This window comes from Ochotona curzoniae, unplaced genomic scaffold (genome assembly GCF_017591425.1).
Source record: "Ochotona curzoniae isolate NIBS_2020 unplaced genomic scaffold, NIBS_Ocur_1.0 contig_1274, whole genome shotgun sequence".
Lineage (NCBI taxonomy): Eukaryota > Metazoa > Chordata > Mammalia > Lagomorpha > Ochotonidae > Ochotona > Ochotona curzoniae.
In genome coordinates, this window is record NW_024465023.1 from 29,829,809 (window position 1) to 29,899,568 (window position 69,760).

The 69,760-nt window shown below is 46.5% G+C and overlaps 3 protein-coding genes across 6 annotated transcripts; 1 reads left to right on the forward strand and 2 right to left on the reverse strand.

Moving 5' to 3' along the window:
• Positions 1-6,696: 6,696 nt before the first annotated feature.
• ITGB1BP2 (integrin subunit beta 1 binding protein 2) lies at positions 6,697-10,808 on the reverse strand. The gene is made up of 11 exons (XM_041000525.1): positions 10,220-10,808; positions 9,966-10,015; positions 9,829-9,885; positions 9,589-9,734; positions 8,926-9,020; positions 8,771-8,829; positions 8,567-8,637; positions 8,028-8,127; positions 7,668-7,781; positions 7,429-7,491; positions 6,697-7,113 (listed from the first exon to the last, which is right to left on the reverse strand). The coding sequence occupies exons 1-11, from the start codon at positions 10,281-10,283 to the stop codon at positions 6,877-6,879; spliced, it is 1,056 nt and encodes a 351-aa protein (XP_040856459.1). The 5' UTR covers positions 10,284-10,808; the 3' UTR covers positions 6,697-6,876.
• A 98-nt stretch (positions 10,809-10,906) lies between these two features.
• On the reverse strand, positions 10,907-25,218 carry NONO (non-POU domain containing octamer binding). The gene is made up of 12 exons (XM_041000513.1): positions 25,124-25,218; positions 24,404-24,452; positions 19,387-19,558; positions 18,313-18,506; positions 16,345-16,646; positions 15,655-15,750; positions 15,032-15,228; positions 14,618-14,702; positions 14,184-14,286; positions 13,594-13,633; positions 12,945-13,054; positions 10,907-11,916 (listed from the first exon to the last, which is right to left on the reverse strand). The coding sequence occupies exons 3-12, from the start codon at positions 19,547-19,549 to the stop codon at positions 11,782-11,784; spliced, it is 1,425 nt and encodes a 474-aa protein (XP_040856447.1). The 5' UTR covers positions 19,550-19,558; positions 24,404-24,452; positions 25,124-25,218; the 3' UTR covers positions 10,907-11,781.
• An 18,682-nt stretch (positions 25,219-43,900) lies between these two features.
• ZMYM3 (zinc finger MYM-type containing 3) lies at positions 43,901-59,628 on the forward strand. 4 transcript variants are annotated; one of them, XM_041000546.1, is made up of 25 exons: positions 43,901-44,067; positions 45,855-46,543; positions 47,516-47,559; positions 47,825-47,897; positions 48,370-48,664; positions 48,890-49,067; positions 49,422-49,640; positions 49,933-50,083; positions 50,322-50,437; positions 50,599-50,685; positions 50,825-50,975; positions 51,582-51,754; positions 51,968-52,133; positions 52,769-52,866; positions 52,944-53,103; positions 53,362-53,474; positions 53,590-53,764; positions 53,936-54,082; positions 54,552-54,655; positions 54,828-54,996; positions 55,304-55,455; positions 56,004-56,118; positions 56,964-57,218; positions 57,878-57,995; positions 58,101-59,628. In XM_041000546.1, the coding sequence occupies exons 2-25, from the start codon at positions 45,874-45,876 to the stop codon at positions 58,294-58,296; spliced, it is 4,125 nt and encodes a 1,374-aa protein (XP_040856480.1). In that variant the 5' UTR covers positions 43,901-44,067; positions 45,855-45,873; the 3' UTR covers positions 58,297-59,628. The 4 variants fall into 4 exon arrangements, with proteins under 4 accessions (XP_040856480.1, XP_040856471.1, XP_040856491.1 ...); XM_041000537.1 differs by having other exon boundaries at positions 43,985-44,067; positions 47,831-47,897; XM_041000557.1 differs by lacking the exons at positions 49,933-50,083; positions 50,322-50,437; positions 50,599-50,685; ... (13 more) ...; positions 57,878-57,995; positions 58,101-59,628 and having other exon boundaries at positions 43,985-44,067; positions 47,831-47,897; positions 49,422-49,894.
• The last annotated feature ends 10,132 nt before the right edge of the window (positions 59,629-69,760 follow it).

Here is a 69,760-nt window from a genome sequence, read left to right on the forward strand (position 1 = left end):
TATATTCATTTTATCTATTTTTTTAAATGTCACAAAAGCCACTGTCCATGTTAGCTCACTCATAGAACAGGAGTAAATGACTGCACAATTTAAAGAGGACTCCAGGGTTTACCTCAAAGGGGAAACCACTTGCACTTTGGAACCTTAGATATAGAATAAAGAGAAGAACCAGAATCTGTTAATATCCTAGAAGTCCAGGAAGCATCTTTTCCTGTAATCAAACTTCACTGTGAGGCAGAAGTCATATCCTTGGATGCATTCGATAATACTCCTGGCTCTTGCCCTAACCTCCAACCTCAGCCACGCCATGCTGCAATTCCTTACCCTTGCCGCACATGTCCATTCCCCTCGCCTAATCTCACAGCTCCCAGTGAGACCACATATTCTTTGAATTTGGACTGAGAGAATGCTATGAAAAGCATTTGACATAATCTGAGTTTAGTGAGCTTCTTTGTTCAATGTTCCTTACAGTTTGATTCTCCTAGATTCTTGGCTCCTCTACTGAGGAACTAAATCTGACTCATGGGAGGTGGAAAACCACAACAATTTGGGGACTACACTGTGGTATAGCAAGTTAAGCTGCCACCTGCATCCCATGGGGGCACAGGTTTTAATCCTGGCTGTTCCACTTCTGATACAGCTCCCTGCTAATGTTCCAGGAAAGCAACAGAAGAAGGTCCAAGTGACGAGGTCCCTGTCACCCATGTGGGAGCCCCAGAGGAATCTCCTGGCTTCAGTCAGATCCAGCCCTGCACACTGCAGTCACTTGGGAAATGAACTAGCAGATTAAAGATTCTCTCTGTTTCTCCTGCCTTTCAAACAAATCTTTAAAAAGACAGGGACAGAAGGGCCAGCGTGGTAGACTGGCAGCTAAAGTCCTCATCTTGTACATGCACCGGAATCCCATATGGGTTCCCATTTTAATCCCGGCAGCTCCACTTCCCATCCAGCTCCCTGTTTGTGGCCTGGGAAAGCAGTCGAGGATGGCCCAAAGCCTTGGGACCCTGCACCTGCATAGGAGACCCAGAAGAAGCTCCTGGCTTCGGATAGGCTTCGGATTGGCTTGGTTCCGAAGGTCATTGAGGCTGCTTGGGGCATGAATCTATGGATAGAAGATCTTCCTATTTCTCTCCTCTCTGTATATCTGCCTTTCTAATTCTTTAAAAAAAAAATTGTTAAAAAAAAAAAAAAAAAACTGTTAAAAGGCAAGGGCAGACGGCTGAGCTGAAACATCCAACAGCAAGAACCAGATTGGGTTGAAGGCCAGTCAGGAAAAGCCACTGTTCCTGCTAGGACAAGAGGTGGACTGAGTAGGGCTGGCTCATGGACCCCCTGGTATGCACAATATCTGGCATTGGGAGAGGTTCTGATGGAGGAGCCTGGGCAACTCCTCTGGCAGGACACAGTCCCTGCAGGTAAGCGCAAGAAACATGATAGGAAACAGCCCAGAACAGGCCATGGAAAGTTACCCACTGGCATACATTTGGCATGGGTCGGGGGAAGACCAGGCTGAATCTGTCCACGTCATTCACTGGCAAATCCAAGCACCAAAACAGAGTGTGGGTTGAGCCAGATTTGGTTGCGACAAAAACCAGTGCACAATACGGAATGCCAAGGTGAGGTTGCCTGTACCGGATGTGACCACAGCACCCAACCAGCACGGGTGAGAACCAGGAAGGGAGGGGGCAGGGCCAGCAGGGGAAATAAGGGGAGGGTCCTCTTGCCGGACAGCTACTCCCGCTGGAGAGCATGGGCTGGGATGGGGGCAGACCAGACTAAGCAAGGCTACAACACCTGTGCGCCTCATGTGGACTAGATCAGGGACAAGCCAGGCTGGGCTGATTGTTCCTACTAAACATAAATTAGAGTGGGCAAGGGTTGTTTGGGCTTAGCCACAGCATCAGGTGGCATAGGCTGGCACTGGAGGCTAATTCTGACAAGTCAAACCACGGAACCACCTGAAGAGTGCATAATCCAGGCGTGAGAGAGACCTGGGAGGGAAATAGTGGGATCCTCCCTCTTGGATTACCATTCCCACTGGAGGGCACGAAAACTAGGAAGGGGGCTGGGGTGGCTAGATAGATAGGCACTCAACAACATCCATGAGGGCCTGATAGTTGAGCCTGGTTGGATAGAACTAAGCTTCAACACCCAGACATGTATGAGAGCCAAATGGGATGTGGGACAGACTGAACTAGTCTGCTACACAGACTGGCAAACCAGGGTAGAGGGCTGGCCTGGAGGGGGTTTATTGTGGGTCGCTCTGACTAGGCTGCAGCTCCCACTGGTTTATGTGAGGGCCGAGTATGTGCTGGGCAGAACCAGGCTGGACTGCAAAACCCACTGGTTCCAGTCGAAGTCGGGACTGAAAACAGAACCAACCCAGCAATTGCAACCACCAGCTTATTGGGGCAATGGACTGTCCCGGGCCCTGTGCTTGCTAGAACACACAAGAATCTGGTCTGGGAATACCTCAAAGTTTCTTTGGGGATCTCTCCAAAGGAAATGCCGGACTCAGAACCCTAACCATGAAAAGACATAAGACAGAACAAGTCAATCAACCATCTCGGCTATACGTTGGCAGTGAAATACTGGGCAAATGGAGACTCCATGCTGGACTAAGTCAACCAGTGGATTCTTCAATGACCTCATCGTGCTTGGAGTGGCGAGATTGGCAGCGATTCATAAATGGTGAACTGTCAAAACCACTTGAGCAAGTATCTCGGAGCATGCCCCACATCCGGGACTTGGGGTGGGTGGGAAACTGGGTGGGGCTTCTCCCTTAAAATCCCCTTTTACCTCAGATACATGAAGGAAACAATATGGAAATAATAGTCTTACCCCTTCCCTATAGCCCTTGAACCTTTTCCCCCCTAATTCACTATGTAAAGATTGTAAAAAAATATAATAAAAAAAAAATTTTTAAAAAAGGCAAGGGGGGGTGGCACATGTGTGCCTGATCCAATGGCTCAACTGGTTAATCCTCCATCTCCAAGCACAGAGATCCCATATGGGCACCTGTTCATTTCCCGGCTGCTCCATTTCCCATCCAACTCCCTGCTTGTGGAGTGCCAAAGCAATGGAGTATGACCCAAAGCCTTGGGAGCCTGCACTCATGTGGGAGGCTTTAGCCTGGTCACAGCTCGGGCTATTGAGAGCATTTGAAGGGAGAGAACCCCGACTGCCGGCCTCCCCAGTTCTCTTTGCACTTAAAAGGTCTATACCATTATCCCTCAGTGTCTATATCCAGGCCCTCCTGCACATACCAAAATCTTCAGATTTTGTTACATAAAGCAATACATGAATAGGGGAAATGAATGGCAGGGCAGTTCAGATGCCAATTGGGATATTCACACCTCATGTCAGACACAGTGAGTTCGAGTCCTGGCTCCAAGTTTCAATCCCAGCTTCCTGTTAACATGCACTCTGGAAGGCAGGCAATGATGGCTGGAGTCTTTGGGACCCTGCCACTCAACTGGGAGACCTGGATGGACTTACAGGCTCCTTACTTCAGCTTAACTCAATCCTGGCTACTGAATCTATTTTTTGGCTATAGATAAACAAAAAACAAATTTTTTATAATATATTCTTTTTTCAACATTTATTTTTTATTGCAAAGTGAGATACACAGGAGGAGAGACAGAGAAGGAGATCTTCTGTCCGCTGGTTCACGCTCCAAGTGGCTGGAACTGACTCAACCCCAAACCAGGAGCCAGAAGCGTCATTCTGGTCTCCCACGCAGGTGGTTACAAACAGCAAAAGGACTAAGCTTCTAGATAATCTGAAAATATTTCTTCACCTTACATATTTTGACATTGACCTTTTAAAAGTAAAATTATATTACTTTTGGGGCTTAAAACTCAAAAGGTAACTACAACACTTTTACCCCTAGACCTTGGCTCTCCCTACTACTGTTCCATACCTATTTAAATTTCTTACTCTCCAAATCTCCATCCAAAATGTATTTCTTAACTCTCACATTTATGGTTGATTCATTTTTCAACTAAGGTGCCAAAATAATCCAATGTGGAAATAGTCTTTGCAACTGGCCCTCTTGGGACTGACTCCATGGCATAGCAGGCTAACCCACTACCAGTGGAACTACCATCTCATACGGGCACAGGTTTGAGTCCTGACTGCTGCACTTCTGATCTAGCTCCCTGCTAATATAATGGCCTGGGAAAGCTACAAAGGAGGGCATACGTCCTTGGTACCCTGTACCACATGGGAGAACTGGAAGAAAGATCCTGGCTCTCCTGTCTTTGCCACACCTCCAGTTCCAGCACTTACAGCCATTTGGAGAGTGTACTAGCATTTTGAAAATATTTCTCTGTCGTGCCATAATTCTTTTAAACAAATTCTTCAAAGAAAGGGTTGGCACTGGGCCTGGCATGGTAGCCTAGTGGCTAAAGTCCTTGTCTTGCATGCTCCAGGATCTCAAATGGGTGCCAGTGTGAATGCTGGCTACTCTACTTCCCTTCCAGCTCCCTGCTTGTGGCTTGGGAAAGCAGTCAAGGATGGCCCAAAGCCTTGGGACCCTGAACCCACGTGGCTCTGCTCCAGCTGTTGTGGCCACTTGGGAAGTGAACCAGCAGATAGAAGATCTTTGTCTCTCCTCTCTGAAAATCTGACTTTCCAATAAAAATAAATAAATATTTTTTTAAAATGTTGGCCCTCTCCCTGCACACTGCAGTTAAAAATTAAATCAATTTAGGGTCCTGTACCATGGCATAGATAGGCTAAGCCTCCACCTGTAGTGCTGGCATCCTATCTGGGTACTTTCTCAAGTCCCAGCTTCTGATCCAGCTCCCTGTTAAGGCCTGGGAAATCAGTGGAAGATCAGTCAGAGACACAGAAAGAAGCAAATTGTTTCCAGCTTTGAATCAGGGCAGCTCTGGCCATTGCACCATTTGGGGAGTGAACTAGCAAAAGGAAGATGTCTCCCTGTCTCAATGTAGTTGTGTGTTTAAACTCTGAGAAAGAAAAATCTTTAGGGACAGGCATGGTAGCCTTGTGGCTAAAGTCCTCGCCTTGCATGTGCTGGGATTCCATGTGGGTGCCAGCTACTCCACTTTCCACTATCCTGGCTACTCCACTTTCCACCCAGCTCCCTGCCTGTGGCCTAGGAAAACAGTCAAGGACAGCCTAAAACCTTTGGACCCTAAACTCACATGGGAGACCAGAAGAAGCTCCTGGCTCCTGGCTTTGGATTTGCTCAGCTCTGACCACTTAGTTCACTTGAGGAGTGAACCAGTGGATGGAAGATCTTTCTCTCTGTCTGTCCATAAATCTGACTTTCCAATAAAAATAAATAAATCTTTCAGAAGAAAACCATGGCAAATCTTCATGACCGTTAACAGTCTTTTGGCTATGATATCAAAAACACAAGCAACCAAAGAAAAGATACATTGGATTTTGTCAAAGCCAATTTTTTTATGGACACCATAAAAGAAGCAGAAAAATGACCTACACAAATTGAGTAGATATTTCAATCCATATCTGACAAGAGACATGTCTCCAGAACACATAAAGAACATTTGCAACTCAACAATAAAGACAAATATCTGAATTAACGCATAGGCAAAGAATATCACACAAACAGCCAATAATCACACAGTAAGATGCTCAACCACTTACCACTGGGGAAATACAAATCAAATTCACATTGAGTTACAATTGCACATCTACTAAGATGGTCAAAAGAGATTACAAGTACTAATGAGGATACAAAGAAATTGGAATCCTCTTACAGGTGCATGTGCAGCCTATTTTGAAATCATCTGACAGTTCCTGGGATTACAGATAGTTATTTCACCCAAAATTTACACTCCTAGACACAGACCCAAGAGGACCTAAAACATAATCACAAAAAAGTTGGACACAAATATTTGTATCAAAATGATGCCATAATAGGCAAAAGAAATAGTAATAACCCAAATGTCCCTCAACATAATGGAATACATTTCTCCATAAGAAGAAATGAAGTGCTGATATATGCTACAATATGTATGAACCTTAATAAGATTATGGTAAGAGAGAGAAGCCAGACATGAGAGACCACTTATTCTATGATTACATTTATGTGTAATGTCCAGAGTAGACAGAGTCATAAGCATAAGGTAAATTAGTGGTTGCTTAGGGCTGTGTATTTGGAAAGAAACTGAAGATAACTGTCAGTGGATACAAGCTTTGTGGAGCGGTAACGGTGTCCCAAAATTGATTGTAATTGCATAATTGAGTATACCAAAAATGACATACATTTAACCCTTCAAATTGGTGAAATATGTGTATGTGAACTGTATCTTAATGAAGGTGCAAAAACAATGCACTTCTTCCACAGAGTGTTGACCTTTTTTATCATGGCCTACATCAAGCTCTCCATTCTTTATCTCATTCTTTCAGCTCATATAAACCATTGTAGCAGTTAGTACTCAGGCTACCTGATAATGCTTATTATTTCATGTAGATTAGTCTTGATTTGTCAGCCAGACTGCCATTTTCCTAAGAACAAGTCAATCTTGTGTTTCTCAGATATATCTAAATCCCCTAACACAAGACTGGATACAGTACTCAGTAAATACCTGGTGGTAGTGAAGAATAGACTGGGTATGGTGCTTGCTTTCACGTATGCGTAAAGTGTATACAGTAGTTGGGAGAATGAACAGGATCTTAATGAGGTGAGAGAATGACACTATGTGAAACTGTAGAATACAAGATTTATTTAAGGGAAAAAAAAAACCCAGCATAGTTTGAACAATTTTGTTCTCCCCTCCTTTAGCCTCCTATTGCTCAGTAACACATGACCAGGCATACCCTCCTCTCTGAGATTCTAACAGTCATTTAGGTCCCATCTAGACAGTCAGTTGTGTCGTGTCACTATTCCCTCATTGCTTCCTCCTCTTCTTCCTCCTCCTCCTCCTCTGTCCAGCTCAGATCATCATCTGAATCCTCAGATTCTTCCTCATCCATCTCTAACACAGCCCCTGACCTAGCCTTCTCAGCTAGTGCATCAGGGTGCTCCAGCTGGGCCCAGGATCCTGGGTCAGCCTTGACCAGGGAGATTTCAACCCGAGTTGGCATCAAAGAGACAGAGCTCTGCTCCACGTTTATGACCTGAAGAAGAGGGAGAGATAGAATAACACAGAAGATAGAATGAAGAAATCAAAGGGAGTGGGGTCAAGATGGAGCGGTGATAAAAGAGAAAGATTTTTTAAAGGTGGAAAAAAGACAATATAAGGAGGAGAGGGCCAAGAGGAATGAGAAAACAGGAGGAGTGTGGGGGTGGGACAGAGAGAACATGAAAGCAAATAAGAGAAAATCTCTACTTTTCCCACTACAACTCTTTCCCTCAAGATACCCTCCATTTAATTCAAATCTGAACTCTTCACTCTTTGCCTCCCCCTCCTCTGACCCCTGCTCTTCACTTACCCCCCAGAGTTTCATCTGTGTTTGAAACACCCGGTTGCCATCAAAAACAATGTTGATATGAAGCTACAAGAAAAGAATTATATGGGTAGTAACTAAAAACAAGTAATTATGATAGAACCAGAGATAAGATCTACAGACTAGGCAGTTAACCCTGAGCTAATCACTCTTTTCAGCAAACGAAGGAACCTATGAGGTAAACTACACACAGCAACTCCATCCAGTTCAAGAACATTTCTCACCTCAGTTTGACTGGCTTTCACCCAGTTGAATGCAGGAAGTGGAATCTGGCCATATATAGTCACCACAATTAAGGATTCTGTCTGGTGCCAATCATGGCGGCAAGATGCTGGCAGCTAAAGAAAGGATATAAAATGTGGATAAGGAACTCGTAACTCAAGGGCAGTTCTTACGTGTGTAGAGAAGACATAAAATGTCAGAGAGATTAATCCTACTTCATATTACAGAGCCTCTGGATGTTGAAGAATAGGAAGCATAATTTCTTTGGTCCATATTAAAGAGAAACCTGGGACGTTGGCCATGAGGTACAGGAAAGAGTTTCTTTTGAGAAATAGCAATAGCTCAGCAAAATTTGGTCTTACCTGCTTCCCCCAATCATGTCTACCAACTCTGCACCCTGGCTGTGCCAGGAATGCCCCAAAATCCAGGGTCTGGATACCACAACAGCTCCAAGACTTCATCCTAAGATAGAAGATAATTCAACTAAATTCCCTTTCCCTCATTTTTAAAAGATTTCTTTTTTTTAGATTTATTTTTATTTCAAAAGCAGATATACAGAGAGGATGAGAAACAGGAAGATCTTCCCTCCAATGATTCACTTCCCAAGCAGACACAATGACCGGAGCTGAGCCAATCTGAAGAGCCAGGAGCCCAGAGCCTCTTGCAGGTTTCCCAGGTGGATGCAGGGTCCCAAGGCTTTGGGCCATCCTTGACTGCTTTCCCAGGCTACAAGCAGGGAGCTGGATGGGAGCCAGCATCCATATGGGATCAATGTGAGGATGTGGGAGCATGCAAGGTGAGGACTTTAGCTGTTAGTCTACCGTGCCAGACCCAAATTCCCACCCTTATGATCAACATTTGCAGAAATCTATCACACAGCCCACCCAACTTTCTCTCTCACCCCTCATGAAATCGAGGTGCTCCTGGGTGGTAAGTACATGGAGTAGCATCACTCTCTGGGCCTTGGTAAACCTAAGGATAAAGGAGAGTCAGGAAAAGAATCAATTCTTTGTAAGGTACATCCCATTTGGCTTCCTACTTACACACCCACTCTTCCCTAGACACAGCATCTCATTCACATGCTTCAATTAAAACATTCACTCACAGCATCACATCCTGGGTTCTGGCAGCTGGAACCAGTCCGGATCAGATTACTGTCAAGTCCTGGGCAAGTGAAACACAGTCAGGAAGCTAGCCATCCCTCTTTCCCAATTCCACTGAATTCTAGCCTGAGGTCTGTCCTACTAAGGACACACCTACCTGCCCCAGGTTCCTGGTCTAGTTCCTTTTGTTCCAATGCCATTTCCAGAGTGTGGGAAATGTTTAGTGGCAGCAGCTTCAGAGGTAACTCTGACCTAGAAATTACCAGTAAAGGATTTACTGACCCATTAACCATGGCTTCCAGTTCCAACACTCACTTGTAATGCAGTCAAGTCTAGTGATGTGGCATGGTTGGAGAAGCTGTGTAGCAACTACACTGTTACACATGCCAAGTGCCTGAACCCTAAGGAAATCCCTAGGGCAACTCTTGCCCCATCTAACATTTCTCTGCACTACTTTTATTATGTCTTCTTCATCTAATTGGCCTAATTCTGTTGCTCACATTATTCTCGTAAAACTATTCTTTGTAGTCTCCTGTCACTATTACTTCCTTTTGATACTGCAGTTCTTTTCTATCAGGAAAAATAATCCTCATTCTCAGCAACCCGTTTTGTATAATAGACTTAAGTATTGGTGAGCACCCCTCTCTTGTAATTCAAGTTATGTACCTCATCATCCTAACTCAAGAGTATAATATAGATCATTCAAGCCCTTAATGCCTGACCCATCTCCTGTCTCTTGTCCCCAGTTTCCAATTCCTAATGATCTAGTCACCCCAGGAAGCTGCATGAACGTAAGAAAACCCAGGGGCTTCCTCTTTACTTGGGCCTCTCACGGCGCAAGGTCTCTGCTGACTTTGGAATTGCATTCAGAGGTTTTTGTTCCTGAAGTGAACTGCTTGTAGCAGGGCCCTCAGGTTGAGAGGCCTCAGGAAGCTTCTCAGCACAGTGTGGTCCCATAGTACAGCCCTAGTGCAGATAAGGAGATAAGGGTTAGAAAGAGAATCCTCTTGGGGGCGGGGAAGCAGGTAGGGGGCAGAATACATGGAAGCGAACAATTTACCTTGATGTTTAAGAATTCAGAGAAATCTACAGTTCGTTTTTGGCAGCATGACCAACCCTAATAATAAGAAATCCAGTTCAGCAGAATCCTGGGTAATTTCCTTTGGAACAATGCTGTTTCCCTCACCTACTCCTCACCTTAAGTGCATCATGGAAGATTGGGACCCCAGGGTGATGGCAACAGGAATCTGTGGGTATCAGTATAAAGGTTAAGAGAACGTCACTACCAACCTAATACTCCCCAGGTTTGCTTATGGCTTTTTTCAGTACAATATAAAGGTCATACTAATTACATGATTTTTTTCCTCCTTGCTCCTTTTATAATGCCCCACAGCTGACCACCCCTTAAATCTCACCCAGAACCCCTGGCCAGGTTAGGATTATTTACTCACCAGGAAGGTTGGCACTGGGGTCAAAGTGTTGCCCACAGCCTTTGTTATGGCAGAGACGAGACATGGAGGCGTTGGTAGAACTACTGAAAGGGTATTTCAAGGAGTCTGGCAGCTGAATGGGGAACTCCTCTTAGTCTGAAGGCTTTTAGCTGCCTGGAAAGGCCAGCTGTTTCTATCTTTAACTCGGGAGGCGTATACCTCCTAACATGGGAAAGGGAACTTCAATTGGTCTTCCCAGCCAATAGAAAAGAGCTTAGGAGCATTTTAGCTCTCAAGCTCAAGAAAAAAGGATCAGGCAGAGTAGGGCTGTGGAACTTGGGTGAGGTCAGCAAACCACTGCGGAGACTGTTTTAGCTGTTGCCAATTCCAAGCCTCTGACATATAAGCAGCTGTCCAGAAACAAATACCAATTGGGACCCCTCCCATGGCTCAATGAAGGCATGCCAATCCCTCCAGTCCAATTTCTTCTTTTCAAGAGCTTTCCTGTCATTTCGATGTAGTGAAACAGTACTTTCTTGCCTAATACATAAACCATAGTGTGTATCTAATCCCAAATCTTCTCCAGGTTTGCCTAGATGGCTAATAACCACAAGGTCATAACGGATCAACTCTTACAGAGCCTACTGCTCATTTCCAAAAACAGAACACCCCTCCCCACCCTTCCCCTTCAAAAATAGCACAAAAAAATTAAAAGGCTTAAAATGTGTTTTAATAAGTTGATGCTGCATTACTGCTCCATTTCTCAGAAAAACTCCAAATTTAATGTATCAGGGACAAATCAACTGTGGACACATCAATAGAAAATGCACAGCGTACTACCTAAGATAGGCAATGCTAAGAGCTACTGTCAGACCTTCAGCATACAGCAACCCTGTTCCCAAGATTGTACTAAGCCTATCACGAAAAGCTGTGAATAGTAACATCAAAAGACACAAAAGCGCCATTCTTGAGTTGCTCTTACCCAAGAAAAAGATGGAGGCAAGTTAACACAAAACTGTTTAAAGATATACTAAAATGAAAATCTCTAAGAGAAAATGTCTTAACCTTAGGACATGATGGGGTAATATATTGGGATAGAACAGAACCATGTATAAGCTGAGACCTCTGTGGACATTTGCCTGAATTCTCACCTGGGAATGAAGCAATGGGGCTAAGGTCATTGGGGGATGTTTTGTTTTTGTGGTGTGTGTGGCAGTGTCTCTGGAGCTTGTAGGGGAGGAAGTGATGTAGGGATGAGAAAGCAAATAAAACAGAATGGACAAAAACCGGAATGATCAAGATTAATGGGGTTCTAACTGGATCCATTTTGTCACAGTTCCCCAGACCCTCAGCAGTTACATTTGAGACTTCAGGAATGCACCACACAAAACTGATGAAGCAAACCAGTTAGATACCAACCCCTCCCTTGCCCTCTGCCTCCAGTATACTCCCTCAAGTAGTACAGGTGGGAAAGTCCTAACTATTGAGAGGAATCCCCAACACTTTTCCAGGGTAGAATTCTGGCTAGTCCAAAAAGGGTCATTTTTTTAAAGGGTTTTGGGAAACTAGACACTGCAACTTTATTAGTATCGGCGACGTTTGTTTGGAGCAAATTCAGCTCCAGGAGCTGCACGGTTGAATGCAGGAGGGGTTCCACCAATTGCTCCAATTCCTTCCATTGTAGCAGCTTGGCCAAAGCGTTCAGTCGTTGGTGGGGTCTTAGGAGAAAAGGAAAGAAATGTTAAATGAATCATGATCTAACTTCCCAATCCTTTGTAGCCTGACCCTCTACTGGAGGCCATTTCTATTCAAATACTTAAGCCTCATGATGCTAAGAGGTTGGATGATCCAATCTTTTTAGAACCCTAGCAGATAGCCCAAAAAGGAGGATACCTGAATTAGTAACCCACCCACTTATCCTAACTTTTAAATTCTAAGTTCCCATCTACTAAGCAGTCACATATTAAAATCCCAGTGCTGCATAAATTCTTGCCACAACCTTTCCCCCAAGCTAGGTATTCAGACAATGGCAGACTGACAGTCTTCTGCAACATAGACCTATCCAGTTTTGGAACTACCCAGTTTTGATAACAGAACCAAAGCAATCTCAGGACTGTATTAACACACTCATTCTTTAGATACAAATCTACTTTATGCAATAATACAAAGCCCTCACTGAGTTCCTGCCAAGAAACAACCCAGTGTAGCAGCCAGTCAGTGAGTTTGGTTGAGATTTACAAAATAAAAAACATAGCTACATTTCATGAATATCAGTAGTCCTAAGGACTGCTTACTTATCTATAGCAAGATTAAGAAGGCACAATATGGGCCCAGCAGCATGGTCTAGCAGCTAAAGTCCTTGCCTTGAACGCACCCGGGATCCCATATGGGCGCCAGTTCTAATCCCGGTAACTCCACTTCCCATCCAGCTCCCTGCTTGTGGCCTGGGAAAGCAGTCGAGGACGGCCCAAAGCCTGGGGACCCTACACCCGTGTGGGATACCCAGAAGAAGTTCCTGGATCCTGGCTTCAGATCAGCATAGTATCGGCCGTTGCTCTCACTTGGGGAGTGAATCATTGGATGGAAGATCTTCCTCACTGTCTCTCCTCCTCTCTGTATAGCTGACTTTGCAATAAACAAATCAATCTTTAAAAAAAAAAAGAAAAAGAAAAAGACACAATATTTGTGAAAGCAAACCCTTCCTCTTCCCACTATTTACTGTACGAAAAACCCTGCAATTTATTACCAATCCCAAGGTTCCATCTGGCATCATAGCGGCAGGTCCTGGAGGTGCTGGGGTTCCAGCTGGCACAGGAGCAGGTGGCATGGCACCTCTGTTATTTATTCCCATAGCACCTAGCAGAGTAGTGTGATTAGTACACAGGGTAGAGATTACTAAGGCTCTTTTTAAAAAATACATTCATCTGAGAGGCAGAAAACAGAGAAAGGTGCCATCTGCTGGTTCATTTTCCAAAGGCCTGTAACAGCCAGAAATGGCCAGGCCACATCCAATAGCCAAAAACTCAATCTAGGTCTCCCACAATGGTGGACAGACCCCAACTACTTGAACCTTCACTTGCTCCCTACCATGATGTGTTAACAGAAAGCTGGAATTGGGAGCAAATGTACCCACTGGCAAGTGGAAGACCTATCCAAGATGATTTCATTCTATACGAAAGGGAACAATTCAACAAGACCTGTGAACTGTCACTGCTCCCACACCCTACACACACACACACCCACACCCACATACACACACTCTTTCTCTCTCTCCTGTCTCTCTCAAGGTCCTGGAAATGCCAGCCTCTTAAATTTGGACATGGTATAAAATCCACATAGTTCACCAGAAGCAAGACAAAAAAAGAAAACCAGAGTGAAACTTGTGCTGTCCTTACCTCCCATGGCCATCTGGCCCATCCGTATCTCCTGCTCTCTCTGAAAAATAAAAACAAACAAACAAACAAAACAAAACTCAAGACAAGAAGGCATTCATCTGACCTTAATCCATTTAGGGACTACGCACTAGGGGAAGCATACGCATCATAAAAGCACTGAAGCCAAGGTGAAGAACACTACAGTGGTTCCTTGCTAATTGTAAATTGAATTCAAAGTCATAAAGCTACTATGACTTTGTCTATTATCTATTATTAGCAATCAGAAGAGATAAGAGAAAGAGATTTAAAGCTCTAACTGATGAAACTGCAAGGACAGCAGAGGACTAGACAGGGCTGCTGCAGAACTTAACACGTCTCATCCTGCAAGTCACTGGGCAAGACAGTGGGCAGCAGTCCCAGCTTTTTATCCTGATTTGCCCATGAGGCAAAAACTCCCTTTCAAACCTTACCTCACCTTCCTATGAATTTTTGCTAAAAGGAGTTTCACAGCATAGAAAAATGGGTCATAACCTGGTGTCCTAAGCAGACAATTCATGGTGGGTTTGTCTTATCACGACTGGCTCGGGACATCATGGGTACATGAGATATACCGCATCAGGGAAGGTTCCCTTGAATCCTTCCTGCTGTCGCCGCATCATTTCTTCCTGCTGCCGTCGCATCTCTTCTTCACGGCGTCTGCGCTCCTCTTCCTGCCTATAGTTACCAGAATATTTCAGACAAAAGCATTCCAGAAGTTGTGAAGACTTAATAGGGTAATGAGTCATGATCAATCTACTAAAAAACCACTGTAGCTCCTGGGAAACTAAATAAACCCTCAAGAGCCTCAAAAGAGCAGCACTCAGCTTCTCTTTTTCTTCATTGCAGCCCCAGGTAATTCCTAGGAACACAGACAACTGTAACATCTCCCATCCAACCTGAGACCCTGAGAAGTGGCCAGGAAATGTTTGTTGGCATATTTACAAACAACATGATAGCTGGAAACAAGGAGACGTTACCTTTTCTAGCTGTAGAGAAAAGGACTTACCTGAGCTCCAGTTGCTTCCGTTTTTGTACTTCTTGGTTGTGCAACTCTTCCATTCTCCGGAGTTCTTCTTGGCGCCTCATCAAATCTAGGAAAACAGTTTTTGGAGTATTACTCATTCATGCAGAGGCGCACTAAGTTTCCATAAACAAAGATTCAGAAAGCAAAGAAGATATAATCCCTAATTGGCCATCCAAGGTATCCAGATCCCAAAAATGGAGTCAAGCCGATCATTTCCTTCTAGACAGAATATAGTATTTTCTGCCACACTTCCAAGCCCAGTGCCTACCAAGATCAACAAAATAGTTCAAAAAAATAAAAGCAGGGATTTATGTCTTTTTCTGACAGACACAAAGAAAACTCCTTAAAAAGGTCATTTTCTCTTTCTAGCTTTAAGACTTACAGAACTATACTCACCCTGCCTCATCAGCATGACCTGGTGCTCATGGCGAGCAGCTTCCATCTCCATCTCCAGCTTCTCACGCGCCTCCTTGATATTGCGGTCAACTTGGTCTTGCTGCTGCTTCTCCATCTCAATAAGCGCTTTCCAGCGCATGGCATACTCATACTCAAAGGAGCCAGGCTGTGCAAATCTGGGTGGCTGCTCTCGCTCCCTAAATATAAAACTTATATTACTAACTTTGGCCAAAATTCTCCCAATTAAACATCATATTCCTTCTGAGGTCCATGGTAATGGCTGCTAGTGGACATATGTAACAAATGCCCATCTCTTAATATCAATCCCTTTACAAGCTTCCACAGCCAGTGTAGCACAGCTGCTTAGGCTACCACTTGTGAGCACAGCAGCAATATCACTGCTGCCAGCTAGAGTTCCAGCTCCTCTGCTTCCTGCTAATCTACACAGGAAGGTAGCAGATGATGTGGGAGACCCAGATTGAACTCCTGACTTCAGCCAAGCAAACTCATGGCTGTTGTGACCATTTGGGGAGTGATAATCGGTGAATTACAGACATTGCACTACCTTTTAAGTACATTTTTTAAAGAAACACTCAATAAGAATTCTTATCAAGACTACATACTTGTGAAATTGCTGATTCTTAATAACCAGCTTCTCTGGAAGTCCCTCTTCATCATCCAACTGGTCCATGGGTTCCACAGTCACAGGCCGAGGAAATCTGGGAGAGGGGAGTTGTAGTGTTGGTGACATCAAATCCTGCCAAGCAAGCTCTCTGTATCTGCCACTAGCATAATGAATTAGGGTTCAGGATTGCACAACTAACCATATCCTTCCAACGGCATTATGAAGCAGTTGGGATCTTCCTACCTCTGAAGAGTCTCAAAAAGATATTCAAAGTTGGTAGGTACAGCAGTTAAGTACAGCCTAACTATTTACAGAACTCTGGGAAATGATGGGATAAACAGTAAGAGATATTACATGCATAAAACAACTCTTCTGAGTTCTAAAGTACCAAACACCTCAACCCTCTCCACTTTAATCAGAGGCCCACATGGGCATGCATCCCTCAACTACACAAATATTAAAAATAAAAATTTAAAAAGCCAAAGTAGAAAGACATTTTACTGAAATACAAGAAAGCTATTTTCCTTAATCCTCATATCATTTCCATTACTTTAAGATCCTGAAAACCCTAAAAAATTTTTTTAGAAAACCTAAAAGAAACCTAAATTATTATTAAATCTGTATGAATACAGGAACACAGAGGTTAATTTTCCAGACCACAGAAGGAATGAAAACCATCCCAACTTACGTGGTTAGCAGGAAGGAGCCTTCACTGCATCTGTCCAGAGCTTTCCGAGCAGCTGGCTTCCCTGAGAACTCAACAATGCCTTTTCCTGAGGGCCTTCCTCGGTCATCCACAATGACTACAGCCCTTTCCACCTGGCCAAAAACAGAAAAGGCTTCTTCCAGCAGCTCATTAGAGACATATTGAGGAAGGTTTCGGACGGTAAGGGATGCACTATGGCAGGCAAAGCGCACACGCAACTGCTTTCCACGTAACGGCATATTGTCCAGCTCCACTTTGGCAATCTCCGCTAGGGTTCTTGTTTCCTAGGAAGCAGAGAAAAATTAGAATGACTCAGTTTGACAAGTCACCTGAGCATCCATCAACAGTGTAAAGTATTTAGAGCTCAGTCATAAAACGTTCCCCCCAAAACCCTTCGGCATAAGCATACATGGAAATATAGATACAACTGCAAAAACGGAGTTGTACTAATGATCTGGCCCTGCAATCAATGGGATATATTCTGTTTTATAAGTTAACAGCAATAATATGATCACCAATTTCATAGGTTACTGTCTCATGTGGCAACAAATCACCCAGAATATAACTACCCTAAAACCTATCCTTACAGAGCCAGTGTTGTGGTACAGCATCTTAAGCCACTGCCTGCAACCTAGCATGCCACATGGGTATTGGTTTGAGTCCTGGCTACTTCACTTTCAACTCAGCTAGCTCTCTGCTAATGTGCCTAGGAAGCCAGCAGATGACAATCTAAGTGCTCCCAGCCACTTGTGTGGGAGACCTGAAGGACCGCCCCCCCAAATCCCCAGCCCAGGTTTTTGCAGCCGCATTGGGGAGTGAACCAGCAAAGGGAATCTCTCTGTAAGTTTGTCTTTCAAATATAAATAGAAAAACTACCCTTGCAATTCACACCTAGAGTATTTAATTCTCGCCAGCTATACGTTTGTCCTTTGAGAGGTTTCTTATTTTCTTGAGGAGCAAAGACCACCTTCAGATTCACTCCCTAAATGCCTATAGGCACCAAGAATTCAACTGGATTCTCCCATGTGGGTTGCAAAGATCCAACTTCTTGGCCATCAATGTGCCTATCAAGATATACATTAAGAAGAAGCTGGAACTGGGAGAGGAGCCAGGACTTGAATTCAAACATTCCAAGATGCAACCCTCCAAGAGGCCTCTTCAAATGCACATACCTTAATAGAACTCCCTTCACATTCCTAAAGAGGAATCTCCTGGGGCCAGCATCCCTTATGGGTGCCAATTCAAGGCCCAGTTATGCCAACTCTGACCTATCTCCCTGCTAATGACCTGGGAAAAGCAATGGAGGATAGCCAGTGCTTGTGCCACTGCAGCCTAGTGGAAGACTCGGAAGACGCTCCTGGCTTTGGACCAGCCTGCAAAGCCGGCTGTTGCAGCCATTCAGGAAGTGAATCAGCACCTAAGATCCCTAAAGAAAATGACTTGCCTATATTTAATACAGTCCAAACAAATAAGTCAGAATGAACACTAGTTCTGACCACCTTTGTTTTACCTTTATGCAGTGATACTAAAAATGCTTTCCATTCACTTTTTCTAAATCCCAACAAATTTATGGTAAATTTTATGGCCATTAACACAATTAAGCATTTTATGGGGCAGGCCACCAGTTATGATGCCCACAAATCTGGCGTCTGCTTCCAAATCCACCTTCTTGAGTGGGGAGGAAGTAGATGGTGGCCCAAGATAGGCTGTTGGGGGAATTTGGGTGGGGTGAACATACAAACGAAAGACCTTTCTACCTCTCAAATAAATCTCTAAATTTTTTTTTAACGATACAAATAGAAGTATACCCTCAGATTTAAGACTGTGTGTAAAGGTTCTGGAAATTACATAAACCTAGTAGAATTATTTCCACTACTTATTTCTCTATGTCCATCATGCCCGTCCTCCCCACCTTTTATAGCACATGTTCCAAGGCCCACAGTTGCTCACCAAGCGGATAAAGCCAAAGCCTTTATCCTTATGAATGAAGACCTCTCCTGCCTTCCCATATTTCTCAAATAGTTTCCTCATTTCCTCCTCAGTGATGTCCGGAGGAAGATTTCCCACAAAGAGACGGCTACGCTGGGTGAAGGTCTTCTCTCCTGGTTTCCTAAAATTCTTCAGGTCAATGGTCAAGCCTTCATCTAAAAGAAGACACAGCCACTTAGGTTAAGAGCCCATCCTTAAAGAACCAGAACTGCTGCTAGATTAGGAAGCAGCTTAACTGCTACACAGAAGGCAAACACCATTTCTTTCCGATGCAACCTATCCACTAATCACTTAATCAGTAAATTGCTCCCAAGAATGTGAAAGCAATATGCAGAGAGCTGACAACTTGGCAAAAAGCCAAGTTTGGAGTTAGCCCAAGAGAGGCAACACAGGAGCTAGCAGTGGCCAAAGAAAAAAATCTAAGCAATCCAAGGAGACCTATGCCACAAGGGATCAGATTTTAAATTTAAAAACATCATTCCATTTCCCTAACCTCTCACCAATCTTCATAGTCCTAATGTGTTCCCTTTCTTTCGGTCTCAGGGCAACAAAGCAAAAATAAGTTAGGAAATAGCACTAGTAGAAAATGCTAGAAAGACAGTTGAGATTTGTCCTTTAGTTAAGAGACATATATAATTGGTACTCAAAATTAATGAATGAATGGGAACATACATTTAAAGACCTTTTTGCTCTAATTAAAAATAGGCTGACCCAGGTTGAATAAAAACTATTCAATACTATACTTCTCCAATAAGCCTTGAAGACTTTGTTCTACAACCTGTCAGTCACTACAAATCAACCTGAAGTGAAGCATGCAGACATACATAGGATATGCCAACATAGCACAGCAACCTGTGTCATAGGTTCTTTGGTTTCAGGATATCACCTTTTTTCCATCATAAGTAACTGAGGAAAGGAACAAAAGTATGCCATAAAGGCATATTACTTTATAATCACAAGAGACTAATCTAAAAGCCAAGAAAGCATTCCCAAGATGAAACCTATTTTCTACCCCATCACCTAGCATCTGCTCACTCTGGCTGCTGGCTTGTTGCCCATTAGCGGGTATTGGTGCTTGCTGTTGCTGCTGCTGCTGCTGTTGCTGCTGCTGCTGATGGTGCTGCTGGTGGTGATGCTGATGATGCTTTCTTGGAGCATGGTTTTGCTTCTCCAAGTTAAAGGTTTTATTGCTCTGCATTTTTCTACCCTAAAAGAAAAATAAGACTGTCAAATACATTCAGTGTTAAAAATGCAATTAATCAGGGCCCGGCGGCGTGGCCTAGTGGCTAAAGTCCTTGCCTTGAAAGCACCGGGATCCCATATGGGCGCCGGTTCTAATCCCGACAGCTCCACATCCCATCCAACTCCCTGCTTGTGGCCTGGGAAAGCAGTCGAGGACAACCCAAAGCCTGGGGACCCTGCACCCATGTGGGATACCAGAAGAAGTTCCTGGATCCTGGCTTCGGATCGGCATAGCATCAGCCATTGCGCTCACTTGGGGAGTGAATCATCGGATGGAAGATCTTCCTCTCTGTCTCTCCTCCTCTCTGTATAGCTGACTTTCCAATGAATTAATAAATCTTTTTTAAAAATGCAATCACTTAAAAAAAAGGTTTATTTATTTTTACTGGAAAGGCAGATATAGAGAGAAGATCTTCCATCCGTTGATTCACTCCCCAGTAGCCCCAAAGGCCAGAGCTGAGCTGTTCCAAAGCCAGGAGCCAGGAGTTTCTTCCAGGTCTCCCATGCAGGTGCGGGGTCCCAGGACTTTGGGCTGTCCTCAACTGCCTTCCCAGGTCACAAGCAGGGAGCTGGATAGGAAGCGGTGCCCATATGGCATCCCAGCATGTGCAAGGCGAGGACTTTAGCCGCTAGGCTACCATGCCAGGCCCTTGACCTTGATATAGCTGTCACTCTGGTGTAATGGGTAAAGCCACTGCCTACAGCACTGACACCCAAGCACCTGCTGCTTAACTTCAGATCCAGCTCCCTGCTAATACACCTGGTGAAAGCAGCAAAAGATGGTCCAAATACTTGAGCCCCTGAATCCAGATGGGAGACCTGGAAGAAGCTCCTGGTTTCAATGGCCATGTAGAGTGACCAATGGATCGGTTTCCCCTCCCTCTTTGTAAAAATACAGAAATCTTTAAAAATCTTTTTACAAAATTCTAAAAACCAGGTACCAGTAGTTAACATCACATACAGAAATTAAACAAGTGCTTAAGGAACCTTCCAATTCAATACTACACATGACAAGTCCTTTTCATTGGCAGGCAGCAGTGCTAGTCCACAGCAGATAGAGTGAATAGTGGGAAAGTATGGGCTATACATGGTTAGACATTTTTTTAGACATACTTTTTTTTTTAACAAATCAAGGTCCTAACACTATCTCTGCATTACTTAAATTAATCTTGTACCCCCCCCCCCCCCGTCTTTAGCTATAGAAAAGGGTTAAAAAGTATCACAGGACCTGGCATGGTAGCCTAGTGGCTCAAGTCCTTGCCTTGCAAGTGCCAGGATCCCACATGGGCGCTGGGTCATCTCCCAGCTGCTCAATTTCCCATCCAGCTCCCTGCTTGTGGCCTGGGAAAGCAATAGAGAATGGCCCAAAGCCTTGGGACCTGCAACCTCATGGGAGACTGGATGAAGCTCCTGGCTCCTGGCTCCTGGCTTTGGATTGGTTCAGCTCCAGCCATTGCAGCCTCTTGAGGAGTGAACCAGCAGATGGCAAATATTTCTTTCTCTATAAATCTGACTTTCCAATAAAAATAAATCTTAAAAAAATTTTAAAAATCATAGTAGCTATGGATTTAGAAATATGTGAAAACAGCAGTTCACTCCTGGCACACATTAAGCACTCAGTGAATGGTTATAAAGAGCAATTACAAGATAAATGACTATCAATAAAACAAACACAAAAAGATGAATATACAACCATAAAATGTTCTATTCTGTCATTTAAAAATCAACATTAAGTTTAACAAAACTTCCTGGCACATTCCAGACTAAATTCAAAAGTTGACAATTAAAAGCTGATCATTTTAAATGAAAACCATGTAATTATCTAGTTAACAAAATGAAAGCTACCTTCCCCATCCAATGAAATTTTTTCAGTACATGAATTAAATGGGCAAAAAGATTACTGAATCTTTCCCCAAAAACACTAGAGACCCTTTTGGCAGAATTTGCCTAAAATATGCAGAAAGATCTTTCTGCAAATGCTGTTATATGCACATATGTACATATGCACTTTCACACATCAATGTAAAATTATCAAATTCAGTATCCTAGAATTACTTTGTAACAGTGCCTAGGGGCTAGCTTTGTGGCACAGCAGGTTAGGCAACAACTGCTTAAGCATCCTGTATCAAAGCACAGGTACAAGTCCCAGCAGGTATGCTTTGGATTCTGTTCCCTGCTAAGACAACCGGGAAAAGCAGCAGATGATGGTCGCTGCCACTTATGTGAGACTCACATGGGTGTTCCAGAAGCCTGACTTTGGTCCACTCCAGCCACTCCCACTGCAGCCATTTGGAGTAAACAAAGTGGACGGAAGCTACTTTTGAAACTTATTTTTGATCAAATCTATCTTTATAAAAAAGATAACCTTAGGTATTATTTATTATTAAAACTCATTAAATGCCAAGATTAAAATACTGTAGCTACTGAAATATGCCCAAATGGACTTAATGATAACAAAAAAAAGCAAACATGAAAAATAAGCTTGATTCTCTTAAGAGGCAAAGGTTTGATTTTAAGTGTGAATATAGACAAGGAACACATAATAGGCAAAATACAGTCCTGACTGCAGGTTATTGACAATCTCTCACATTACCAAGTCATTCAACATTCAGTGATGTCTTTTACACATCAATCACTCTTAACACCTTCCTAATCATTTGCATTTATTGGAAATGGATCGCAAAAAATTATTTGCAATCATTTTTCTTTACATTATCATAAAGTTTCCATGCCATTAAAGGTTACAAAGTTGAGCTGCCAACAAAGTGCATATGTTGAAACACTTGGGTTGATTCTAATTTTTCACCATCATAATCCATGTTCAAAGCTAAATGTTAAGGTATCTACAATTTCAATTTTTCCTTATTTATCTTTTAAGACATACATTTCAGTAACTGAAAATAAAGCACCACTGTTATGTTCAGCCTTTCCTCATTTCTGCAGTGCCAATATGATTATATAAAATCATCTGGATGAATACTAACCTACTAAACTACTCCCCATTATAGAACATTTAGACTGTTTTTAGCCTTTTTCCTATAATGCTACAGCAAGTCTTCCTGCTTTTATTTCATTAGGACAAAATCTTAAAAATAGTATCAATCTTTATAGCTCCTGCCACATAGTACAGCAAAAAGGTCAATTTTAAATACCATAAACAGGTATAGTTATCGAATTGGATACTTCTCATTTTTATAAAAGAACTTATGACATATAAAGTTCAGAGTCCAGCTCAGAAACAGTGGCGGATGGGCTAAGGTATTAAACAACTTCCCCCTTCTCCTGGCTCCAATCGAAGAGTTAGCTTCACAGCCTTTTCTCCTATCAGCTTTTACCCCAGCTTAGAATCCAAGTCATCAATTTCCCCTTTCCAGCCTTTTATTTAAAAGTCAGTAGCTCCAGACTCAGCATCTTTAACTCAAGAATGCACCATATATATTCAATATTAATAAAGATCATTATAGAATTCCATTCAAAACCCTTTTTTAAACACAACACTCCCTAGTAAAAATAATCCATCTTCTAGAGGATTAAACACTGGGTACAAACTGGTACGTTCTAAAACACTTAGTATTATTGTAAGGGACATTATCTTTTGGTGTTCAAAAGTACAGCCTTGTAGTTAGTGATACCAGATAATCATCATTAAAAGTAACTATGCTAAGCCTGCATGTCTTAACATTTTCAAACTATTTATATTGCTGGATAAGGGAACTTATGCCTAAAAAAAGAATTTACCTATTCAAGATGACACAATTGATGAGGTAGGGGAGCAGTAATTCACGTCTACCAAACTCTTCATCACTACACTAAATACATCATGACTTCAGTTTAAACTTCACTAGCTACTCACCTAACTTCTGAGCCTCAGTTTTCTAACCTGTATAATGGAATAATAGCCAGACAGGACCGGTTGGTTATCTTAAGCCAGGTGAGATAACCCACATGGAAGGCAGCTCTCAAAGGAACAGAACTACACCACTTGTGCCTGAAGACAACCAGTTTCCATATACAGGAAGCTCCAGTTTAGGAAATTTCGTCAATTACACTCTTCAGGAGTGTATTTTTCAAATAATCAAGCTGCCTTTGTGTCTTAGTAAACACCCTCACAACACTAGCCTTTCTAATCTTTCCTTTCCATCTATCCTTTCCTAAGTAGGCATTCATGCACCTAGAAGGAGGCCTGCCAAGAATTCAAGCAATATCTATTACCTACTTATGATGATCAATATAATTTGGAAATGTGCAAAAATGTCTTCTGTGAAATTAATTCACTATCCTGTAACTATTTAGCCTCTGAAAGAGAAAACAAAACAACCCCCCCCCCCCGCCAAAATCAACAGTATGGATTTCTGTCCCAAAGACCAACCGTGACTAAAAACTTTTAAGGCAAAATTTGTATGGCAGGTTTAGAGAAAAACAGTTTGGGGGCATGATGCTATCGCAGCGATGTTTACGTAGAAGACCAAACACTACGTCATGCATTCTGAAAGGGAAGTCCAACACAAATTTACCGTATCTAGATGGCCGCCAACAAGCTGTAAATTCAACATACATTGTGAGGTTCTTTCTTTAGCGGAAAAATTTCTTAGAATCCTGGGGAAGACAGGAAAAACCTGCACAGTGTCCCCCCCCCCCAGTGTTACTCGGTTTCGCAAATACATATCCCAGCTAAATCTGAATTACCAATACAAAATATCACTGTAAAATCATGCATCGTGTATGTATTTTAAAAAGTATTGTCTGTGTGAAATTATAATTCGACTGAATGCCCTGCATTTTTACCTGACAACCGAACCTCGACACCTACCTCAACTTTGAGGACAGCCAAATGCCTCCCAGTCCTAAGCTGGACTTCTCTGTTAAAAACACAAAGAGAGATGTCAGCTTACGCGAAGAGCTTCACAAAGTGGAAAGCACACCAAAGACAAGCCATACATTTGTAGTCGCAATGTAAAAAAGTGAGGCTGTAAAACGCGCTCGCCCCTAAGACTAGATAAAGAGGGCACGTAGGATTCCGACTACGAGCACGCAGGGATGTAGATTGGCGCTGAAACTTTCTGCCTAAAGAGTTTGCACGAAGAAACACTGCTTGAGGGGCCCCCAGCGGTCCATTCAGAATTAATGGCTGCGCGAGGCGGAGAGGGGGAGCGCCCGACAAAGCGCCTCCTCCTCCTCCTCCAACCACGACTTCAGGGCTCTTTGCATAATAGACCCCACACCCTCCGGCCCGTGGCGGCCCGGAGGCAGAGCACTTAAAAGATCGCTCCATTTCGGAGCCAAATCCCACCAAGAAACCAAGGGGAGGAGGGAAACTGGCAGACGGTTCGAGACCCGGAGCAAGTTGGGCGCGCTGGGTCCCCGCGGGTGGGCGAAAACAGGCCTTGGGGCTGCGCGGCCCAGGCCTCCAACGGCCTTCGAAGCGCCATCCTGCCACCAAACGCACCCTCGCTCTACCCTTTTGCTCCACCAACGCTTCCCCCAGATCCCCTCCTCCCCCGAGCAAGAACGAACTGCTCCCCAAACTCACCCTCCACCGACTGTTCTTTCCTCGGAGTAACGGAGACGCTGCACGGCCTGTACCGTCCCGAGAAAAGAGCGCGCGACCGCCGGAAACGAGCCGACGGAGCTCGGTGCCTCCCAAGGGGGATGAAGCGGCGTTTCTCATTGGTTGTGTAAACTGCCGTTCAAGGTTTATCTCCAGAGGCGGAATCGTTTTTCCGCCATTTCTTAGATTTTATTGGCTGCCGAATGCCAAAGACTTGATTCGTGTGAACGACAGATGGGGACAAAGAGCGAGTCTTTGTATCTACTGCGCACGCCTGAACGGCCCTGCGCGTGAGTCGGAAAAGGACGGGGGCGGGGGAGGGGGAAAGGGAGGGTCGGAAGGAGAGACTCAGACGACTACCTGAGAAAGGACGGAAGACTAAGGGGTGGGAGGAAGAAAGGAGAGGAGAAAAAGAGAAAGCAAAGTGCAAAGAAAGGGGGAAAGAGGAGAAAATAGGCGCGTAGGCGTGCCGCTGACAATGCCTCGTTGCGCCTGTGCAAAAAGCGAGAGTAACAATGACACTATATTCAATTGAATCACGTCTAACCTTTTCCTTCTGAAAAAAAAAAAATACCCCCGCCATGTTTCTTTTTTTTTTTCACACTTCCTTGTTAGGATTTACACCCCGACATCTCCTACTTAATCAAGTTTCCAGTTGCTTCTCTTGCTGCTACGATTGCTCTGAAGGTAAAACTGAAATAGCCATCTCTGGAAATAGCCATTTCTGGATGACACCTGAATTTCTGTCTGATTACACACCTGTAAGCAACACACTCATTTCCATGGTAACCAGGGAACCTAGTCCAAACTCCACAATTGTTCCTATGATTTACAGAACGATTCAACAGGTGGCATCATTGCCATGGATATCTTGTAGGCCTCCAGATTGATTCCATTGGAGGCCTATCAGGTAATCTCCTTCACTGTTTAAGTAATACCTAACTCCTGTCTCTAACCAAGGATTAATTACAAGGTTCAGTTGATAGGTGCTGGAACTTAACTCCCACTGCTGAACTAATTCACACTCAGAGTTGTATGGTACTCTAAGTCGTACTACCTCCCTTGAGGACACAATTATCTAGACTTCCCCTTCCGGTAGAACTTTCTGGGGCCAGTGTAGTAACTCAGAGGTTAATCCTCTCTCCAAATGCTGGCATCCCATATTGATGCTGGTTCCTGTCCAACCTGCTCGACTTCCTGCTCCAGCACCATGCTTATGGCCTGGAAAACAGTGGAGAATGGTGCAACTCCACGGGACCGTGCACCCAGGTGGGAGACCCAGAAGAGACCTGTTCCGAGCTTCACATGCGCCATTATGACCATTTAAGGAAGTGAACCAGCAGAGGAAAGATCTCTGTAAATTTGCCTGTTGAACAAAAACAGATTTTTTAAAAAAGAATTTTTACATTAATAGACAATGTTCTGTCTTTTTTTTTTAAAGATTTATTTTTATTATTTTTTTCATTGGAAAGGCAGATATACAGCAAGGAGGAGAGACAGAGAGGAAGATCTTCCGTCCGATGATTCACTCCCCAAGTGAGCGCAACGGTTGATGCTATGCCAATCCAAAGCCAGGAGCCTCTTCAGGGTCTCCCACACGCGGGTGCAGGGTCCCAAAGCTTTGGGCCGTCCTCGACTGCTTTCCCAGGCCACAGGCAGGGAGCTGGAAGGGAAGCGGGGCTGCCGGGATTAGAACCAGCGCCCATATGGGATCCCGGGCGTGCAAGGCGAGGACCTTAACCACTGCGCCACCATGCCGGGCCCCAATGTTCTGTCTTTATTCACTATACTAACCACTAGCTATTCATTTGTGCCTAATATGACTAATGCAACAGAAAAACTGAATTTTTAATTTTTCATTTTAATTAGCTTAAATTTAAATAATCTAATATGGCTAGATAGTAAAAGTCTGATAATATCTACAACAATAGTTCTAAACTTTTTAAGCAAAAATAACAACCTTATTATGAAAAATGAAAACTAATTCTTGTGCATGACAAAGGCAGGGGGAGGACAATCCCCAACAGTATATAGAGAGAACAATTTATCCTTCTGGTCACCACATCCAGAGGTAGCAAATATCACCAATCTCTTGGAATTCTGTTTTCTTTTCTTTTTTTTTAAGATTTATTTATTTTCATTACAAAGTCAGATATACAGAGAGCAGGAGAGATAGAGAGGAAGATCTTCCATCTGATCGTTCACTCCCCAAGTGAGCACAACGGCCGGAGCTGCACCGATCCGAAGCCAAGAGCCAGGAACTTCCTTCAGGGTCTCCCACGCGGGTGCAGGGTCCCAAAGCATTGGGCTGTCCTTGACTGCTTTCCCAGGCCACAAGCAGGGAGCTGGATGGGAAGTGGAGCTGTCAGGATTAGAACTGGCGCCCACATGTGATCCTGGCACGTTCAAGGTGAGGACCTTAGCCGCTAGGCCATGCCACTGGGCCCGGAATTCTATTTTCTAAGTATATTCCTGATGAGGCAGCAATGACTTAAGACAAGTATTGTAACAAAAAGTGATTAAGCAGAGTGCCTAGGATACAGTCTATTTCAGCTATTTTGTATGGCTGAAAAGAGGTAGAGAGTCAAGAGCAAAAAAAAAAAATCAAACTACAACTACAGGTACAAACACAGGCCAAATGATTAAGGGAATGTCCTGTGCTTAAGAGTTTATATCTTAGGGCCCGGCACAGTAGCTTAGTGGCTAAAGTCCTTACCTTACATGTGCCAGGATCCCATATGGGTACTGTTTCTAATCCCGGCAGCCCAACTTCCCATCCAGCTCCCTGCCTGTGACCTGGGAAAGCAGTCAGGACAGCCCAAATCCTTGGGACCCTGTACCCACTTGGGAGACCAGGAAGAAATTCCTGGTTCCTGGGTTCGGATTGGCTCAGCTCCAGCCATTGCATCACTTTAGGGAGTGAGCCAACAGATGGAAGATTTTTCTATCTCCTTCTTTCCATAAAAATCTGACTCCAATAAAAATAAATAAATCTTTAAATAAATAAATCTTTTTTTTTTAAGTATTTAGATTTTAGGGCTGGGTGTGATGGCTCAATTGGTTCAGCTCTAAGTGCTGGGATCCCATATGGGTGACAATTCATGTCCCAGCTGCTCCATTTCAAATCCAGCTCCCTGCCTGTTGCTTGGGAAAGCCATGGAGGACGGACCATAGGCTTGGAACCTATACCTACATGGGAGACCTGGAAGAAGCTCCTGGCTTCTGGCTTCGGATGAGCTTAGCTCTGGCCATTATGGCCATTTGGGGAATGAACCTTCTCTCTGTATCTTCTTCTCTTTGTAGATCTGCCGTTCCAATAAAAATAAATAAAATAAATATGCAAACCAGTTTGCATTTTGGGGGTTAGGTTGTGGTTGTGGCATGGCATAGAAGGTACAACTTCTGCCTGCAATGCCAACATGCCATTTGGGCATTAGGTTTGTGTCCCAGCTGCCTCCCTTCCAATCCAGTTCCCTGCTTATGGCCTGGAAAAGCAGTGGAAGATGGCCTAAGTCCTTGGGACCCTGTCCCCGCATAGGAGACACAGAAGAAGCTCTTGGCTTCTGCCTGGATGAACTGTGGAGGATACAGCCAAATTGGGAGTGAACTAGTGGAAGATCTCCCTGTCTTTTCCTCTCCCTCTCTGTAACTCTGACCTTCAAATAAGTAAACCTTTTGCTGGCATGATGGCTCATTTGCCTAATCCTTCCCCTGCAAGTGCCGGATTCTCATATGGGCACCAGTTCAATAAAAATAAATAAATCTTGGTTTAAACAGATGGAGAAACATTAGCCAGTGTGAAGCAGAGCGGGCACATTGCAGGAAATAGGAGAGGACAGAACGACAGCAGAGCGGTACCTGGAGACTCACAGACACAGGAAAGCAATAGATACAATGGTGTGGCGTTGCAGTGACCAATTCCCCAGCAACATTCAATGAGCAATGCTCTGAACTGCCCCAGCAGCTGGAACTCCACCAGCAACAAGGGGGGAAGGGACGTTCACTGGGAGCTCAGGAGGTGAACCTAGACAAAGAACCACTCAGTCTGCTGGTTTGGTTGACTTGATCTGGAGAAGAGACAGAGTGGCAGGTCCCAGAAGGGTAGTTTGGGAACAGGGTGGATTTCACAGCCCAGTCAGTCCCTTATGCTGAATCAGGTGCCATTTTGTGCAGGGAGACAAAGGCTATGATGGAGCAGGACTACACATGCACTGAGCTGGGAGTGAACTCATGTCCGGCTCAGTGAACTGCAACAATATGGCATCCTACAGGTTCCACCCAAGATAGTTCCCAGTAGCCCAGAAGATCAAGAACTCTTGTAGCAGCACATCAGGTGCCATTTTGTACAGTATAGCAAAAGCTTTTAATGCTGCAGGGATTCAGTGTGGTGGCCTAGTGGCTTACATCCTCAGATTGAACGTGCCCCAGATCCCATATGGGTGCCGGCTCTAATCCCAGCAGCCCTGCTTCCCATCCAGCTCTCTGCTTGTGGCCTGGGAAAGCAGTCAGGGACCAACCAGAGCCTTGGGACCCTGCACCCATGTGGGAAACCCGGAAGAAGCTCCTGGCTTCAGATCGGCTCAGTTTTGGCCATTGCAGTCACTTGGGGAGTGAATCATCGGACAAAAGATCTTCCTCTCTGTATATCTGACTTTCCAATAAAAATAAATAAATCCTAAGGGAAAAAAAAAAAAAGCAAAGACTACAGGGCCAACAGTGAGCTGCGCATGTGCTGAGCTGAGCTAACTCACTGAGCTCAGTGCATTACACTGGTCCCATAATACCTACTTCAGCATTGTACGGGGCAAAATAGATCCATGTGGCCCCCAGACCTAACGGCCAACAGATTCTGGCAAGATCAGCACCACCAACAACCTAGTTATTTAGGATACCTGGTGTCTCCCTAATCCTGGTAACTGCTCTAACAGAAAGGGGGAGACAGGTTGTACAGACAACGGTGAAGCCCCAGCACTGGGTCACAGGAGGTGAAGAGTGGTGAGCCAGGAGCTGGGGCTACATAGACCATGGTGGAAGCCTAACATAAGAACCCATTTGTTCTGAAGTTTTTTTTGAAACATTTGTTATGAAGTTTTTTATGAACAACAAGATGCACATAATATAGGAGTTCAAGAAATTGCAGGAATATGTCACACAGGAAATGAACCAAAAGAAAGCTGATATATTAAAAATGAAGAATAGGGCACAGCACAGTGGCCTAGTGGCTGAAGTCCTCGCCTTGAACACACCAGGATCCCATACAGGCACCAGTTCTAATCCCAGCTGCGCTGCTTCCCATCCAGCTCCCTGCTTGTGACCTGGGAAAGCAGTTGAGGACGGCCCAAAGCCTTGGGACCCTGCACCCACATGGGAGACCTGGAGGAAGTTCCCGGTTCCTGGCTTCAGATCAGCACAGCACTGGCTGTTGCGCTCACTTGTGGAGTGAATCATCGGACGGAAAATCTTCCTCTCTGTCTCTGCTCCTCTATGTATATCTGACTTTGTAATAAAAAAAATAAATCTTAAAAAAAGAAAAGAAAAACTGCAGATGATCCGCGTGCTGGAGGTTCCTGTGACCCATGAGGGAGATCTGAATGGAGTTGCAGCTTCCTGGCATCGGATCAGCTCAGCTCCCACCATTCCGGCTGCTTGGGGAATGAACTAGCAGATGGAAGATTGATGGTTGTATGTATGATTTAATTATTTATTCAAAAGGTGGAGTTCCAGAGAGAAAAGGAGAGGCCAAGAGAGAATTTCCATCCACTGGTTCACTCCCCAAATGGTTGCAGCAGAGAGAGTTAGGCTGATGTCAGGTTGGGAGCCAGGAGCTTCGCCCAGGTCCCTCACGTGTGGGCAGGGACCCAAGCAACTTGGCTTATCATATGCTGCTTTTTCCAGGCACATTAGCAGGGAACTGGATCAGAAGTGGAGCAACCTGGACTCTGCAAGAGTCTGCAAGAGTCTGCATTGGAATGCTGCTTTAATTTGCTATGCTACCACACTGAACCCAATTAAATATTATTATTATTGGTAACATTTATTTATTATTTAAAAGACATATTTTACAGAGAGAAGAAGAGACAAAAAGAAAGATCTTCTGTCCACTGGTTCACTACCCAAGTGGCCACAATGGCCAGAGCTGAGCCGATCTGAAGCCAGGGGCTTCTTCCAGGCCACCCACAGTGGTACAGGGTTCCAAGGACTTGGGCCATTCTCCAGTGCTATCCCAGGCTATGAGCAGAGTTAGATGGGAAGTTGAGCAGCCAGGAAATGAACCAGAGCCAATATGGAACACTGCACCCCACCCCCAACCCCCCGCCACAAGGCTTAGCTTTCTATGCCACAGTGCTCACTCTAATTATTATTATTAAAAAAAAAAAAAAAGTTGAAAGGGCCCAGTGTGGGTAGCCTAGTGGCTAAATGTTTACCTTGCATGTGCAGAGTTCCTCGCTCTGGGCTTTGGCCCAGCTCAGCCCCTGCTGTTAAGCGTATTTGGGAATGAAGTAGCTGATGGCAGCTTTCCCTGTCTTTTAACTATAGTCAGAACCAAACCAAGTCTGACTGCCACTATTGGACCCACTGATCTACTTTTCACGAGGAGAAATTGTACAGTGTATTTTTACTTTTCTTAAAAAAAAAAAAAAGATAGAATTTGTTTATTTGAAAGGCAGAGAGAGAGAGAGAGAAAGATTCTGAGATCTTCCATCCTCAAATGACCTTAATGACCAGGGCTGAGACAGGTCAAAACTAGCAGCCCAGAACGTGGTCTGAGTCTCCCATGTGGGTACAGAGACCCAAATACTTGAACCATCTAGTGCTGCTTTGCCAGGTTCATTAGCAAGGACTGGGTGGGAAATGAAGCGGCCAGCACTCAAAAAATGGAATGCTGTCATGATAAATAGTGGCTTAACCCGCTGAACTGTAATCCTGCCCCAATGTATCATTCTTTATGAAGATAAGAATAGGATTCTTCATTTTGGCCTGGTTGCCTTTACTCCTTTCTTATTTTACTCTTATTTCTTTCCTTCTTAAGCCTTATATTATAGAAATATTGCTACCATTTGAGTTAACCAAGGCTTTCCACCCTCTTCCTTTTTATTCTTTCTTTTTCTCATCAATTCATTCAGTAAACATTGATTAATATCTACCAAGGACTATGCTAGGTACCAGAGATAGGGATGAGCTAGATCAAGATCAAGTTTCTATGTTGAAGAGCCCATTGTCTAGCATTTTTCCAATATTTGGCTTCCTTTTCTCCTTGGCAGGGGAGTTTAGAATGCTACAAAGCACTACAGAAAAATCCAACTGGTTCCAGAGTGAACCTTACCTGAGCGAAAGCAAAATAATGGCAAAGAATCTACCTACAGATTAGTGCTTCTTTCGGAGCTAACCATTCAAATGTCTGTATGCGTGGGGTTCTACAAAGTCCATGCTGATGTCTGGGGAAACCTTTTATGCAGAAAATACTGTCCCTCCATTTGCTTGAGCATGTCAGTAGAGGTATGTTCTAGGGTTCCCTGTGTGAGATGATTCCAGATTCCAATTTTGTGAAAACAGATATATTTAAAAAAATAAAAAGACGCTTCCTCTCTGTCTCTCCTCCTTTCTGTATATGTGACTTTGTAATATAAATAAATAAAATTTTAAAGGGGGGAGGGGCGGCATGATAGCGTAACTGCTAAAATCCTTGCCTTGCACACGCTGAGATCCCCTGTGGGCAATGGCTCTAATCCCGGCTGCTCCACCTCCCTTCCAGCTCCCTGCCTGTGGCCTGGGAAAGCAGTAGAGGACAGCCCAAAGCCTTAGGACCCTGCACCTGCATGGGAGACCTGGAGGAGGTTCCTGGATCCTGGCTTTGGATCGGCATAGCATTGGTCGTTGCGCTCACTTGGGGAGTGAATCATCGGATGGAAGATCTTCCTCTCTGTCTCTCCTCTCTGTATATCTGGCTTTCCAATAAATAAATAAATCTTAAAAAAAATAAAAGAAACAAAAAAATTTTTTTAAGGATTCATTTATTTTTATTGGAAAGGCAGATTTACAGAGAGAAGGATCTTCCATCCACTGGGAAACTCCCTAAATGGAAGCAATGGCCAGAGCTGAGCCAATCCAAAGCCAGGAACCAGGAGCCGCTTCTGGGTCCTCATGTAGGCTCAGGATCTCAAGGCTTTGGTCCATCCTACACTGCTTTCCTAGGCCCTAAGCAGGGAGCTGGAGCACCCAGGACACAAATTGGCACTCATATGGGATGCCGGCACTTGCAAGGAGAAGATTAGCCAATTGAACCATCATGCCAGGCCTTGTAACAGTCTTTAAAATAAATAAAAATAAATCTTTCTGGGTTTAAGTGGGAAATCTGTGCTCGCTTCAGCAGCATATATACTAAAAATGAGTGGGGGATTTACTCCCAGTTCAACCTACCTACTGGCTTAGATCCTAGGAGATGGCAGGTGATGGCGCAAGTAATTGGGTCCCTGGTACTCAGCGTGTGAGACCCGGATTGAATTCCCAGACTCAGCTTTGGCCTCTGGTAACCTCAGGCATTTGGGAACTCAACAGATGTGAGTAACTTTCTCTGTCTCTATTCTTGCTTGCTCTATCTCTGTATTTCAAAAATGTTAAAGATTGTATTTATTTATTTTGAAAGTCAGAGAGAGACAGGAGAAAGATCTTCCATCTGCTGGTTCACTCTTCAGATGGCCACAATGGCCATGTCTGGGTCAGGCTGAAGTGAGGAGCCAGAAACTCTGGGTCTCCAACGTGTGGATGGGTCCCAAAAACCTGGGCCATCTTCTCCAGCATTACCAGGAAATGACCAGAGTTGGACAGGAAATAAAGCATCTGGGACTTGAACTGACATCTGGGTGGTGGCTTTACCTACGGTACTACAAAGCTGGCCCCTCAGTTTTTTAAAAAGATTTATTTATTTTTATTGGAAAGGCAGATATACAGAGAGGAGGAGAAACAGAGAAGATCTTCTTTCCAATGATTCACTCCCCAAGTGACCACAACAGCTGGAGCTGAGCCGATCCAAAGCCGGGAGCCAGGAATTTCTTCTGAGTCTCTCACGCAGGTGCAGGGTCCCAAGGCTTTGGGCCATCCTTGACTGCTTTCCCAGGCCACAAGCAGGGAGCTGGATGGGGAGTAGGGCTGCCGGGATTAGAACCAGTAACATACGGGATCCTGACTCCTGCAAGGCAAGGACTTTAATCACTACGCTATCGTGCTGGGCCCGCTCTCAAATTTTTAAAAAGGTGGGAATGGTTATCTTTAAGTGGCAGAACATAAGTGGATTGCTGTTTTCTTCTGACTTTCTTAGTAACTATTTGTTCTCTAATCACACACACACACACACACACACACACACACACACACAATCTATTAAAAATCTTGGGCCTAGTGCTGTAGCCTAGTGGATAAAGGCCTCACCTTGCATGTGCCAGGATCCTTTATGGGTACTGGTTCATGTCCCAGCTGCTACACTTCCTATCCAGCTCCTTGCTTGTGGCCTGGGAAAGCAGTCCAGGATGGCCCAAAGCTTTGGGACCCTGCATCTGCGTGGGAGACCTGGAGGAAGCTCTTGGCTCCTGGCTTCAGATCGTTATAGCTCCAGCCATGCAGTCACTTGGGGTGTGAATCAGCAGAAGGAAGATCTTCGTCTGTTTTTCTTCCTCTCTGTATATATGACTTTGTAATAAAAATAAATGAATTTTTTAAAAATACTAAAAATAAATATTCAAAAAATATTCAAGGGGTGGCACAGTGGCACAATGGGATATGATGCTGCTTGCAGTGATGCATCCCATTGGGACACTGTTCTAGTTCTGGATGCTCTACTTCCAATCCAGCTCTTTTTGTTTTTTTGTTTAAGATTGATTTATTTATTTATTTATGGAAAGTCAAATACACAGAGAGGAAGATCTTCGGTTTTATAATTCACTCCTCAAGTGGCTACAATGGCTAAACCTGAGCTGTTCTGAAGTCAGGAGCCAGGAGCCTCTTCCACATCTCCCACGCGGGTGCAGGGTCCCAAGGCTTTGGGCCGTCCTCAACTGCTTTCCCAGGCACAAGTAGAGAGCTGGATGGGAAAGTGGGGCTGCCGGGATTAGAACCAGCGCCCGTATGGGATCCTGGCACGTTCAAGGTGAGGTCCCTAGTCACTAGGTTACTGCGCTGGGCCCCCAATCCAGCTCTTGAATGATGTGCATGGGAAAAATTGGGTCCTCTGTCTCCATGTGAGAGACTGGAAAGAAGCTCTAGGTTCCTGACTCCTGGCTTCCACCTGGCCCAGGCCTGACTGTTACTGCCATTTGAGGAATGAACCAGCAGCTGGAGATCTCTTTCTCTCTCTGTCTCGCTCGCTCTGCTCTTCATCTCTATAACTCTGCTTTTGAAATAAATAAGTAAACTTTAAAGAATAATTCTCATAGGCCCAGAGCGTTGGCTCAGTGGCTAAATCGTCACCTTGAATGCACCAGGATCCCATATGGGCACTAGTTCTAATCCCGGCAGCTCCACTTCCCATCCAGCTCCCTGCTTGTGGCATGGGAAAGCAGTCGAGGACGGCCTAATGCTTTGGGATCCTGCACCCGTGTGGGAGACCTGAAAGAAACTCCTGGCTCCTGGCTTCAGATCAGCTCAGCTCTGGCCATTGTGGCCACTTGGGGAGTGAGAGGACAGAAGTTCTTTCTCTCTGTTTTTCCTTCTCTATGTAAATCTGCCTTTCCAATGAAAATAAATATTTAAGTAAATACATAAATAAAAGAATCCTCACAAATAGAGGTTGAATTTGTTTTTTTTTTAAGATTTATTTTTATTATTTTTTCATTGGAAAGGCGGATATACAGAGAGGAGATACAGAGAGGAAGATCTTCCATCCGATGATTCACTCCCCAAGTGAGCGCAACGGGCCGATACTATGCCGATCCGAAGCCAGGAGCCTCTTCCGGGTCTCCTATGTGGGTGCAGGGTCCCAAGGCTTTGGGCCATCCTCCACTGCTTTCCCAGGCCACAGGCAGGGAGCTGGAGCTGGATGGGATGCAGTGCTGCCGGGATTAGAACTGGTGGTGCTCATATGGGATCCAAGTGTGTTGTGTTCAAGGTGAGGACTTTAACTGCTAGGCTACCGTGCTGGATCCACATTTGCTTTTTTCTTTTTTAAAAGATTTATTTATTTTTATTGGAAAGTCAGATTTACAACGAGAGGGAGAGACAGAGAGAAAAATCTTTCATCTGTTGGTTTACTCTCCAAGTGGCTGCAACAGCCGTAGCTGAGCTAATCAGAAGCCAGGAGCCAGTAGCTTCTTCTGATTCTCCCATGCAGGTGCAGGGTCCTAAGGCCTTTGGGATCCTGGCCCATGCAAGATGAGGACATTAGCCACTTAGGCAACCATGCTGGGCCTATATATATATATATATATACATATACACACACATATACATATATATAATATATAATATATATATACATATATATATTAAAGATTTACTTATTTTCATTTGAAAGTGTAAGGAGTGATTGTGACTGAAACAGTGACCCCAAGACTGACCCTATCACCCTATCATCCTGGACTCAGTTCCACCTTGAATGTCTCTATTGCCTGCTTACCCAGTACTGCCTTAAATCCTCTAGGTCTCAGTCCCCTGGAAAACCTGGTTAGGAAGCGCTACCGTAAATCTCCTAGATATCAACCCCTTAAGGTCCACTTACCTCATTAAGCTTAGAGACCTTCACGTTTAAAGTACGCGCTCCACCAATCCACTAAGGCATTTATCCCTGGTGTCCGCTTACAGCTGCATCTACCAATCCTTGACCTGGCATTCCCCATACCAACCTCGAGGGTATAAAAATGCTGCTTCCCTTTGTTTTATCTCCTTCTTGTGCTGTGTGTCTCTGCTCTTCTGGTCTGTCTCTCCCTTCCTCCTGTTCTCTCTGTCTCTTTCTCTCTCTCTCTCTCTCTCTCTCTCTCTCTCTCTCTCTGCCCTTGTGCTGGTCCTCTGCTCTGCTTTGTGTCTCTCTGTTCTCTGCTCTGCTCCCACTTTCTCCCGATCCCATCCTACCTCCCTCACCCTTGTTTCAAAAGGCCTCTCGTGTGGCTCACTTGCTGTATTTTGCGTGGAAAAAGCTAACAGAAAGGACGTTTTACCGAGACAGAAGGGGAGATAGAAAAGATCTTTTATCTGTTGGTTTTCACTTCCCAAATGGTAGCAACAGCCAAAGCTGAGCTGATCCGGGAGCTAGAGCTTCTTCCAGGTCTCCCACACAGGTGCAGGGTCCCAAGGCTTTGGGCCGTCCTCGACTGCTTTCCCGGGCCACAAACAGGGAGCTGGATGGGAAGTGGAGCCGCTGGGATATGAACTGGCGCCCATAAGGGATCCTGGCACATGCAAGGCGAGGATTTTGCCACTGAGCCATTGGGCTGGGCCCCTAAGTTTTGTATTTTAAATTGGGATGACTGGTTGTGCTGAAGCCAGGGCCTTCTTTCCTGAAGGTCTGCAACATAGGCGGCAGGGTTTCAAACACTGGAGCCACCATTGGCTGCTTTTCCCAGGTCATTAGCAGCGAGCTGGGTCAGAAATGGAACAGCCTGGACACAAACTCTTGCCCACAGGGGATGCCAGTATTGTACGCAGAACCTTTACGTGCTATGACACCGCACTGGCCCCAACTCTGCCTTTCAAATAAATAAATATTTAAAGATAATTAATTCAAAAGTGGAGAAGATACCAGCATTGTATCCCTGAAAGTTAAGTTGCAGGTTGCAACTCTAACAATGCATATTAAAGGCGGGTTCTATTTCCAACTGTTAGGCTTCTATTCCAATTCTGCTGTTGTGCCTGGGAAGCAACAGGTGATGGCCTGAATGCTTAGGTCCAAAATACTCATGGGGAGATCAAGACAGAGCTCCTGGATCCAGCGCAGTAACCTAGAGCCTAAAGACCTTGCCTTGCATGCGCTGGGATCCCGTATGGGCACTGGTTCCTATCCCAGTTGCTCCACTTCCCTTCCAGTTCCCTGCTTGTGGCCCGGTTAAAGCAGTAAAGGATGACCCGAAGTCTTGGTACCCTGCACCTATGTAGGAGACCTGGAAGACACTCCTGGCTCCTGGATTCAAATCAGCTCAGGTCTGGTCATTGTGGCCACTTGGAGAGTGGCTCCGCAGATGGAAGATCTTTCTCTCTCTCTCCTTTTCTCTGTAAATCAAAAGAAAGAAAGAAGGAAGGAAGGAAGGAAGGAAGGAAGGAAGGAAGGAAGGAAAGAAAGAAAGAAAGAAAGAAAGAAAGAAAGAAAGAAAGAAAGAAAGAAAGAAAAGGAAGAAAGAAAAGAAAAGAAAAGAAAAGAAAAGAAAAGAAAAGAAAAGAAAAGAAAAGAAAAGAAAAGAAAAGAAAAAAGAAAGAGAGGGAGGAAGAAACAGCCAGACCAGACAAGACAGAGCTCCTGGTTCCAGGTTTCAGCCTGGCAGGGTTCTAACCAGCTATTGCAGTAAGCATTCAAGACGTGGACTTTAGCCGCTAGGCCACCGCTCCGGGTCTTGACTTGATTTTTTTTTTTTAAAGATTATTCATTTATTAGAGAGAGATAGTCCATCCACTGGTTCCTGGCTCCTGGCTGCAGACCGGTGCAGTTCTGGCCATTACAGTCATTTGGGGAATGAATCATTGGAGAGAAGATTTTTCTCTCTGTCTCTCCTCCTCTCTGTATATCTGACCTTCTAATATAAATAAATAAATCATAAAAAAAGCAAGTTAGGGGCCTGGTGCAGTAACCTAGTGGTTAAATTCCTTGCCTTGCATGCACTCAGATCTCATATGTGCAACGGTTCATGTCCCAGCTGCTCCACTTGCAATCTAGCTCCCTGCTTGTGGCCTGGGAAAGCAATAGAGGATGGCCCAAAGCCTTGGGACCCTGCACCTGCGTGTGAGATCTGGCTTTGGAGTGGCTCAGCTCTGTCTATTGCAGCTACTTGGGGAGTGAACCATCGGATGGAAGTTCTTTCTCTATCTCCTTTCTGTAAATCTGACTTTCTAGTAAATATAAATAAATCTTAAAAAAAGAAAAATACATAAATCTTAAACAAAGTTAGAAGAAAGAATTTTTGAGTGTTTTCCCCACAAAGAAATAATAAATATTTGAGGAGATGAATAGACATATCCTTGTTTGAACATTATACAAGAAATACATATAGTGAAATATGGCATCCAATAAATATGTACATTTTGATGTTAACTTAAAATGTTTAAGTATATAAACATGGGGCAGATATTGTAGTATACCTGTAATTCATATTCAAGTGCCTGGTTTGAGTCTCAGCTATTTTATTTCCAATCCAGTTTCCTGCTGATGCATAACCGTAGGAGGCAACAGCTATTTTTTTTAATCATTTATTTTTATTGGAAAGTCAGATATACAGAGGAGGAGAGACAGAGAGGAAGATCTTCCGTCCAATGATTCACTCCCCAAGTGAGTGCAACAGCCGGTGCTGTGTCGATCTGAAGCCAGGAGCCACAAACCTCCTCCAGGTCTCCCACACGGGTACAGGGTCCCAAGGCTTTGGGCTGTCCTCGACTGCTTTCCCATGCCACAAGCAGGGAGCTGGATGGGAAGTGGAGTTACCTGGATCAGAACCGGTGCCCATATGGGATCCCTGCGCGCTCAAGGTGGGGACTTTAGCCGCTAGGCTATTGCTCTGGGACCTGGCAACAGGTATTAATGGATGAAATACCCGGGTCCCTACCATCTACAGGGGAGATTTGTTCCAGGTTCTGGGCTCTTGGCTTTGGCCTTGCTGAACCACTAGCGGAATAATTCTGTATATTTTTTAAAGATCTCTCTCTGTCTCCCCCCCACCCACCCTGTCTGTTACTCTTTCAAATAAATCCATAAAATATCTGAGTCCTGGCTACTCCACACTTCCTAACCAATTTCCTGCTAACGCAACGGCACTAAACAATACCCAAAAGTACTTGGTTTCTGGTTACCTGTATGGAAGACCCATACAGTTGGTGGCTCCAGGCTTTGGCTGGCCCCTCCCTGCCTGCTTTGGCCTTTGGGGGATTGAATCAGTAAATTCCTGGAACAAACAGACCACTCAGGAGAGGCTGTTTTGCAGCCCTGGGGGATGTGTCCGTGGGGGTGGGGAGTACGTGGAAATTCTTGGTATTTCTTCCTCAATTTTGTTGTGAACCCCAAACTGCTGTTTAAAAACTCATCTTTGTTTTCAAAATTTAAACCCCGTAGACAGCAAAAGCTAAAAGGGAGTCCTTTTGTGAACAATAGCCTTTGATTAAGAGTTACCAGTTAGGCTCCTGATTGTAACAAATTTATCATGCTCCTCAGAATGTTGACGGTTACCAGGCTGTGCCTGTGGGGGCAGGAGGGATATGAGGACTTTTCGTGCTTTGAGCTCGATAAATATTGCTGTGCTTTTAAAACTTCTAAAAATAATGTCTATTAAAATAAAAAATTTAAAGACAAATGAAAATGCTCCTGATGGAATGTTAGATTGTCTTAAAAGAGTAAAAATATGATCTTAATTTTGTAGAGGGATTCTTATGTACTTGAATGCATAGGAAAACACAGGCAGGAAATAACTCTAAAAGAATATCTGTATAGCGGGAATAAGCATGAGCTTAAAAATAATTTTCGTGTTCTTTATATTTTCTAAATTTTCCCACTGAGCATATATTGCTCTATACTCAGGAAAAAAAGAACATGTAAAAATAAAGTTATTGATACTTACTTGGCAGGATTATTATGAAGATTTAGAAATAACGTTCCCGAGGGGCAGCATTGTGGTGGAGCCTGGAAAGCTACCCACCACCCACGAGGCTGGCATCTCACATGGGCTGCTCCACTTCTGATTCAACTCCCTGCTGATGGCCAGAGAAAGCAGTGGGAGATAATCCAAGTATTGGGGCCCCTGACACCCACATGGGCAACCTGGATGAAGCTCCTGGCTTCTGGCTTCAGACTGATCCAGTGTAGACTTCTGCAGCCACTTGGGGAGTGAATCAGTGAATGGAAGATCTTTGTCTACCCCGCTCTCTGTAACTCTCTTTTTTAAAACAGATTTCTAATTTTTATAAGTTTTGGTGATGCTCGCATAGCTAAGGATGCATGCTCACGTGGACCGCTGATTAGGGTGGGGAGGGCGGAGCAATGGAGGAAAGTCAGTAAGACAATCTCCTTTGTTCATGTACCTGGGGAAAAAATGGGGAGAGCGATGCTGCCAGCAGCCCAACCACACCACTGCCCTTGGATTGGTGATGGGCATCGATATCCCAAGGTCCCCAATGTGGAGCACAACATTGTAAAGGCACTGCTAAAGTGGTTTTCCTAGTTCTGAAATGCTGTTGACTTTGTTGCTCCAAGGATGAGGAAATCCTGCTAAGGTGCGTTGTCTGAAACAGTCCACCTTAGGGTTAATTTGCTCAGATACTCGCTGTCAAAGCTTTGCTGGGAAAGCTGTACAGCATGTTCTGCACTCCATGGCACTAGATGTCCTCCGCCAGGCCTCAGTGAACTGGGTGTTATGTTCCCCCAAGCTCATGTGGGCATGCCGTCCACTGTACAGGCTCCAACAACTGAGGAGGCCCAGTCCTGACATATGCACTCCACAGTCAGACCACAGATCCTGTAATGTCCCTCAGAGATAGAATTTTGAGGCTGGTGTCCCAGATCCTGTCTGCTGGCATGCCCATGTCTCTATTCCACATATCGTAAACAAAATATCAACTATGTTGGCACATTAGTGTGTTATCTTTACACACATTTGCCATAAACCAGACTCAGAATGCCCACCAGCTGTTAGCTACTTTTCTCCCAGCAATTTAACACTCGTCTAGGTACAATCAACCTAGACAGTTGCCTATAGCTGGGGTGTAACTTTGACTTTAAAAGAAAATAATAATGCATGCATCTTTTTGAAAAAGAAATACTGCTCTAGGCACACTATAGATTTTCATTAGTTTGGGGCTTCTTGATTTGTTCGTTTTATATATTTTTAAAAGATTTATTTATGTTTATTGCAAAATCAGATTCAGAGAGAGAAGGAGAGAGGAAGACCTTCCATCCATTGGCTCACTCCTCAAGTGGCTGCAATGGCCAGAGCTGAGCAGATCTGAAGCCAGGAGCTGGGAGCTCTTCCAGGTCTCCCACATTGGTGCAGGGTTCCAAGACTTTGGGCCCTCTTTGACTGCTTTCCCAGGCCACAAGCAGGGAGCTGGATGGGAAGTGGTGCAGCTGGTATAAGAACTGGCTCCCATAATGGGATGCTGGTGCAGGTAAGGCGAGGACTTTAGCCACTAGGCTACTGTGCCAGGCCCAGAAATAAACTTCTATTTAGCAAAGACCACAATTGACATAAAGGCTTGCATTTTAGTGGTGTGCATTCTATAAGGTTTTTTTTAAAAATAAATTTTTACAGCCTTTTTAGGTTCATAGCAAAATTAACAGGTAAATACAGAGATTTCCCCATACTCTCCCCATCAGCCTGCTAACAGGAGTACTAAATCCTTAACAATGAATAACCTGTATTGATAACATTAGTAATAAAATTCTCTGGTTTATATTACTGCTCCTGTTTAGGCCAAGTATTCTGACATAAGCTGCCATGTAGAAAATGGTTCACCATGTTAAAATCCTGTGTGCTTTGTCATTAGTTTAAAAAATTCAATTGTTAATGACAACATTCAGTGTACGAACTGATTTCATCAATTATGTTACGGGCCATTTAGATTGCTTTCTTAGCGCTGCTTTCAAGATCGGAACGCTAACGCCTATGGCCTGACAAGTGAATGGTCCAAACTGTGGGTAAAAAAAAATGTAAGGCAGGACTGAGATTACAAACCTGGTCAGAAGAACCCACTCGCTCCTATGCCATCACATTAGCTCTTCTGTGCTTTTTTTTCTTTCTCTTTTCTTTAACCTCCAGAATTAATAATATATCGCTTAGATTGTCTGCCCTCAATCTGAAAGCTAGTGACCGGACACTCCACCACAGAACAGCGGCCAAGGGTCCAAGGGTGGATGCAGGTGGCCCAACTGAAAAGGACCAAACAGGGAATGCAAAGAGAAATAAGCAAGAAGGTGGGCAGACTGATAAACAGAATACTGGTTACAGAGAAAAAGATACAGGCACAGCTGCGTCTGGGAAAGCTAAAGGAAAAAAACAAAACCCTTCCCTTTTATCTATATATAGGAGGGAGCAAAGATAACCTCAAGGCCCTGTGGGGAGCTAGAAAGGATAAGGCTCCTGGGAAAATGAGAAAGGCAGGGTCAAACTCCTCAGGACAAGACTGGGAGAGGCTTAGGGTGGGAGGATGCAAAGGCTGTAGGGTAAAGAGGCTGGCTTGCTGAGACGCTGGGAACTCACTAAACATATACATCCTGCAGAAATTGCCTTCTAGCTGGGCCTCCAGCCGAACCTCAGATCCGGAGGGTGGGGGAGGGGACACGGTAAAGTGTTTTAGCTGTAGCAAGGACTGACCCTGAAGCACAGAGCCTGGAGCAGGTTGGGGTTTGTTGTTTTTTTTTTTTCTTCCCCTCGGCAGGCGGCCTCGGGCTAGGGCCCCCCACCTCTGCCCCACTTCGCCGCCGGCCTTCACCTCAGCCACACCCACACGCGGAGGACCATCCAGGAGGGGGAGCGTGAGCGCGTGAGAGCGCGCGCGCGCCTGCGTGCTCCGGGGTAGCCGAGGCAGAGACAGAGACAGAGAGGGAGACGGGAGACAAAAAGAGACATGGAGAGAATGAGGAGGGACAGACAGACAGAGCCGGGCAGAAAGAGGGAGGAGGGCCAAAGAGGGACGTGGAGGAGAGAGGCGCGCTCGCTCCTGAGCCTCGCGAGGAAAACTACTGAAGAGACTGCAGGGAGTTCCTGCGGGAAGACTGAGGTGGAAGATCCCAGAACTTATCCTAAGACCGTCGAGTGAGTGGGGGGGGGGGGTAGCTTCGTGGGACTCGGGGCGGAGGTCAGTAGGCATTTATGGTTACTGCAGAGGCGTTGTCACGGAGCCAGTAGCGTTTAACCCGCCTTGGGTGATTGGAGACCCAGCTCAAGACACCCCGTAACTACGACTCTCAGACTGGTTGTTGGGGCGGTGGGGGGGGGCCCGGGGCTGCAGACAAGGGGAGGAGGGGCACTAGAGGGCCAGGTCCCTGCCTCCCCCTTTCGTCCGCTGTCACTCACTACCCCAACAGTCGCCTAGGGGGCGGGCCCCGGAGAGGTAGGGATGGGGGAGGGTAATCTTGGCAGGCGCCTGCTGCATGGCGTAGGTAGGGACTGTCGAGGGGGGCGGACGCCAGGGGGTTGAACGCGAGTGGGAAGCGGAGAGAGACACGGGGAGGGGGAGGGGACCGGGAACCATTTGAATGAGAGGAGGGGATCACGGGTAGAGTGGGCTCTAGGAGGCAGGGCGAGCACGGGTGTGACGTGGGGGGGCAAGACTCTAGAGCCAGGTAAGGGGAAGCAGGTGCGTTGAGCTGTGGTTTTGTGTGTGTGTGTGTGCGTGTGTGTGCGCGCGCGGCTCAGTGTCTGAGAGCCTCCGGTGGAAAAGGAGACGCCGCCTTTCCCGGGGGCGTGCTTCAAAGCTCCAGAGGTTATCTTTTCCTCCTCAACTAACGGGGCCCCGGGCGGGGGCTCAAGATCCATTTCCAGGGACTGCGCTCCACTCCGCAATTTCCAGGTGGCCACGGGGCTGGGAGTCTCGCGCCGGGGGCCGGCGCTGTCTCGCGAGCCCCCTCCGCGGGCCAGCCAATGGGCTTGGTTTCTGGCGCCGCCCGCCCGCCTGCTGCAGAGCGCTGGGCGCTGCGAGCGGCGCTGCCATTTAAAGGGGCCGCGACCCCTGTCCCGGCTGCTAGGGAGGGAGGTGGAGAAGGAGCGCGGGGCCGTCGCTGTCTGCAGTTCTAGGCTTGTAGCCGTTACTGTAACCCTGCCGCAGGTAGGGGTCGGGCCTTACCAAGCCGAACCGAACCTGCAGGCAGGTTCTCTCAGTAGCCGGGAGGGGGGTCTGAGGAGAGCTCGTAGCTCCAAAATGTCTTCCTGTAAATGCCTGAGGTGGGGGGTGGGCAACAGGAGAAGGAAGCACTGAGAGAGCAATGGGAGAGGGAGACTGGGCTGAGGAAGTGGGCTACCCTGAAGAGGTAACTGGGGGGGGGGGCGGTTAGGAAGGGTAGTTGGTGGGGGCTGGGGAAGGGCTGAGGGAGGACCCAGCTCCGCGGGGAGGGGGGGTGGGGCCAGACTGGGTGGGTGAAGACTGAGAAGCCTGGGGGCTCTAGGAGAGTGCGAGGTGGGGGGAGGATAGAAACAAATTGCAGGGGCGGGAAAGGTTTCTGGTGGCGACGGCCTTCAGAGGCTATAAGGGGGCGTTCAGCCCGAGTTGCGGGGAGGGCGGGTGAAAGGTAATGGGGGAGGGGAGTCGGGAGTTGCAGTCGGGGTTTGGGGGGGCAGGCGAGTGGGTGGAAAGCCCTGACTATCCTGCACTAGGTGTAGGCACAGGGCCAGGGCCAGGGCAGGCCACTCCCCACAGGGGGCGCTCTAAGTGGGGGTCGGCGGGGGAGTGGTCCTTAGGACCAAAGCCCGTAGAAATGCTTGTTGCTTGTGGGGACTGGATCTTGAGAAACCCAAGTGGATGATGGGGTGTGTCCCGGGGCCTGTATAAGAAGGGCTTCTGCCTAAGACCACCTCTCTTGCCCCCTTCTACTCTTCATCTGCAGCCCATATCCAGCCATCTTCATGGACCCAAGTGATTTCCCTAGTCCATTTGACCCATTGACCCTGCCAGAGAAGCCGCTGGCTGGAGACCTTCCAGTAGACATGGAATTTGGAGAGGATCTGCTGGAATCCCAGACTGCCCCGACTCGTGGATGGGTGCCCCCTGGTCCTTCTCCATCCTCGGGAGCCCTGGACCTGCTTGATACCCCTGCTGTCCTGGAAAAAGACCCTGGCGTAGTCCTGGATGGAGCCACTGAGCTGCTGGGGCTGGGGGGGCTACTCTACAAGGCCCCCTCCCCCCCAGAGGTGGACCATGGTCCTGAAGGAACCCTTGCATGGGATGCAGGAGATCAGACCCTAGAACCTGGGCCCGGGGGCAAGACCCCCGAGATAGTGCCACCTGATCCAGGGGCTGGGGCAAATCCCTCTTCCCCCGAGGGGCTGCTCCAGCCTTTGGCTCCAGATTCTCCAATAACCCTGCAGCCCCCCCATGTTGAAGACGAGGAGACCACCTCCATAGCTCTGGGGAGAAGGGGCTCCCCTGGGCAGGAGGAGGAGCTTCCACAAGGGCAGCCACAGAGCCCAAATGGCCCCCCTAGCCCTTCAGTGGGAGAGACTCTGAGGGATGGAATCAAGACTTCTCAGACCAAACCTGGGGGCTCTAGCCCCCCTGTACATCCTTCCTTACCAGGTAGGTTGCCTGACCATCTGGAAACTCAGGCTGGGGAGGGGGCATTGGGAGTGAGGAGGGATGCTTGGGTGCTTCGGGAAGTGGCAAGAGGAGGGTAGAGAGGGAAGGGTAGGGTAGGGATGTGTGGGAAGGGAGTTGTTGGGGCTTGGGAAGGAGGAGTGGGGGGGGGTCTGGGGAAGAGCAAGGAAAGTAGTTATGAGGGGAAGCACAGGGCCTGTGTGGGAGGGATGGGGTGAGGTTTGAGGGAGCCGGTTGGGAGGAACAGATTCAGTGTGAGAGCTTCCCCTTTTCCCGTTTCCCTATCCCAGTGGGCTTTTGGTGCCAGTGTCCTTCCTTCAGATTTTCGGGGAGGACACCAGGCTTTGTGGGTCTAAGATTTTTCCAGCTGTTTTGTTCAGTGTGGGAGTAGGGTTTCTGGGACTGAGGATTGGTACCTAGATTCTGGTACTCTGAATGGCAGAATCTTTTCAAGGGGTGGTGGATCTGTGGGAGGGGAGGGGTAGGCGGCAATTGAGAGGCTCTGGGTCATCCCCCCCTTCTGGTGCTAGTGGCATGCCTGCAGGCTGGGACCAGGGGGACTGGGGGCTTACATAACCGTCCAAGGCCAGGGGAACCTTCCCATATGTTGGTGCGCCCTGTTCCTCTTGCTACCTTTGGGTGGTTGCCCTTGATTTTGTTGGCCAGATATAGAATTCTTAAGGAAAGATGTGTTTACCTGTGTTTGCCTCACTCCCAATGATTGGGACAGATAGCTGGTGAAAGGGTAGGATTCTTTCTTTACTGAGTTGCACACCTTCTCCACTCCACCCCACTTAGTGCAGGGCCTTAAGAAGCCACAGGTACATGGCTTTTTTTTTTTCCCCCTTTCAGTTTTGATTAAGTTTGTTCCCCAAGACTAGAGGTGGGGGTTGGCCAGGAAGGGGGTGCTGAGGGTAGTCGCAACATTTCGGCTGCCTTCTGCTTGCTTTGCAGGAGATGGCCTGACTGGGAAGGCGAGTGAGAAGCCGCCTGAGAGGGTGAGACGGGGAGGGGATGCAAGTAGTCTGGTTCCCCCTATGGCTCTGGGAAGGACAGACCCTTCGTTTTCCCTCCCAGGTGTTGCTCTATGGAGAGTGTATGCAAGGAGAGTTAGCAGGGAGGGGGAGAACTGTGGGTCCCTCCCAAGGGCTGGGCCAAGGGGGTCCTACTCTAAGCGCCCTTTCCCATCTTCTGCCCCCCTCGCAACCCCTAACCAGTGTTAGCCTGCCCCGTTGTCAGCTTCAACCCCTCCATGTTTCCAAGGTACAGAAGAGAAGCGAACGCGTTAGAAGAGCAGAACCTCCCAAACCTGAGGTTGTGGATTCCACTGAGAGCAGTGAGTAGGATTGGAGGGAATGTGACCTGGCCATTCTGGGTGCAGAACAGAGCCTGAGTTGGGGGAGAGAGTTCCATAGCATAGAGCCTGTAGCTCCTGTAGTCTCTCCCCGCAGCGAGTGAAATACCCATCTCCACTATGGGTTGGCATGGGAACCAGGGGCAGTGGGAGAAATTGAAAACAAGAGCAGGGAGAATGGAGAGTTTCCGGTTTCAGCTGTGCCATCCCTGTCTCCAGTCTTCTCATTTGGAGCCCCCTCCCTGGGAGATCACTGTGCCACCATGGACCAGTCACCAGTGGCTTAAGATACCAGTGTAATGGGGGTGGAGAGGTAGAGGCCAAAAACAGCGGGAATGCTGACAGCATGACTGAAGTGACTGTTGGTGGCTGCAGGCCTGTTCCTGCGGTCTTTTCTCACTGCTTTCTCCCCCCCCACCCCCGCCCACGTGTCCACCCTGGTCCTCTTCCTCAGTTCCAGTGTCAGATGAGGATTCTGATGCCATGGTAGATGATCCCAATGATGAGGACTTTGTGCCATTCCGGCCCCGGCGTTCTCCTCGCATGTCCCTACGCTCAAGCGCGACACAGAGGGCTGGACGCTCCTCAACGGCCACCAAAATGACTTGCGCACACTGCCGGACACCATTGCAGAAGGGGCAGACAGCCTATCAGCGCAAGGGGCTGCCTCAGCTCTTCTGCTCTTCCTCCTGTCTTACCACCTTCTCCAAGAAGCCCTCAGGCAAAAAGACCTGTACCTTCTGCAAGAAGTGCGTGACGGCCCTGGGTGGGAGGTGTGGGGGGAGGGGGAGGGACACACATCAGAGTCATGGGTAGGACAGAGAGTGTTTTGGCAGGAAGCCAGCAGAACAGAGCTGGGAAGGAACAGTTTAGGGAGGAGGTCAGAGAGTATCTGGCTCTGTTGGTCATCGTGGGAGCTGCTGAGATATGAGGGTGATTTGGGGTAAATAATTCGTTCTGTTCCCGTCCTCTAGGGAGATCTGGAACACCAAGGAGTCAGTTGTGGCTCAGACTGGCTCAGGAGGCTCCTTCCATGAATTCTGCACATCCGTCTGTCTCTCCTTGTATGAGGCCCAGCAGCAGCGCCCACTCCCCCAGTCTGGGGATCCGGCTGATGCCACTCGCTGCAGCATATGCCAGAAGACTGGAGAGGTGAGGACTCTGACTAGGGGCTGATATACAGAGCCTGGCCACCCCTGATCTGCTCCCTCCAGTCCTAGGGCTGCAGGGGCCAGACCCTGTGGAAAAGGGGGAGTGGGGAGGAAAGGCAGCCATCATGAGGGAGCGTATTCAAGGATAGAGCTTCTCCAGGATGTATGCAGCTGGCCTTCCCTTGCCTCCCAGGACCTCACCTTCAAGTCGGCAGTCTGATGTACAGGTTGGGGGGCCCCTGGGCCCACTGTCTGCTGTGAAGGTGTAGGGTGAGGTGGGGGTGGGAGTCCTTGCAATAGGGTGGGCGGTGGTGGCCAGGCCCTAGCTCAGGGTGTGTGTGTGTATGTGTGGCAGGTCCTGCATGAGGTCAGCAACGGCAGCGTGGTGCACCGGCTCTGCAGCGATACTTGCTTCTCCAAATTCCGCGCCAACAAGGGACTGAAAACCAACTGCTGTGACCAGTGCGGGGCTTACATCTACGCCAAGTCTGGAAGCCCTGGCCCTGAGCTCCTCTTCCACGAGGGCCAACAAAAGCGGTTCTGCAACACAACCTGCTTGGGGGCATACAAGAAGGTGGGGCCGAGGGAGTAGTGTGTTAGCGGGCTGTGGAAGGGGGTGTGGTCCTTGGGTGATAAATAAAGGTGCCTGATGGGGTCCAGGCTGGGAAAAATAAAACAAATAAAGGGGGTTTCAATTGTATCTGTTACGTTTTATTTTTGAAGCTGGCTGGTGGATACACAGGTCTTTGTTATATCATCATCTATACTTTTTTTTTGTATGCCTGAAATATTTCATGTTTAAAAAATTAAATAATAAAAGTGAAGGGATAAATCCAGCCTCAGCCTCTCCTTCCCCATCCTGACAGAAAAACACACGTGTGTACCCCTGTATTTGGTGCAAGACCCTGTGTAAGAACTTTGAGATGCTATCACATGTGGATCGGAATGGCAAGACCAGCCTGTTCTGTTCCCTGTGCTGTACCACTTCTTACAAAGTGAAGCAGGCAGGGCTCACTGGTAGGTGCAAAGCGCTCTTCTCTGAGACCCCTGCCGGCCTTCCTTCTACCTCCCGTATTCCCCTCTTTTAAAGTAATCCCTGCTGCCCAACCTCGGCCCAACCACATCTTCCCGTGGATTTTCTGTTCCATCTCTGCACTGCCTTACACCTTCTGTGTGCTCTCTCTCTCTCTTCCTCTCTTCCTCTCTTTTTTTTTCTTTCTTTTCTTTCTCTCCTTTCTTTCTCTCTGTACCCCAGGCCCTCCCCGACCCTGCAGCTTCTGCCGCCGCAGCCTCTCTGACCCCTGTTACTACAACAAGGTTGACCGCACAGTCTACCAGTTCTGCAGCCCCAGCTGCTGGACCAAGTTCCAGGTACTCCAGACCCTGGACCAGGGTTAAGGGTGTAGCAACATAGAGAGGGTAGGAAAATTGGGGTAGGTAGGCCTGGGCAGAGCAAAGAATGAGCGTGATGTCCCTGCCCACCGCCACTGCACACATCTTGCCCCTCCCTTACTTGTCTTCCTTCCCTCCAGCGCACAAGCCCTGAGGGGGGCATTCACCTGAGCTGCCACTACTGCCACAGCCTCTTCAGTGGCAAACCTGAGGTCTTGGATTGGCAGGTAAGACCCCTGACCCTTTGCCCCCACCCACATCTAGCCACATGACTCAACATCTTGTCTCAGGGGACCCTTCCGCTTGGCCCCGGCCAGGCCCTTATGTCACAGCTCTTGTCCTCCCCACCCTGTGCCCGCATCTTAGGACCAGGTGTTCCAGTTCTGCTGCCGCGATTGCTGTGAGGATTTCAAGAGGCTTCGGGGTGTGGTGTCGCAGTGTGAGCACTGCCGGCAAGAGAAACTCCTGCATGAGAAACTCAGATTCAGTGGAGTGGAGAAGAGCTTCTGTAGTGAAGGTAAGGCAGTAGGGAAGGCCCAGAAGCTTCTGGACCTCCCAGCCAGGCAAAAGGGCAGAGAAGGGAGAAAGGTTGGTGTGTGGCCCATAGGGGGATAGATCTTCTTGGGATGTTCTACCTTTGTTCTGACAATTTGGGCACCAGAGCTGTTTTTTGTTTTGTGTGGGTTTTTTTTTTTTTTTTTGCTTGTTTGTTTTTGTTTTGTTTTAAAGATTTATTTTTATTGGAAAGGCATATTTACAAAAAGGAGAGACACAGAGAAAGATCTTGCATCCACTGGCTCAGTCCCCAAATGGTTGCAACAACCATTGCTGTGGTGATCCAAAGCCAGGAGCTTCTGGATCCCGACATGGGTGCAGGATCCCAAGGCTTTGGGCTGTCTTTAACTGCTTTCCCAGGCCACAAACAGGAGGCTGGAGGGGAAGTGGAACAGCCAGGACATGAACTGGCGCCCATATGGGATTCCAGGGTTTGGAGGGGAAGGCTTAGCCAGTTGAGGCAATACACCAGCCCCACTAGGGTGTTTAAAGAGAGGTTCTAAGTATAACTGCCTTAAAAAGATTGGGTCTCAGGCTCTTTCTGGACTCTTGGCTCTTCTCTTTCTAGGCTGTGTACTGCTATACAAGCAGGACTTCACCAAGAAGCTGGGCTTGTGCTGCATCACTTGCACTTACTGCTCCCAAACCTGCCAACGTGGGGTCACTGAGCAGCTGGATGGCAGTACCTGGGACTTTTGCAGTGAGGACTGTAAGAGCAAGTACCTACTGTGGTATTGCAAGGTAAGGTGGGTAGCACATTGGGTAGGAGGGAAGTGAATGACAGCGAGCATGGGCTGTTGTGCTGGGGTTGGAATGGGCAGATCTCCAGGGAGGGGAGACAATGTCCAGTTTCCAAGCTGGCCCACTCTTCAAGGGGAGGAATATGATTTATCCCAAGGGAAGGGCCCAGCACATTTAGGAAGGCAGATCTGACCATGCTGTTGACACCTTCAGGCTGCCCGGTGCCATGCCTGTAAGCGCCAGGGAAAGCTGCTGGAGACCATCCACTGGCGTGGGCAGATCCGTCATTTCTGCAACCAACAGTGTCTGCTGCGCTTCTACAGCCAGCAGAACCAACCCAACCTGGACACCCAGAGTGGGCCCGAGAGCCTCCTGAACAGTGAGTCCCTGGCAGGGGCACGCTCTTAGAACTGGGCTTGGACTCTTACACTTGTAGGCCCAGCTCCTGTCTTCTTTCCCTCCCTGACCAGAGCTCCTGGTACCGTTCTGTCTTTTCACTTCAGAACTCTACAAGTACCAGGGATAATCATGGAGTGATATTCTACATGTTTTCTGTGAAGGAAAGACTTTGATGGATTGTTGCCTCCCCAGATAGGAGGAGACCTGCAGGGGTTTTGGATAGTTTTCAGAAAGAAGAAACTGACGCTATAAGCTCTGTCTTTAGTGCACCTGAAGATGGCATTTTTTTTTCCTAGAATGTTAGCCCAGATTTTTTGCAGCTCTAGGGATATGAAAATCCCAAGAGCCATTTCGGTAGAATTCAAATTTGTGGGGTGGTGTGGGTTGGGAGAAATGTAATGTTCCACTCCACTCGGTTGCCAGGAGAAAAGACTCTCCCTGGCTTGTGTTTCTGTGGCTTTAGTGAAGACTAGACCTGGCTTCACAAGGAGGGGAAATCCTAGACTTCCCAATTTCCATTTGGTGCACCTCTTAATGAAGTTTTCTTGGAAGTAGGGTGAGGAAAATGATCAGCTACTTCCTTAGGTGACAGCATTCATTTATTTTGATCTACAGGTCAGTCTTCTGATTCAAAGCCCCAAACACCCTCTCAGACCAAAGTGGAAAACAACACCACAGTGAGGACCACAGAGGAAAGTGGGAATTTGGGCAAGGTAGGGGTAAAAGCCATGGAGGACAATCTCAGGAAGGTGTAATAGTTGACAGCAGTAACAGTGCTTTGTCGCTGCAGATCCCTGCAAAGACCCGATCAACTCCGACTTCCACTCCTCCTCCACCCCCACCTCCTCCAGCTACACCACGCAAAAACAAAGCTGCCATGTGTAAGCCACTGATGCAGAATCGAGGCGTCTCGTGCAAGGTGGAAATGAAGTCCAAAGGAATTCAGACAGGTGAGTCAGAGTACCTAGTTTCTAGATATCACATGCTGCATTCCAGAGTCCTGGGCCTCCAACACCATTTCCAAGAGCCAGGTATAAAGGAATTCCTTGGGTGGCTGGCATATCATATAGAATTATAGAATGGTCTCTCAACCTTTGGTTCACTGAGCATGTGTGACAGCTTTTAAGGATGACAAGCAGACATCAAGTTCCAGGTCAGATGTGACCTGTCTAGCAGGGACTCTGAGAAGACCCCTTTCTTGTCAACAGAAGAGTGGAAGCCACAGGTGATTGTGCTGCCCATCCCAGTGCCCATCTTTGTGCCAGTGCCTATGCATCTGTACTGCCAGAAAGTCCCGGTGCCTTTCTCCATGCCTATTCCGGTAAGTTTTCCTGCTTGCCCTTTCCGGGTGAGATGCACTCCTTCCCCTACTCATCAGCAGCCCCTCTTGTCTGCTGGTGTGGTTCTTGGCTTTTACTTGGGATTCATGCTTCCAGGTGCCTGTGCCCATGTTCTTGCCCACTACCTTGGAGAGCACAGACAAGATTGTCGAGACCATTGAGGAGCTAAAGGTGAAGATCCCTTCCAACCCCTTGGAGGCTGACATCCTGGCTATGGCAGAAATGATTGCAGAGGCTGAGGAGTTGGACAAGGCCTCATCTGACCTTTGTGGTATGTCATGGACAGCGACGATAAAGGAGACAGTCTGTCTCTAACGGAGTGGAGGGTGGTGATTTCGGTGCCCAGTGGAGTGGTAGGGGGATAGTTGGAATTGACCCATGAAGGCTTATGAGGGTGTTAAGCAGGAGCTGCAGCTATTATACCAACTTCTCTGCCTCCCAGATCTTGTGAGTAACCAAAGCGCAGAGGGACTTCTGGAAGACTGTGACCTGTTTGGGCCTGCTCGAGATGATGTCCTGGCCATGGCTGTCAAGATGGCCAATGTCTTGGATGAACCTGGGCAAGACTTGGAGGCAGACTTCCCCAAGAGTGAGTAGGATTTCAACGCATGTCCACTGAGGGTAGTAGCATTTGTGTCATCAGGAAAGGAGTGTTATTTGTGACAACTGAACATGGCCTTAAGCAGTGCTCATTCTAACTGTAAAATAGAAAGTTCTTCTAAGGAGTAGTGCTACAAGTGCCAGGACCAATATACCATTTTGTACTTATGAGTCTTGCTTTTTGTGTTTCTAAGCTTGTATATACCTTTTAGTTGTAATAATAAACAACAAAACCCAGCAAAACATAAAAGGTTATATATACAATCAAGTAGTATTTACATTGTTGTGAATGTGGTTTTGTGCTTCGGAGGGCATTTTTGGTATATCCTGGCTGGTTCCTGCTGACTCCACTGAAGCCAAAAAGCTCATCTGGAGTCAAGTGGACAAGTAGCAGGGGTGGGATGAGAGAACCACTGCACAGAGAGAGATTGATTTCTTCTTTCTTTCCCTTCTGTTAGATCCTTTAGACATTAACCCCAGTGTAGACTTTCTGTTTGACTGTGGCCTGGTAGGACCTGAGGATGTGTCTGCTGAACAAGACTTGCCCCGAACCATGAGAAAGGTAAGGGCTGGGGCTGTTGCACACCCCATAGAAGGATAGAGACTCAAAGGGGAGTGTTTGCCCTGGGAACCAAGCTTGAGTCAGTTTCCTGGTGGTAACCATTGTCCTCACTAACTTCCATGGTGCCTCTGACCTTACCTCTGCCACCCCTGTTCTTTCTTTTCCCCTTTAGGGTCAAAAGCGGCTGGTGCTTTCAGAAAGCTGTTCCCGGGATTCCATGAGTAGCCAGCCTAGCTGTACTGGACTCAACTATTCATATGGTGTCAATGCTTGGAAGTGCTGGGTACAGTCAAAATATGCCAACGGAGAAACCAGCAAGGGCGATGAGCTGCGTTTTGGCCGTAAGCTCCCAGGGGAGGGAGGCAGGGACCATGAGGAAGAGGAGGGTCTGGGCCTGAGATTTAGCTGAAGATATCTAGGAGGGATAAGGGTATGATTGTTTCAGGGTGCCCTGTGAAGAGGAGAAGGAGTTGTAGATGAGAGGGAGGTGATGTTTAGGTTGGAGGCTGAGGGCCCTTTTTGTAATTGGTGGGTTTGTTCAGGAGTTAAGTGTGACTAAGGTAAGGGGGATTGATGGTGCTGGAGCAGAGTGAGATTCTCCAAGTAGTTTTTCTTAGTCCTTCCCCCTCTACTTGCATATCATTGCAGCCAAACCCATGCGTATCAAAGAGGATATTCTCGCCTGCTCAGCTGCTGAACTGAACTATGGCCTGGCTCAGTTTGTGAGAGAAATCACCCGACCCAATGGTGAACGATATGAACCTGATAGTATCTACTATTTGTGTCTTGGCATCCAACAGGTACTTCTCCCACCTCACTTCCTGTAACTCAACACAGTAAACAGGGTCCTACCAGAAAAGCTGCTGCCTCATTCCCTATTCTCACCTTATCTCCTACCCCAAGCTAGCAATTTGCCTTTATTCTCCTACTCCAGAGAGAACACAAGATGTCAATATTCCTGCAAAGTCTAAGTTTCATCCCAGGACTGTTGGCCAGGGAGCAGTGTGCATTCCTGTCTGGATCCCTTTCATAACCTTTAAGCCCTTTCGAAGAGCAGATGGCTGGATAGAACTGGGCTCCTTGGTGGCATAGTGCCTGACTTCCGTTGGCAGAGGTCAGCTGTGCCTCACCTGATTGGGGGAGGCGGGAGCTGAGCTCCTGAAGATTGTCTCCTCTTGAGGCAAAGCCTCAGTGCATCCAAGTGTGCTGGGTACAGCGTGGCGGAAGCACTCTGGGCCACCCAGACACCCATCTCCCATTGTCTGCTAATTATCAAGGACACCATGCCTGTTGTCTTTCTTTTAGTATCTAGTCTGGCTTTACATGGCTCTGCTCTTTCTTTCTGCAGTACTTGCTGGAAAATAATCGAATGGTGAACATTTTCACGGACCTTTACTACCTGACTTTCGTTCAAGAACTCAACAAGTCTCTGAGTACCTGGCAGCCCACGCTCCTCCCCAACAGTAAGGGAGGGGAACTTAGCAACCCCAAACACTGCTGTGCATTTTGGTCAGCCACTCTTCACTGGGGAGGGGGACCTAAGGGCGGAACCATGTGCTAGATGCCTCAAGGTTTGGAGCCCCTGTCATTGAATATGAGCAGGGGGAAAAAAACTCAAATCTGAAAGAGCTATCTCTGGGACTAAAACAAGATGGGCCTGGGTTTGGGTAGTAAGTGAAGAAAGAAACCCAAAGAAAGTTGCAGGACTTTTTTGAGGTTTATAGCTACCTGCCTACAACTTGAGGGTGGTGAGAAAAACTCCAGAAACAGGTGGAAAATACAGTCATGTGCTATATAACAACATTTAAATTGGTGATAGACCCCATATGTACCAGTGGTCCCGTAAGATTGTAAGGGAGTGGAAAAATGCCTAACATGTAGGAGTGTCATACTTGACCGTTGTGTTATAGTTACCCACGGTATTCATTATTCTAACATGCTGTGTAGGCTTATAGCTTAGGAGCAGTAGGTTCTACCGCATAGCCTAGATGTGCTGTAGGCTAGAAGATGCAGGTGTGTGTGAGTACACTAACTGATGTCCACAAAATCAGCTAGTGACACCGTGTCTCAGAATGTGTCCTCAGCAGTAAGCAATTGATGATTGTATGTGGAAAAACAACAACAACAACAAAACGAGTAGTGAGCAAGTAAGCTAGAACTACTTTGTGGTAGAGTGGCAGAACTTAGTCAGTAGTGATTTATCCAAGAATTGAGTGGTAAATACTTTAGAGGGAATAACCAGGATCAGCAGTGGCTGGGTTAGGGGGTCCATCCCTCTTCACCAGCCTCTTCCCTTTGCCTGTTGCAGATACGGTGTTCTCCCGAGTGGAGGAAGAGCATCTCTGGGAGTGTAAGCAGCTGGGGGTCTACTCGCCCTTTGTCCTTCTCAACACCCTCATGTTCTTCAACACTAAGTTTTTTGGGCTGCAAACAGCTGAGGAACACATGCAGCTCTCCTTCACCAATGTGGTACGGCAGTCCCGCAAGTGTACCACCCCCCGGGGCACCACCAAGGTGGTGAGCATTCGCTACTATGCCCCAGTCCGCCAGAGGAAAGGACGAGGTATGAGGCTACTACCTGCTTTGCTTTTGCTGCCTTCTCTGCTTTCCCTTCCCTTGCCTCCAGCATAACCCACTATACCTGTCGGGTTGGCCCTCTCCTTTGCCACTGGCTTCTCTCTTCTCCCCTTCCCGTGTTTGTATAAGGTGGAAATGGCCAGCCATTCTATCTGATGGGCAGTGGCTCTTGCACAAATAGGAGGTTGATTGGCTGCCTATTTCCCACTTTTCCTCTTTACAGGCTATTGACTTTGCTTTCCTAAGTTTTGGGGGTGGTGAGCTGGTAGGAAGTTGTTGGACGTGTTTTACTGTGGAGGAGGGAATTGGGACCATCACTGTCCCTGTTCTGGAAGGCAAGCCCAACCTTACAAATAGGGGCTGTCTTATCAGCTTGATTATATAACTTATGAGATCACCTCTTCAAGAAATCAGCTTGGGGGAGGTTATAGAGACTTTGGCCATGAGAACTGGGTGCGGCTGGAGATCAACACCCTACACGACGTTGGGTTGCTGCAGAGACTGACCAAGCTCCTCTTCTGCCTATTTTCTTCTTCATGAAACTATTTTGTGTCTTGAGACCTCCCCCACCTGTCTCCAGACTGTGCTATTAGAGGTGGCTTCTTGAGCTTATTGCTCTCAATGAGTCTCTTTCCTCTACTATAGACATAGGTCCTGGGAAACGGAAGAGAGAAGACGAATCCCCAGTCTTAGAGCAACGTGAGAACCGCATGAATCCCCTCCGCTGTCCTGTCAAGTTCTATGAATTCTATCTCTCAAAATGGTAAGCGGGCAGGTTTGCAGGATTGGCCTTAGCACGGGGACCCAAGGGATCTTCTGGGCCTTAATACTGATCTTCTGTCCTCCTACTCCCCCACCACCAATGCAGTCCTGAAAGCCTTCGGACTCGAAACGATGTATTCTATCTGCAACCTGAGCGCTCCTGTATCGCTGAGTCACCTCTCTGGTATTCTGTGATCCCCATGGACCGAAGCATGTTGGAGAGCATGCTCAATCGCATTCTGGCTGTGCGTGAGATTTATGAGGAACTGGGAAGTCGTCCTGGGGAAGACGACATAGACTAGAATCCATGTGCCATCCATATCCATCTGTCACATCATGTCCTGTGGTCTTGTCCCCGCACAGTGACTGGCCCAGGAACCAATGCTACTCATCCTGAAGGGCCTGACCGCCCATTTCTGCTCACCCCTTCCCTGCCTTCCCTTGGAACCCCTGGCTCTTACCTCCTTCTGTATCACTTGATAACCAAGGGGCTCCAGTCTTCTGTACTCCCAATTATGGGCAGAAACCAGCTGGCCCATTTTCGTTATGCTTCAGAGTAAAACTGCTTCTGGAGGAAGACTGTGGGTAGAGTGTTAACAGCTCTGGTGCTCCTGTTGGCTTTGGGTTTCCTAACCACCCTGCGTAGGCAAAGTCCGTCCTTCCTGGGTTTGACTTAGGGAAGAACCCAGCTGCCTTCTCTGCCCTGTGCCCACTCCCTTTTATAGTCTTCTCCAGAACCATGTGAAAGGGTCTTGTCTGAAAGGTATGGAAGAAAAGATAAAAAGTAATGAGAGGACCATTTATCTAAAACACAGACCCTAGACACTCTTCCCCTTCTGCAAGATAATTGGTTGTTGGCACCCTCTCATCACCATGTCCTCCACCCCATCCATGTAAGCGCCAAGCCTTGGTGCTGCAACTTTAAAAAAAAGTCCCAATGCCTTTTTTTTTTTTTAACCCTCAAAGGCAGAGAATGACTTAAAAGTACGGGAAGCAGACTCCTCTTGTGCAGACGCCTATTCCCTTGGTCTATGTTTTTGTCTCTCTGCCATGTCACGTTGGTGTGAGCTATGGTGTCAACATGCTTAGCCCCCTCTGTAATTGCCGCCCTTTAGTTCAGTGGACAGAGCTGCCAAGACAAAAACTACCTTCTGACCTGGCTTGGGGCTGGATTTCCCACTCTCGTTTTAGGAATGAGGAGGGACACTGATCAGTATGCATCTTGCTTATCGTAAGAGCCAGACCAGTTTTGTGAGGGCCTGGGTTGTGCTGGATAGGATCTGTGGTCAAAGGCTTAGCTGAGGAGCTGTGGGTGTAGGCATAGGGCCTGCCTCCGCTGCCTACATCTCTTCCCCGTCTTGCCTTTGTAGTCTCAGAACGCTGTTAGTGTCTGGCAAAGGAGGTGTACCCAGTTTTTTTCCCTGTTGACTTTGCTGTTCCCCAGCCTCCCTTTTTTTTTGTGTTTTTATAACTGTCACCAGTTTAGCCACTGTTTAAATTGTATATATTGTTCTGAGGCACATGGCCTGTCCCTTAAGTGAGCCATGCCCACCCTTGTGTTGTAGTGAGAAACTGTTGTCACGACTAACCTTCTGTCTCTGGAATTGTTTGTTTCAAATAAAGAGTTAAAGTTGTCTTTTGCCTTTTCTGGGGGCAGCAGAGTAGTGTTTGAAGGGTGGAGCAGCTATGCTAGGTAACCTCAGATCCCTCCGAGTGTCAAGTCAAGTGTTCCACCTCAGTGTGGGAACACCCTTATCCACCTCATTGAAGGAACCCACTTAGGAATGTGATCTTTTTTATAACAAGTCTCCAAACACCCAGGAACAAAAATGATTATTCAGCAGTCATTGATTAAGGACCTAGGCTATAATGCCCCCAAGACCAAGATTAATTACACCACAGTCCTATCCCCAGGTAAGGGGAGGCACTGACCAAAAAACAATTAGTAGTAATATGGGGCTAGGAGAGCAAAGGAATAAGGAGTTCATTTCAAGTGTATGGACAGGTTTTTCACCTAGGGAGGTGGCATTTGACCAGGCCCTCAGATACTTCAACCGGAGAGGTTGGGAGGCCACAGTTGTGGAAGAGGAATGTGTAAGACTGCTTTTCCAACAGGGAACATAGATTGAGATCTGTTGTTTTGAGGATAATATCCCTAGGAACAGTGAATGATGAGGGGTTGGCATATCTAAAGCCTGCAGATCAGTGGAAGCAGTATTGCTAAGAGCTTCTGCAGGCCTCAGTGGGGACTGTGGAAATAAGGACGAAGGATTCAACCCCTTCCCCTGTCTAAAGTCCCCTCCCCCACCACCACTTAGTTCCCCTGCATTATTATTTAGTACTTCATAAACAGTCATATGTCCATCATTGCAGGCATGGACAATGGCAGAGAGTCCAGCATCCTGTTGTCAAGATATATAGTTAACAGTTTCTTTGGTAGTGCATCTTTGGTCTGAAAGTAGAGATACCCATTGCATTATATCCTCACATCTGGATATGGTAGTATCCATTACACAGTTATCATACATCCCCTTAAATGAAAAGCCACAATACAAAATCAGCAACAGGAAGAAAAATAGAAATTTTCATCACCATGAAGTTATGAAGAGGCTTTGATAATTCAACAGTCCTGAATTGTTGTCAGTCCCACCATTCCAATCATGATGAAATCTCTCCAAAATCCATTGGCTGACATAGTCCACCTTAGAGTCTCCATCTGCCCAGATATTCACTGCCAACGCTTGGCTGGAGTATTTGATCAATTTGTTCTGTCCTCCGCCCTCTGTCATGAGTACTAGGCGTCCTCTGGGGGCTCCAATGTACTGTCTTATCCTCCATGTGCATCTGGATATGCTGTCCACTGCTCCATCTGAACCACTGAGGAGGCCCAGCTCTGACACATGCATTGCATGTTCGGACCATGGAACCTGCGATTCTCTCCATGGCTGGGGTTCTGAGTCAGGCAGTTCAGTTGGGGGGGGATCCCCAAAGAAACTGAGGCCATCCCAGACCTGATTCTTTTTTTTTTTTTAAGATTTATTTATTTTTATTGGAAAGGCAGATATACAGAGAGGAGGAGAGACAGTGAGGAAGATCCTCCATCTGATGATTCACTCCCCAAGTGGCCGCAACAGCCGGTGCTGCGCTGATCCACAGCCAGGAGCCAGGAACTTCTTCCAGGCCTCCCACACGGGTGCAGAGTCCCAAGGCCTTGGGCTGTCCCCCACTGCTCTCCCAGGCCACAAGCAGGGAGCTGGATGGGAAGTGGAACCGCTGGGATCAGAACCAGTGCCCATATGGGATCCCGGCACGTTCAAGGCAAGGACTTTAGCTGCTAGGCCACTGCACTGGGCCTGAGACCTGATTTTTGTGTGTGCATGCCAGTACAGGGTCCAGCACAGTCCGGCGCCCCAATCAGCTTATGCACATGCTGGTGGTTGCAATTGCTGGGTCAGTTCTGTTTCTAGCCCTGTCTTCTACATGAACCAATGGGTGTTGCAGTCCAGCACGATCCTGCCCACCACATACTCGGCCCTCATGCAAACAATGGGAGCTGCAGCCTAGTCAAAGCAACCCGCAATAACCCCCACCAAGCCCACCCCCTGTCGTGGTTTCTATGCTTGCCAGTATGTGCAGCAGACTAGTCCAGTCTGTCTCACATCCCATTCAGCTCTCATACATGTCAATGAGCACTGAAGCCTAGTTCAACCCATCCAGCCCCACTAGCCAGTCCACACTGGTGCCAATGAGTGCCACCATCTGTCTAACCATGTCTGTGCCTGACAGAATCTCTGGCTCCACTTTTGATTCCAGCTTTGCTATTGTGCACCCCAGGAGACAGCAGGTGATGGCTCAAGTACTTGGGTCCCTACCACCCATGTAAAAGCAGAATTGAGTTTCAGTCTCCTGATTTGGACTTGGATTAGTTACAGCTGTTGTGGGAATTGGGGGATTGAACTAATAGATGGAAAACTTTGTATTTCTGCCTTTCACATGTAAAAATTTCCTTATAATTCCAAAAAAATTAAGATCGAGATTGACATCCTGGTGCAGTAGGTTAAGCCATTGTCCGTGACGTAAGAATCTGATATGTGCTCCAATTTGGATCCTGGCTATTCCACTCTGATCCAGCTGCCTGTTAAAAACACCTCAGCACAAGATGGCCCAAATATTTGGGTCTCTTCCAAACACATTGGAGACCCAGATGGAGTTGCAGGTTCTTCAGCCTTGCCCAATCGTGGCTGTTGTGGCCATCTGGGGAGTGAACCAGTGAATGGAAATGTGTGTGTTCTAATTCTGCCTTCCAAGTAAGATAAATCTTTACAAATTTTTAAAAAGTAAATAAAAATAGGTTTGGGGTTACCATTCAGCCTAGTAGCTAAGATGCTCGTTAGGATTCCCCTGTCCCATTATCAGCACCTGGCTTGGAGTGCTGGCTCTGTTCCTGAGTGCAGTTTCCTGCTAATGCACACCCTGGAAGGCAAGAGTTGATGGCCGAAGTAGTTGGGTCCCTGACACCTACTTGGGAGCCACAACGTGGCTTCTCAGATTCTGATTTCAACTCTCTGCAAGCTCCAGCCATTGCACACATTTTAGAAGTGAACCAGAAAAAGAAATGGCGTGAACCAGAGATTGAAGTTGTATGTGTCCTAGTTGTGGCTGTTGCAAACATGTTGAGTGAGCCATTGGAAGGAAGATTCTGACTCTGTCCCTTCCTCTTTCCCTCCCTCTCTCTGTCATTCTGTCAAATTAAAAATAAGCAAATAAATACATAAATAATTTTAAAATAAAAATGGCCTTGAAAGTTAAATTTAGTTGGGGCTAGCATTGTATAGCAGTAAAATCACCGCCTGTAATACCAGTATCCCATATAGGTGCTGGTTCACATCTCAGCTACTCCACTTCCTATTCAGCTGCCTGCCTGTTGCCTGAGAAAGCAGTGCAGTAGGACTAAAGTGCTTGAGTCCTTGCCATTGGCATGGGAATCCCAGATGAAGCTTCTAGATCCTGGCTTCAGTCTGTTCCATCATGGTTGTTGCTGTCGTTTGGGGAGTGAACCAGTGGGTGGAAGTCCTCTGTCCCTGCATTTCAAATAATTCTTAAAATTTTTATTTTAAATTTTGAATTTTATGGTACAATTCCCACCTCCCGACTGATTTTCCCCATATTGTCACAACAGTACATTCCTTCATAAGGATTTGCAATTCCATCAGTCTGCTATTTAAGTGTGCCCTGGCATTGCTGCCACAATGTCAGACAGTCCATCATCCCATTATCTATATATGTCCAACACTTTCATTGGGAGTCCATCTTTTTGAAAAAAGAAAGATAAAATTTCTGTGTAAAAAATGAAATCCACACATATTTTTTCCTCCATAGTATGTAATTTTTTAAAAGATTTATTTTTATTGGAAAGTCAGATATACAAAGAGGAGGAGCGAAAGAGAGGAAGATCTTCCATCCGATGGTTCACTCCTCAAGTGGCCTCATTGGCTGCAGCTGAGCTGATCTGAAGCCAGGAGCCAGGAACTTGTGGGTCTCCCACACGGGTGCAGGATCCTAAGGCTTTGGGCCGTCCTCAACTGCTTTTCCAGGTCACAAGCAGGGAGCTGGATGGGACGCGGGGCAGCTGGGATTAGAACCGGCCCCCATATGGGATCCCGGGCATGCAAGGTGAGGACTTTAGTCACTAGGCTACCATGCTGGGCTCCACAGTATGCAATTTCCATGAATATTTTATAAAGACCCCTTATAGGGTACAGAAATGGTCAGTATTTTGCCTGTGTCATTTGGCAAATATGAATTCCCATTCTCTCATATAGATGGCCTAAGCAAGTCAGTTAATCTTTGTGGGCCTCAGGCTTCTCTTCTGTAAAATGGGAGCAATATGATGTCACAACAATGACTAGTGAAGGTTAAAGGGGCTCATGTTCAGCTCAGTGCCTGGCATGGAACAAGTCATTTGATAAACATTAACTCTTGTTGACATTATCAGGAGATGTTGTAAGATCTGTTGGCAGGTAGCATCAACAGTGACAATGCTGAGGAAGAAAAATATTTGAGAAAGATTTGAGATGGAAAATTCCTAGATTTTGTTTGTTGAATCACTTGATTACATTTTACTGGGAATGAGTTCTAATTGACATCACTTCTGTCAGGTACCAGGATTTTAAGACATGTATCTTGAAGAGTGAAGGGCTTTGTGTTTTACAGGGAAGCTGGAGAGAAAATAAAGGAGTGAGGGGAAGGTTCTGGAAAACAAAGTTGGACCCTGATGGGTAAGAGAGAAAGGGTCATGTCTCAGAAGCTGATTTTTTAAAACGATGATTTACTTATTGACTTGTTTGAAAGGCAGAGTGGCAGGGAAAGAAGAAAAGTGAGTTATATTCCATATGGTGGTTCACTTCCCAAATGGCCACAATGGCCAGGGCTGGCCCAGACTGACGTCAGGGGCGTGGAACGCCATCCGGGTCTCAGATTGTCCTTTGCTGCCTTCTCACATACCTTAGTATGCAGCTTGATTGGAAACGGGGCAGCTAGAACTCAAACTGGCCCTCTCATAATGGGATGTGAGTGTCCCAAGCAGTGAATTCACCAACTGTGTCACACACCCCATTCCCAGGCCTAGGTGGGTTTTTTTTTTTTTTTTAAGATTTATGTATTTTTTGGGCCTTTGTGGCCTTGACAGCTTTTCCAGGCCACAAGCAGGGAGTTGAATGGGAAGAGGAGCTGCTGGGATTAGAACCAGCATCCATATGGGATCCCAGTGCGTGCAAGGTGAGAACATTAGCCACTAGGCTACGGTGCCGGGCCCTCAAGATACATTTAACCACTTCATATTTTATTCGGGAGTAGAGATACATAGCACGATATATCCTCACTTCTTGGTATGCTAGTCTTCCTTATACAGATCCTCTAGATGAATACATGTACATACATGTTTACCTATGTATCCATTGATCTTGTGTTTTACATGAAGGCTGTCTTTTTTTTTTAATATTTATTTTACTTTCATTGGAAAGGCAGATATACAGAGAGGAGGAGAGACAGAGAGGAAGATCTTCCGTCCGATGATTCACTCCCCAAGTGAGAGCAATGGCTGGAGATGAGCCAATCCGCAGCCAGGAGCCTCTTCCACGTCTCCCACACGGATGCAGGATCCCAAGGCTTTGGGCCGTCCTCGACTGCTTTCCCAGGCCACAGGCAGGGAGCTGGATGGGAAGTGGGGCTGCCGGGGCTCCTGGCTTCGGAATGGCTTAGCTCTAGCCATTTTGGCCACTTGAGTAGTGAATCATCGGATGGACGATCGTCCTCTCTCTCTCCTCCTCTATGTATGTCTGCCTCTCTAATAAAAAAAAATAAATCTTTTAAAAATGTATCTTGACAATAGGATGCTGGACTTTCTACCATTGTCTATACGTACAATGCCATGATAGACTTCAATAGCAGAATGGTGGACTGTTGAAGGACGATGCTGTTGTTACGATATAGGGGAAACAGTGGAAAAGGGAGGGGAAGGGAAAACCCATGAGCCCATAGAAATGTGCATGAGAAAAAAAGGACACCCCTGTCACAGCCATCCTCTCCCATATATGTACAAATGTGGTTGAATAGCCCACTACACATGCATGCAAACATGAAGACATGCTTTTGGTACACTCCTATGGCAGCTGACAACCGTACAGTCAAAAAAGCATGTTGATTGGTGATGCAGAGGTTTAGCTCGGTGTTTCAGAGAGCTGGCGAGTAAGTGGCAGAGGGGACAAAATAATAGTGCACATTCCTCAAGAGTTTGTCATCACCCAGGTGCTGTTCCAAGGACTTTATTTACCAGGGGCTCTTTTCAAAAAGGTCAGGAAAATGTGTAGTATGTCAAAAGTATATGGATTTCAAAATTTTGTGCACCCAAGTGAACCGAACATTTAGTTCCACTTTTCCACAAACTTTTGGGAATACTTTCATATAGTTCCCACTTTTAGTCCTTGTGCCAGTGCTGTGACAGGTGCTGTTACTATTCCTGCTTTACAAATAAGGATCCTGAAGGATTTTGGCCAAGTAACACGGTCAAAATCACAGGGGTAGGACATGGATGCTGTTCTGGATCACTAAGCTACAGACTTCACAGAGGCTTTCTGCGGAACCAGACAATAACCAGTCCCATCCTGTACAAGTCACCGTTCTCCTTCAATTCCACAGTCAATTCGTCCTCTAATTTCCCATCAACTCGAATGCATCTGTGTTTTTTAGTATTTATTTTTATTGGAGAGGCATTTACAGAGAGAAGGAGATCTTCCAGAGAAAAAGAGCTTCCATCCACTGGTTCATTCACCAAATGGCCACAACGGCTGAAACTGCACTGATCTGAAGCCAGCAGCCAGGAGCCTATTCCAGGTTTCCCACATGGGTGCAGGGTCCCAAGTCATTCTCTACTGCTTTCCCAGGCCACAAGCAGAGACCTGGATTGGAAGTGGAACAGCATCTTTTTTTTTTTTCTTTTTCTTTTCTTTCTTCTTCTTCTTGTTTTTTCTTTATATGAAAGGTAAACTTCTCAAATGGCTGCAACAGATAGGATTGGGTCAGGCTGAATCTAGGAGCCAGGGACTTCTGGATTTCCCACAGGAGTGTCAGGGCCCCAAGTGCTTGTTGCATTCTCAGACACATTCTGAGGGAGCTGAATTAGAGGTGGAGCAGCTGGGACTTGAACCATCACCCATATGAGATGCTGCCATTGCAGACAGTGGCTTAACCTGATACTCCTTGATGATGATCCCTGATGCATCTATTTGTTCAAACATCTGTCCTGACCTAGACCTGAAGGTTCTCTACAGTCCTCTATAATCTTGTCTATAGGATGTTCTGTTGGTCTGCTAGCCTGACTTCTAAGTCAGAAGAGTTTTATGTTTTTAAGGTTTTAATTTTTAAAAAAATCTGAAATGGAGGGAGAGAGAATGAGAATCTTCCATCTGCTGGTTCACTCCCTAAGGGGCTGTGCCAGGTCGAAGTTAGGAGTCCAGAGCTTCATTTGAGTCTCCTGTGTGAGTGCAGGGGACCAAGAACTTGGGTCCTCTTCTGCTACTTTTGAAGATGTATTAGCAGGAAGCTGGATTAGAAGCAGGGTAGCTGGAACTTGAACCACCACTCTGAGGTGGGCACCACAGTGCCTGCTCCCCTTTGCAAACTGATATACACTTTCTTTCAAATTTTTTTTTCTTTTTAGCATTGTTTACATAGTTGACAAGGATACACACCATGAAGACCACTGATTAGGATGGGGAGGGTCTAGGCATGGGGGAAAGTGGGTGGGAGAAACGCTTACAAATTTCCTTTTCTTTCCTTTTTTTCCTGTATTTAGGGTGGGGTAGGGAGGGAAGGAGGACCAGCCCCATCTGGAAACTACATCAGTACCCAGGGATGGGAGATATCTACTTAATCTCATATTAGAAACCCTGATTGTGTCACTGACTGGTCTCAACCTACTCTGCAGCTTCACCCCTTACTAGGATCACTCCATTTCCGATCCCATCCATTCTCTGCTGTAGTGACAAACACTTTACTCTTTCTTTTTTAAATTATTATTTTATGTTGGTAATCTTTACATAGTTGATTAGGGCACAAAGGGTCAAGGGCTACAGGAAAGTGGGTAAAACCATTGTTCCCACATTCTTTTTCTTTTTTTTTTTTTATGTATCTGGCATAAGGGGGGAGATAAAAGCAGAACTCCCACCCATCCGAGGGTCCCTGATGTGGGGCATGCTCTGAGGTTACTGCTAAGTTGTTTTGAGAGTTCAACAGTTCTGAATTGCTGCCAATCTCACCACTCCAAGCACAATGAAATCTCTCCGGAATCCACTGGCTGACATAGTTCACTTTAGAGTCTCCGTTTGCCCAGATTTTCACTGCCAACACTTGCCTGAGGTAGATGATCGATTTGTTCTGTCCTCCATCCTCTGTTGTGGTACCAGGTGTCCTCTGCAGGTTCTGATGGACTGCCATATCCTCCATGTGCACCTGGATGTGCTGTCCACTGCTCCATCTGAGCCTCTGAGGAGGCCCTGCTCTGACACATGAACTACATGGTCAGACCATGGAACCTGCACTTCTCAGGGTTGGGGTCCTGAGATCAGCAAATCAGTTGAGGGGGATCCCCAAAGAAACTTTGTCTGAGGTGATCCCAGACCTGATTTTTGTGTGTGCATGCCAGTACAGGGTCCAGTACAGTCCGGCGCCCCAATCAGTTTATGCACATGCTGGTGGTTGCAATTGCTGGGTCAGTTCTGTTTCTAGCCCTGTCTTCTACATGAACCAATGGGTGTTGCAGTCCAGCATGATCCCGCCCACCACATACTCAGCCCTCATGCAAACAATGGGAGCTGCAGCCTAGTCAAAGCAACCTGCAATAACCCCCACCAAGCCCACCCCCTGTCGTGGTTTCTGTGCTTGCCAGTATGTACAATTGATTGGTCTGGTCTGTCTCACATCCCATTCAGCTCTCATACGTGTCAATGAGCACTGAAGCCTAGTTCAACCCATCCAGCCCCACTACCCAGTCCACACACGTGGTGCTGGGTACCGTTCTGTCTAGCCACGTTTGCCCCAGTCGTGGTTTTCATTCTCTCCAGTGGAAGTGGTAACCCAAGAGGGAGGTGCCCACTATTTCCCTACTGGGCCCACTCCCACTCCCAGATCATGCACTCTCTAGGTGGTTCTGCAGTTTAATTTGATAGAATTAGCCCCCAGTGCCAGCCTCTGCCAGCTGATGCTGGGGCAAAGCCCACCCAACCCTTACCCACTCTGATTTATGCTTGCACCAGTCGGAACAGTCAGCCCAGCCTGGCTTTCCCTGATCTTGCTCACATGAGGCCCACAGGTGTTGTAGCCCTGCCTCGTCTGGTTTGCCCCCATTCCAACTCACACTCCCAGTGGGAGTGGTGGTCCAGCAGTGGAGCCCTCTACATTCTCCCTACCTGCTTTGCCCCCTCCCCCTCTGGTTCTCATGTGTGCTGGTTAAAACACTCTTTCAAGGCTTTGTGCCTGTATCTTCTCCCTGGTCTCCCTTAATTGTACAGACTATGAAACACCTGTGGTATATTAAGCTTGTGCAGGTGATTACTATGCAACCCGAAGAAGCACCACATGCACTCTCATGACACGCAGTACTCTTCCCTGGTGGGAGGGATGGGTTTTCAGAGTGGAGTGGAAGACTCATTTTTCCCCAAGGGACTTGGTGGGGGAGCAGGGAAAAAAGTTAAAAACTTCATAGAGGAAATGGTGTCTGAGCTAAGTTTGGATGATTACGAATTTGCCAGTCAAGGCAGTGGAAGGAAACTTCCACATTGTCTTTGGCTCCTCCATCTGCCCAATGAGCTGACTTAATATCCGGTTGTAGATTCAATATCTACAGGGCCGGTTTTGTGGTGCAGTGTATTAAGTTGCCAATTGTGATGCCAGCATCCTGTAACAGTGGTTAATTCAAGTCTTGGCTACTCCACTTCTGGTCCAACTCCCTGTGTTAATGAGTCTGGGGAAGCAGTGGAAAGTGGAAGATGGTAAAATTTAGGGAGTGAACCAGTGGATGGAAGCTTTCTCCCTCTCTGTCACACTGTCTTTCAAATAAATAACTCTTTTAAAAGATTATACGTCCATAAGAAAAAGGTTATACATCCATGAAGTCTACTTACCTGACTGCTTTCTTACTCATTGCCACAGTCCTGGTGGGTTCATGGTGTCATGCAATAGCTCCATCACTGGCCATTCAGTCTCTGATCT

Coding starts and splice junctions, on each gene's coding strand:
- ITGB1BP2 (XM_041000525.1), bottom strand. CDS start 10,283: ATGTCTCGTCTCTGCCATAACAAAGGCTGTGGGCAACACTTTGACCCC. Junction 9,021..9,588: donor TTGCGCCGTGAGAGGCCCAA/GTAAAGAGGAAG, acceptor GGTAATTTCTAG/GTCAGAGTTACCTCTGAAGC. Junction 8,830..8,925: donor AGACCAGGAACCTGGGGCAG/GTAGGTGTGTCC, acceptor TCACTTGCCCAG/GACTTGACAGTAATCTGATC.
- NONO (XM_041000513.1), bottom strand. CDS start 19,549: ATGCAGAGCAATAAAACCTTTAACTTGGAGAAGCAAAACCATGCTCCA. Junction 15,751..16,344: donor GGCTCCTTCCTGCTAACCAC/GTAAGTTGGGAT, acceptor CCCCTCTCCCAG/ATTTCCTCGGCCTGTGACTG. Junction 14,287..14,617: donor CGGAAGCAACTGGAGCTCAG/GTAAGTCCTTTT, acceptor TGGTAACTATAG/GCAGGAAGAGGAGCGCAGAC.
- ZMYM3 (XM_041000546.1), top strand. CDS start 45,874: ATGGACCCAAGTGATTTCCCTAGTCCATTTGACCCATTGACCCTGCCA. Junction 50,976..51,581: donor GAAGAGCTTCTGTAGTGAAG/GTAAGGCAGTAG, acceptor TTCTCTTTCTAG/GCTGTGTACTGCTATACAAG. Junction 54,083..54,551: donor GGAGGCAGACTTCCCCAAGA/GTGAGTAGGATT, acceptor CCCTTCTGTTAG/ATCCTTTAGACATTAACCCC.